The sequence below is a fragment of the Lygodium microphyllum genome, chromosome 19 (assembly GCF_053477565.2).
Source record: "Lygodium microphyllum isolate KBCC chromosome 19, Lygodium_microphyllum_v1.1.10, whole genome shotgun sequence".
NCBI lineage: Eukaryota > Viridiplantae > Streptophyta > Polypodiopsida > Schizaeales > Lygodiaceae > Lygodium > Lygodium microphyllum.
Genome location: NC_141153.1, coordinates 131834312 through 131906400, shown reverse-complemented (window position 1 = coordinate 131906400; position 72089 = coordinate 131834312).

Below are 72089 nucleotides of genomic sequence, written 5' to 3'. Positions count from 1 at the left end.
AATTTACGGTACCTAGCATGGGGATCGTTGTTTTGGATCGGCTCCTTTTGGAGGAGTCGCCACCCCTCTAGCTAGAAGTGTTGGCCCAATTGGACAAGGACCAAATCCAAAGTGCTTACCTTATATCCAAAATCAAGCTAGACAAAAGCATAAGACTAATTGCTTCTCCATGGTACAGGATTGAATGCTTTCTACCTCACAAATCTTCACAACAATTTCCTTCCTCACACCATTAATGGATTTTGATTATGATGCTATCATGCAGATGGGCTACTGTGTCGATTCCCTCTATCAAATGAGTTGAAGTTGTATTCCATGGCTATGGCTATTTTCAACCATATGTATAATGTGATTTAGCTATCATGGCTCTATTATTTTCTTGATTTGCTGTAAGAGTTAGATCTATTTTCTAGTTAGAAGTTTTGGTTAGAGGTTCCCTTCATTACATTGATATCAGATAAAGTATTTGATCCAAGTGGGACCTCATTTTCAAGCTTTTGTGTGGTTCCAAACATGTATGATAAGTTGCCATAGTTAAAGATCTAGTCTCTATCTAGTTGTTTCTTGTAACCAAGACTAGGCAGTCTTTGGTATAGTAAACCATGATTAATTTGAAGCTTTTGGCCAAGATTTGGAGCAAAATGGTGATCTTCTTGTCTCGATTTAGCTAGTTGTGACTACTTTACAAGCTAATTTTGGTATGAGCTGGACAAGATGGTATATACAAGGATTGGAGATAGTTAAAAGTCTAATTACTTTTTGGAGTAGTATATTTTCCCTCTTCTTCTTCAAGCCTCCAAGTTTAAGCTTTCTCGAGGCTTTCATGGATGCCAAGGTCTTCTCTGCTCATATCTACGACCGTGTGGTTGATTCTCCGTGCCGCCTGGCGACTGGTGAGTATGGCTAGATTGCAAACATGGAGAGTGTCACGAAAGCACTGCAGGCCTTGCGTGATAGTAGCATGGCTAGATTGCAAACATGGTGAGTATGGCTAGATTGCAAACATGGAGAGTGTCACGAAAGCACTGCAGGCCTTGCGTGATAGTAGCATGGCTAGATTGCAAACATGGTGAGTATGGCTAGATTGCAAACATGGAGAGTGTCACGAAAGCACTGCAGGCCTTGCGTGATAGTAGCATGGCTAGGCGCTACATGTCAAGCAAGAAAACGATGGCGATCAATCCTGAGAATCATTAAGCCAGCCTTTAAGCTTGACCAGTACAAAGGCCTATATTCAACCAAAGCAATGGCCCTTACAAGCTCAAGCCATTTTACCCCTTCCTTATGATATTACATCTTCAAGCTTTCTCGAAGAAGAGAAGATCTCAGAGCAGTAAAGCAGACAGCAAGGTATTATTCAATCAATCTTTATAAAATTTTGAAGATTTATCAAAGAGAGCATCAAGGCTTGTCTAGAGAATCATTTATATCAACCATAGAGCAAGATTTCAACAAGACTTCAAGCTCACAAGGCTTCTTGGATGCAAGATTAATCACACATAGCCAGCTAGTTGGGATAGAGCTTTCGCAAAGGCTTATTCACATAAGTATGGGGCATCAACAATGAGCTGCATTGAATGAAATTCCATGGAAATTGTGATCAGTTATTCCTATGTCAACTATCCACCACTGCAAAAGTGCATCTATGCTTTCATTTCTTTTAATCTCTATTTAATCCAATTTGGTGAGCTTATTCTCTCATTGAAAAAGAAGAGATTAATTGATCAATTCCATCGGCCCATCCTTGCATTTCATAGATTTGGTTATCTAGGATCAAAGATTTTCATAAATGGCAATCATACCTCTTGCTTTGATCTCAATCTGTTCAAGATTACTTAGAAAGCAATCTTTGATTCGTTGATTTTCCCTAATCCTTGACATTGGATGTTTGTTGTCAATCTTATGTGACATTGGCAAAAAGAATATATACTCATAGAGGGTAAGTGAAAAGTAGCACTTGCAATATTAAGTCACTGCTATACTTTTGGTAAGCCCTATCCCATCCCTTCATTTCAACCATGGAATCTCTCAAAGTTTTTGCATAGCATTGAAAGTTCCAAAGCTTTTTTTCATCCCTGCACTTCATCCCTTTTTTTAAGTAGCACGATTTGCTATGTCATATACCCATGAGGAAACGTGGATGTTAGGCATGAGAGCAAGGTCAAAGTTTGGGTAAAACAGGGCATTGACAAATTGCAAGAATTTCAAGGACAGTCATTGAAAATTTTGTACTAAACCAAATTTTTGTTACAAAATTTCACGTACCAAACCAAATTGTGTACTTGATAGCTCATTATGTAGATTATGTATAGGGAATCCTAACCTCCTTTTTGAATCATAAAGCTTAGCATTTGGACATTGGAAGCTCAAAATATTGTTGAAATAGTGATAGGTGGTCATATAGGAAGCATTCATAAAATGGTTGAGAAGAATATAATAGATGGTTTTATGCAAATAAAATAAGAGTTTGAGTAGCTTTTCCATACCATGGAGACTAATAATTTCCACAACCAACTCACTTACTAATAAGTTTGCGTCTACAATAGCCCCTAATGTTGTCAATTCAACTCCAAATTCAATCCACAATGTCATGGCAGGCAAGTCAGCAAATTGGGTCTAATCTTGTGGTTGAAAAGTCATCAAACAATAGGGATATCTTCAGCGAGCTCCTATGCAAGACTATGTATATGGATATCATTCCTTTGTTCCATCACCCTATTATTTCTGGCATGATTATTATGGATATCATGTTGATTGTTATGCTTGTAAGTGTGTTATCTTTTAACCAACATCATGATCATGATTATGATTGCTTTTATGGACCACCATTTGTAAATAGTGACCATGCTAATCTTTTGGGGGTGTTAGCCATGATATTAAGCATCATACTTATATTTCTTTGTTTTACTCTTAGTCTTTACCTTAGTCTATTTAATGTCTTTGTGAGGATAGTCTTTAAACATTATATGACGTAGTTATTGGAGGTTGTTGCAGGTGTTGCCTAAATATGTTTTTCTTTGTCTCTCATTTGCTGATCACATCATATCGCACAATGGAATTTTGCCAATGTAGATCTGTCCTACCAATTTGCACTATATTTTTGCTTCATTTCTATATTTACTACAAAAATATTCTCTATCTTTTATCTTCATAATGCTATCGTAGGTGCTTTGAGGTACTCTCTCATGGTTCTATGAAGTTGTTTATGTGTTTTATGTTTGTTATCTAAAGCAGCAAAGTTATTTTTCTACAATACTTGTAGCAGTATGCTATATTTCCTCATATAGCAATACAGCCCTATTATGCACTCTACATAGACTATTAGGGCTCGAATTGCATCATCTACCTTAGTACTTTTTCACCTTAGTTCTTGTAAGCATGTAGGTGTATCAAATCAGCATATGTAAAGTGACCTTGGATGTCATGAGACCTCATCTAAAAAGATTGTGCTCCTGGGTATTTCAATTCTATCTTTTCAAATCTTTTGGTTGTGAAGAAAAAAATATCTTCAAGGCAATGATTGTAGAGGATCGCTAATGCTTGATTCTTCTACATTGTTCTTGTTTCTTGAAAATTAGTGTTGTCTATAATAAGTTATCTGTTCATGAACAATCATGATGAAAGTATTCTGATTGATCATATTTAGGAGAGCAGTGTTCTGTGAGTGATTTTAATGTATATTTTATGTCTACATATTATCTTGAAGAGTAAATGATTAATTTGTATGTAAATCAATTCAAGAAGTTGTCTGTAGTAGTAGGAATATTTCAAGTAGAATTGGTGTTTCTGTGTTTTTGATTTCGTCTTTTGAGGCCTCAACACTTTGGCAATTTTGCTAGTTTCGTAAGCATAATTGACTTGATTTAGGCATCAGGCTTGGAAGCAATAATTACATGAATCGGCTACAAGACTGCATGATGATAATGGTAGGGATCATCTATGAAGCGATGTTGATGGGCAGCATTTATGTTAGGGAGTCACACTCCATAGAAGAATTGGATTATCACAAGAGCCCGAGCCATAGAATTGAGAGAGGCCTTAAGAAGGAAATATCAATGGTTGATATTTGAGGCATAATTCGAAGTACAAGTGGTTGAAGAGGTGTTGGATGACTCATAGGGACATCTACATGAACAACATGTTGAAGATCTACATGTGGAGAAACCTGAACCTGAAAATCTAGCACCAGAAGATGTTCCTTTCACAAGTGCCTCTAGAGCAAGAGGCAATTAGGAACCATGTCTGGATTCATACATCCCTCCTGACGATTTTAGAAAAAGAATACATGATGTTCTTTCGATAGGTACTACATTGTTTGGTCAACCTGTAAAAGAGACAATTAGTATACAATCCATTAGGCTTTGATACCAAAAAGATGACATCTATAGCACCACCTCCGAACCCTAAGGTTTGGGTAGCAATCAGGAAAGAGAAAAGAGGATCCTGATTGCCATGTGGTCCAAGCTGGACAATGAGTGGGTTCACTTTTGCTTTATGGAGATCAAGCCAAGAAGCAACATTTGCAGCAACTTTGCAAGGCAAAGCCATAGATTGGTTTACCAACTATGGCATGGCAGCATTTAACACATATGATGCATTGAAAACTATATTCTTAGGTGGGTTTAGGAAGGATAAAACTCCCAAGGACATATTGAGAAATACTAAGAAGATAAGGCAAAAGGATTATGCTTAGAAGTTTAAGAACCTGCTTAACAGTTGTGGATATATCGGTGGTGCAAATTGAATTTATTAACTTAGATTTATCAAAATAGCTTGTAGTCCTACTGCAAAAGCAATGCAAAATTTTCAGAGCATTATGTTGGGGGTAAAGGCACCTCCGCCTAGCCGTCCGTGTATTACTACACTAACAGTCACCACCACTGCACACTGCAGGTGGCGGGCGCCTGTCACCGTCACTTTATTCTTTATTCTTTTAGTGACAGTTTGAATAAAGGAAGGCCGGGTCACACATTGTGACTGTTGGAGTTCCCATTTCTTGTCTCTCTCTTTCTTGCTCTTGCTCTCCCACCATAGCTATGGAGTCCAAGCTTTGATCCTTCTCTCCCTTTCAACTAGTATCAGAGCTCGGCTTCTTGACTCTTGAGCTTGGTTCGTGGCATTCTCGGCTTCCCATCGACTCCCTACTCAAATTGGGTCTCCTTCCCGGCCTATTGAGGCACCCTCAGGGCATTTGAACAAAGTTATTTGATCATTTTCTTCAGGTTTACTTCAGTTCTCAAGTCTCACAGGCTGTAAACAAGATTGGGGCAGGCACCATTGAAGCTCCCTTGCTTCATATCTCACTTGCCTTTGAACAAGACTTGTTGGGGCTCATTGTGGGCCACCATTTGCCACTTCTTTTGCCCCCCAACACCTCAAATTTCAGCCACATGAGCAGCAGGCCTCCCCTACAGATCTGGATAGTTTGCGCCATTTTCGTGTAGCCTGTGTACAACACCAAAGCATCCCCCTACTTCCTAGTGGTCATTAGCATGATGTTTGGGCTTCATAATGCACTCTTGACATGGTCTATGGCTTGGTCTTGAAGGCTTGAGCATTGGACATTGATTTGGGGCTGATTCAAACATTGTTTGGGACTATTTACAATAGTTCACAGTCATGTTATGTTGATGTTACATTGACAATAAATGCTATGCTTGTCTAGGCATACATAGTCAACCGGTTTGATGCCTATTGGATGCCGATCGACTTGGGGATGGATTGCACATGTTATGCCATCATTTTGGCACTGATTTGGGACTGAATTTTCTCAGTTTTTACAGTCATTTCATGCTGTAATAAAAGCGGGCTGAAGCTATTACACATGCCTTGGGTTATGCCTATTGGTTTCGGCCTATGTCTTGGATCTATGCCATGAAGTATTGATCTTTGGGGTATGATTTCGAGCTTGGATTTCATTCCAGATGCTTTTGGAAGATCTTTGACATTACGCACTCATTGATAGTGATATATGCTTTGACAGTGATGCTCCTTGGGTCTATGCATATCCGTTGCCTACGGCTTGATGCTCATGTCACGGTTGATTACCCTATGCATATGTTGAGATTGAGTGCTCATTGAAGCTCTACCTTGGAGGCACTTTGGATTATCTGGAGCTGTCTTTGGATGTTACTTGGATTGTTAGAGTTTGGATTGGGATGTACTTGATGTCTTACATGCTTATGGATGCTACATACGGATGCTCTACCACCTACATGTTCGGGATGTACTATTGATGTATTGTCTTGGACTTATGTCATTGGCACTATGTCTTGCCTTGATTTGAGCTCTTGAGCTCGTACATACAGCTTTTGTGCCAGTGGGAGCATTCTTGAATGCTTATCAGACATTGAGCAGGCGGTGCCTTTATGTGTTGAGCAGTTACATGCTATTGAGCACTTACAGACACTTGAGACTTTGGGATTTCTTTACCATTTGGGATGATAAATTATATGTCTTGGTTCACTGTATGCTTATGCTGAGTCCCAGATTTGGATCCGTATCTTTGTGAGCTGACACCTACTTGTGTCAAGTTTTGGTACTGGCAGAAACACTTTGCCCCGTTGACTGGGGGGGTGTGCCTACTCACTAGCAGTTGTTTGTATAACATACTTGGGTGTTGGATTCATGCTTATCGACCGTCATATGCTTATGTTATGCCCGCATGTTGCCGGCTTTGGTCTTGGCAGTATCTAATTGCCTTGGGATCCAATTTTGGCACTATTAGCTTTCATTTACTAAAATCTGTAATTTATTACAGCAAGCATATATGTATGGATTGACATGGATTTTTCATGCTGAAACATTCTGAAATAATGTATTTTCACTAGTACTTGGTGGGTAGCAGCTTTGATTCCACTTTTCTCGCCATTTTCTCTCGATTTTGGTGATTTTTTTGTCATTTTTTGCAGTAAACAGCAAGCAATTTTGAACTATCTACAGTCTTCCAGCCTACATTATGGCGATTTCATCCACTGATCATGCTATTTTCAACATCACTAAGCTTGATGGTACGAATTACTCTTATTGGAAGAGCCAGATTTGGTAGGTGTTGGTGCAGAAATCGCACATCAAACCTTTGAGGTTGAGCGGGCATCCACCTGCAACTATGCCAAATGAGGAATGGCTTGAGCTTGATGAGTTATGCAAGTCCGCTATCGTATTGTCTCTCACAGAACAGGTTCATTACAATGTTTTTGAGGAAGAACAAAGTGCATGGCAGTTGTGGGATAAAATAAAGAATCTCTATGACAAGAAAAGTCCAACGAGTCAGATGTATTGGCTAAAGCAGCTTATGGATCTGCACATGAAGGAGAATGTGACCATGTCTGCTCACTTGAGCCAGTTCCATGCTATATCACTTTTGCAGAGGATGTCACTCCCCTTTTCTTACTTGGTACTCTTAATGAGTCATGGGATGTATTTCGCACTGCATTATGTGCCTCTACTGCTACCTTGAAATTATCTGATGTTGAGAGTGCTCTTCTGCAGGAAGAGGTTAACCGTAAGAATTTGGATGCCTCTCTGTGCCACATGCTATGACAGTTAGAGGCAGGAATGATGAATATGGAAAGCATAGCAATGGCAGTGGCCGTGGACGAGATTCTCAAAAATCTCGATCCAAGTCTCGTGGGAAGTCACATAGTAAATCCCATGGTAGGAATGCAGATGTTACTTGTCACCATTGTGGAAAAAAGGGTCATATTAGGCCACAATGCCATGAACTATGCAATGAAAGGCGCAAAGATAAGGGGAAAGAAAAAGTGCAGGATAAGTCTTCCAATCACAGCATAATGCCTGTAAAGTCCAGTGTTAAAATTGAAGAGATCAATGTTATGCAGCCTAAGGATGTTGATGATGATGATTATATCCTTGCAGCTTCTTCTAGTGCTTCACAGATGACAGAGATACACTGTATGTATGCACAGTGTTGGCTCTTGGACTCAGGTGTGTCCTTTCATGTGACACCTTGTCGAGAGTGGTTTCATTCATACCGTACTGTTTCGGGTTCTGTGCGCTTGGGTGATGACAGCTCTCTTGATATTGTGGGCATTGGTGATGTTAGGCTGCAGTTTCCTTCTAGCAATAGTTTTGTTATGCAGGATGTACATCATGTACTTGCTTTGACACGCAGTCTCATATCAGCTGGATAGCTTGATGGCACACGTTATTATGTATCTTTTGGAGACTCTGCATGGAAGATCACTCATGGCAGACTTGTGATTGCAAGAGGTGCCAAGGCTAGCAGCCTCTACCCCCTGATTGTATCCGCTTCTTCCCTTGATCATGTTTTGTCTGTGGGTTCTATCCCACATGTATCTCTTTGGCATGCTCGTTTGGGCCATATGTCTTTGAAGGGAATGAAAATGCTTTCTAGTTTCCAGTACTTACCGCCCCTTGATTATGCATGTTTTGATTCATGTAAGCATTGTCCTTATGGCAGCCAGACTAGGTCTATGCATAAGAAGTCTGGTAGGCCACGCATGAGTGAGCCCTTGGCATTGATACATTCGGATGTCTGTGGGCCCATGCGTTGTCAGTCTATGGGTGGTGCAAAGTATTTTGTTACGTTCATAGATGATTTTTCACGGAAAGTTTGGGCTTATCCCATTAAGCTGAAATCTAATGTCTTGGCTATGTTTCAGAGATAGCTTGCATTGGTTGAGAACCAGTCTGGGTATAGGCTAAAATGCCTACGAACAGATAATGGGGGTGAGTATGTCTCACGTGCTTTTGAGCAGTTATGTGATGAGAGGGGTATTAAGCATCAGTTGACCGCCCCCTACACCCCCCCCAAAATGGCTTGGCTGAGCAAATGAATAGAACCATCCAGGAGCGTGTACGCAGTATGCTTAGCCATGCAAGCCTACTACAAAGCTTTTGGGCTAGGCAATTAGTACAGCTGTGCATGTCATAAACAAATCACCTTCTAGTAGTTTGGATTTCTAGGTTGCAAAGGAGGTATGGACTGGAAAACCTCCCTCTTATGCGCATCTCCGTGTCTTTGGATGTGAGGCATTTTGCCATGTGCCCAAGGACAAGAGAAATAAGCTAGATCCTAAGAGTGTCAAATGTATTTTCCTTGGTTATGGGTATGCAAGTGAGATGGGCTACCATCTCTGGGATCCATAGGCGCAAAAAGTCATCCGCAATCATGATGTAGTCTTCCATGAAGACAAGATGCATCGGCAGCCTGAGAGAGTTGTTGAGATCCACAAGGTCATATTTCAACAAGAGCCGAGAGCTCCCACACAGCCAGTTGGACAGCCTACAACTGCAGTAGATGCTCATGGTCAGGGTGTTGGATAGGTAGCTGGGTAGGCAACAGAGCCTACCGTGAGATGGTCTACTAGAGACAGATGTCCACCTGATAGATTTCAGCCCTCGATGCATTATGTCTTGGTTACAGATGTAGGAGAGCCTTTCACTTATGATGAGGCTATGCGCAGGGGTGACAGTCACTCCTAGGAGAGGGCTATACAGTCAGAGATAGACTCCTTGCATAAGAATGAGACTTGGGATTTGGTTTCCTTGCCTACGAGCAAGAAGGCTTTGCCATGCAAGTGGGTGTACAAGCTGAAAAGTACCCCTGGACACCCCAAGCTGGCATACAAGGCTAGATTGGTAGCAAAGGGTTTTAAGTAGGAGCATGGTGTGGACTTTGATGAGGTCTTTTCTCTTGTGGTTAAGTTGACCACCCTGCGCTTAGTCTTGGCTTTGGTTGCTCAGCTTGACTTGGATTTATACCAGATGGATGTCAAGACAGCTTTCTTACATGGGGACTTGCATGATGAGATTTATATGGAGCAGCCTAAGGGCTTTACAGAACTTGGTAGGGAGCACCCAGTGTGCAAATTGAAGAAAAGTCTTTATGGCTTGAAACAGGCACCTAGGGAGTGGTATCATAAGTTTGATGCCTTTATGCAGTCACAGGGCTATAGCAAGAGTGCTAGGATTCGTGTCTTTACATGAAGAAAGCCCATGATGGTTCTTTATTGATTTTGGTACTCTATGTGGATGATATGCTAATAGCAGGGAAAGCTCGTGATGAGCAAGATTCTCTTAAGGCTCAGCTCAAGAAGAGCTTTGAGATGAAAGATCTGCGACAGGTCGCTCACATACTTGGTAAGCTCATTAGACGTGACAGGCATCAGGGACTCCTCTACTTGTTACAGAGGGAGTACATTCATAAAGTCCTTGAGCGCTTCTGCATGCAGGATGTAAAGCCTATTGGCTATCCATTTCCTTCTTATGTGAAGGTATCACAAGTTGATTGTCTGCAGACAAATGAGCAGAGGGCCGAGATGGCCAAGATTCCCTATGTATCCACAGTGGGTAGTCTTATGTATGCCATGATAGCCACTCATCCAGATATTGCCTTTGCAATTGGTGTTATGGCACGCTATATGGCTACACCTAGCGAGAAGCATTGGGATGCCGTGAAGGGTATCATGAGGTACTTGAAGGGCACTGCAGATATGTGCATATGCTATGGCAGCTAGGATACAGAAGTCGTGGGGTACACTAACTCTGATTATGCAGGACATGCAGATAGTAGGAAGTCCACTTCCATATGTTGGAGGTGCTGTTTCTTGGATGTCCAGGGTGGAGAAATACACGGCCCTTTCTACTACAGAGGCCGAGTATGTTGCAGCCACTGAGGCTTGCAAGGAGGCCATTTGGTTGGGTCATTTGGTTGCTGACCGTGGTATTGATGCTATCTCTACATTCGAATTCTATGAGTGCTATTCGGTTAGCCAAGAATCCGATCTTCCATGCGAAGATGAAACGCATTGAGGTGAGGTACCACTTCATATGTGGGGTCATTGAGGACAAGTCTGTTGATCTTGTCAAGATCTCGACTGACCAGAATCCTGCAGATCTGCTCACGAAAAGCCTCTCTACAAAGCGCTTTGCCTTCCTCAGGAGGTTGATGGGCGTGGGATGAGATGACGTCTTTCCTCATCCTATTGTACATGTGTACATGTTGTACTGTCTTTTTTCTTTTTCTTTTCACTTCTCACTAGGGTAGATTCGCCTTTAAGTGGGAGGTTGTTGGGGGTAAAGGCGCCTCCGCCTAGCCATCCATGTATTACTACACTGACAGTCACTGCCACTACACACTATAGGTGGCAAGCGCCCATCACCGTCACTTTATTCTTTATTCTTTTAGTGACAGTTTGAATAAAGGAAGGCCCGGTCACACATTGTGATTGTTGGAGTTCCCATTTCTTGTCTCTCTCTTTCTTGCTCTTTCTCTCCTGCCATAGCTTTCGAGTCCAAGCTTCGATCCTTCTCTCCCTTTCACATTACCGCCAGTTCGTCTATGGAAAGTGCAATATTTTCTCATTTTGAAGAACTGTTCTCAAAACTTGTTGTTTTATGCTATTCTGAATAATAGGTTTGGTCAATTTAAGGATTTTCTTAAAGCATTCATCATGCAAATGATGGATGTACTAGTTGATTATGAGATTGAAGCTCTTAAGAGACAAGTGCATGAATGTGGCTCCATGTTGCAAAAATGTAAGATTTCTTCTGGTGTTTTCAAAGAGTGGACTAATAATATGCAAGATAAGTTTGATCAAGAGATTTAGTTGGTTGCCCAACATAATGCACAATTGAGAGTTGAAAGGGTCTTATTGGATGCATGAATGGAACCTTTGTTTTGCAAGTAGAAAAACAAATCATGGAGGATATTGATGTCGATATTGAAGGTTTGGTCTTTATGCAAAAAGACCTTACCACTATGAAGAGTTATCTGATTAAGTTAATGCAATATTAATGGAATGTTATGGCAAACAGGATATCTCATATTATTGGCAAGCATTATGTTAATGTCTAGCAAAGTTTTATTTTTTAAAATTTGGAGTTCCTCATACATGAAAATGATTCTTTTAAGAAAAGCATGGATAAAAATATGATAAATGGTTATGCTTCTTTATGATTTGCAAAGGGGTAAGACAATTGGACATGTTGTTGATGGGACCCGAAATGGGCCAGCACTGGCTATGGCACTAGCCGGACCTCATGCTCATAATAGACAAACACACCCTCACGGCCTCGCGGACCAAGAGCATCTTTCTACTACTAAAGAACAAACTGCCCTAAAGCCTAATCTATTCGTTTATAGTTTTATAGTTTTGTAGTCCAACGTTTCCCTTTCTATAAACTCCACAGAGGGAGAACCCATACACATTGGCAACGCCACGATAATCACATACATGGGAGCAACCTCTCGGGAGAAACACACGGCCTCGCTGCAGCTCTCCTACATCGCAGGGATTAGCCCCTTGATGCACTGCTCAACATATAAAACAAACGAACAAACTCCACTCTTCAATTTAAAAGTTTCCAAGAGATATACTATGTTTCCTCACTAAATACTCCCCCAAGAAACAAACATCTATCCTATGGCTTAGGATGCCTGTCCACACTCAACGTGGTCATTGTCATTGAAAACAGAAGCTATGCATCCAGGTTTTTTATTCTGACACCATGATCTCATGCACATGCAAAGTGAATGATTCTAAAGTGCTCAAACATTATTTTCAAATCAGAAACGTGCTTATGCACAACCAGGCTTTTAATGCTTATTCACTAACGCATTACGGCGATGAAAGGATAGCACCGAGATAACACTCGTGCTACTATCCTCTTAATTAAAATAACACGAACTCTATGCCATGATATGCATCAGAAAATCAGCAACAATCAGCACGCAAATCACACCATTCAAACATCCCAACCCCCTACGTTTAGGTATTGCTTTCGTTGCACAGGTGTAGAGGTTCATTTTTTCATGTTTTGATGTAGAAAAAGCAATAAATCACAAACTTTGATAAAGAGATAGGGCAAACTGAGGCTAAACCTCATGCTTTATCACTACCATACATTCACAAACAAATTTTATATTTTTCCTTATTTTTCCAAGACGTATCTCTATTTTTCTCCTTATTTTTCCCATTTTCTTGATTTATTTGGTAATAAAATATACTATTTTTTGGTTTTTCTTATTCCACTCACTTCAGCATACTAACATTCAATTTATCTTCCATATTCCCCCCATGGAAACACTTTTCCCCACCCGAAACGGAAAAACTACCACTTTGCCACTTAAAAACCGCATTTCGGGTTTAGGGGAATTAAATAAAGCATGTAAATCATTGCCAACCCAAGACTTTCTAAAACACAACAATTACTCATAATGCAAACAGCCCACAAACAAATTTTCATCCAATAAGAACATAATTATCATCATAAACTATCAAAATTCCTTCATTTTCTTCATGAAAATGATCATGCTGTATTTTTACGTAACCCGAGACACCTTGAATGATTGCATAATCAGCAGACGGAGCCTCCATTGCTCTCAATCCAATGCTGTACTTTAATCTTCAGCATCTCCATCAGTCTTCTTCATCACTTTCTTCATTCTCCTTCCTCGGATCCTTCATCAAGATGGTACACATGAACAGCCCATAGAGAAGAGAGAGAGGGAGGAGAGAGAAAGACTAGAATATGTTCTCTTCATCCGGACAACCATTCCATGTGAGAAGGGCGGTGATATGCTCAGCCCATAGAGAGAAATCAAGGGCCAATGTCTGTCAGATGGGTTGTATTCAACCCCCATGATTCATCCTCATGAGAGAGAGCGCAAATTTCAGTGCATCCTCGTGCCATGGCTTCATGCTTCATCCCACGTTTTTAACTTCATCTTTTTTATCAAATTTGGGTGGGGGGGTTAAAATTCCAAAGGGCACCCCCCCTTTGGTCCATGTTGTGGCCACCCTTTCAAATCTTAATCGTTTGTTGGTCTTTTCCTCGGTCCGGCATCCAATTCGAGCTTTGAAAAATCCTGGGCGTCCGGCTTGACATCCCGCATTGACTGGCAACTCCTGGCATCCCACATGGTAGTCAGAAAAATTATCAAAAATCAACAAGTGTTGCTCGGGCACCTTTTAAAAGTCGTCTTTCACTTGGTGCTTAAAATCGTCCTAGCTGCAACCGCCGCCTTCGATGTTAAACATTTTTTCCCTAAATTCTAGATTTTTTAGCAAATTTTAGGCACATCCCGGGCTCAAAACTTCACTCTCATTAGCGACCACGGGATAAGGCGACTCAGCCCGTCGAATCCCATAACAGATCTGCACAAAACAACCAAAGGAAGCATCAAGCTGATACAAAATAGATACATATTAAAACACAACACAATGCTCACCCTACCCCCTGACAAAACCAAGGCATGAAATCCATAAGGAGTAGACCTAGCATAATCTAATAGAAGGTCCGAAGCTAGTCACTAACCGACTGCTCCAACACGGCTAAACTAAAAAGAACTATCAAAGAGGTTGCCCTATGTGGTGTTCTGACCTACCTACCTAACTAAGGACGACACAACCAGAAGCTCCTACTAGGCAGGACTCCTATAGCCTGATTAAGAAGTATTTTCTTTTAGCACATTCCTTCTTTTAGGTTTTTATTTTCCACATACTCGGGCATGTAAAAAGGAGGGAGCTGAGCGTAGTGACCCAAGGAGAGCAAGGCATCGGCCTCAGGTCCTGTCTCGGTACCCAAGAACCTACCAAGCCCTCGCAAGGCGACACTTAATCCTTTTCTAATGCTCACTTTTATTTTTGCTCCAACCTTCCTTAATTTCTTCTTTTCCAGCTAGATGCCACCCCTAGGAAGACAAGGCATCGGCCCCGGGTCGCACCGGGTCTGACTCGTCCCCAAGAACCTACCAGGCCTTCGCAAGGCAATGATCAACTGCTTATAAATTTTCCTTTCTTTTCTTTCCTGTTTTTATAGGGGTTAGAACCCCTTTTTACACACCTTTGTATAGATTTATTTCTTTTTAAGATATTCAGGGTTATTTCCTCTCAATCATCATCATTTTTCTTCAGCAGGCTTCTCTAACTGCCTCACAACTAACAAGAATTTCCTAGAACGGCTGCCTAGCATGCTAGTAGAACAGGGTCACTAGGACTGCCTTCTAAAACAGGTCTTTCAATGCCTGGCAATGTCTTTACAAGAGGCAACAACTACTCAAACCTCCCTCAGACATACCTAACCTAAACTTGGGACTTCATGCCTTGGACGCCGGTCCCCAATGAGAAAAGAAAATCCCCTAGAAGTACACAGACACATATAGCATAAAAACACGGTACTCATAAAGGAGAGATATCACCTAGATAGGGCCATGAGAAGCTTCTGCGCAACAAAGGCTCCTTCCAAGCTCTTCTTTAAACCTATCTAGCACAAGACTAAAACAAGAAACCATTAACCGCACCTATACTAAACAGACAACTGGCCCTCTTGGCCTAATGAAATAAAGTGCTTCACGACAAAAACGGATCGGCCCTCTTGGCCTAATGAAATAAAACAGTTAAAACCTCGCAAAACTGGCCCTCTTGGCCTAACGAAATGAAACAGAATAACACCTACACATCCCTCCCCGAAAGAGTACAAATATACAATAATATGCTCCTTTCCAAGGAGGAAAAACAAGAGTCACAGCCCTAAACTAAATGCATAAGGTTATGACCCATCCCTCCTGCATATATAGTAAGAGGCATACGTATAACATGTTGTCTAATTAGCCTATGGGTCCAGGATAACAATGGTAGATTGGTCTCGGCTACTCTTTGCATCACCCATATCAACCATCGCCTACCATATATTGCATGCTCTGATAACCTTCCCCACAAGCGATCAGATCATGTCTCATTATTAATAGCAATATCCAAACTAGGACCACAGTTGAAGAAAAGGTCTTCTTCATAAGCAAGATTTGCCAGTGAATCCGCAAACTGATTCCAGTAACGTGGAATCAGCTGAAAAGACACTCTCTCAAACTCCTCAAGTAGGGTCATTGCAGTTCAATGATACATACAAAGAATGGGATTCTGCACAGTGTATATCCCATCTAGCTGATTCAGGATCAACTGGGAATCCCCTTTTACTAACAACCGTCGAATACCACCTTGCTTGGCAATATGCAGTCCCATAATCAAGGCTTTATACTCTGCCATGTTGTTAGTGAATCCTACCCCGAGATAAGTAGCTAACTTCATCGTAACTCTACGTCTGGGATCTCGGATTGCTACTCATACACTTCCCTTTTTATTAGGGCCCCTGGATGCTCCGTCAAAATATAATGTGTACGTCCACAATGGGTTTACACAGCCTACCATCATGAACTCCTCTATTCATAATTATGATAGTCAAAATTTAACATGTTTAGAGGATGAACTGACGGCTCCATCCCACCTTCTTCATTGAACTCAACAGGGATACTTGTCAACAGTCGTAAGCAATGATGGCAGAAGACTTTGATCTCCCACACAAAGGTTCCGTCCTCTTGCTCAATCACTTTATACCCTTTGCACCACCACATAAGTTTCCCCTGATAGTATCTCTGCTCCAAATATGGGTGCTCCAAATAAGGAATTAACCGCTCCATCAACTAGCTTTAAGCTCTTTTGCAGGTCTCAAATCAGCCCCAGCATGGACTGCAATGCATTTCTTCCATGTTAGCATACTTAGAAATAATAAGGTTTAATCTTATTAAGATTAACCTTATTGTTAAATTCTACTCCCTGCAGATCAACTAGTAGAGCCATAGACCTATTTTTCCCTACCCTAACAATCTTGTAGGGGCCATCCCATCTAGGTTCTAGCTTCCCTGGAAACAACTCCCTACACGCATTGTAGTACAGAACTAATTGCCCTTTTTTAAAGGTATACTTCTTTGCTTTAAGGTCGTGCAACCGCTTCATCCGACGTTTAGCTACCTCCTAGTATAATAAGCTCTGCAATTTCAGTTCATCCAGGTGGGCTATGGTCGTGAAATGTTCAAAGACTGCATCCTCATCTCCCAAAGAGTGGTTAATTGCAAACCGTATGATTGGCAACTCAATTTCGAAGGGTAACACACATTCTTTCCCATAAACTAATTTAAATGGAGTATGGCCAATAGCTCGCTTGAACGTTGTAGTGTACGCCCATACTGCCACATACAACTTCTTGTCCCAGTCTCGTTTCTTCTCAAATACTATTTTAGACAAGATACCCACAAGCTACTTATTAGTGCTTTTGACTTGTCTGTTTGCTTGTGGATTATAGGGGTTTGTTTTATTGTGCTTAATTTGCCAAGCTTCAGTCAAGCTTTTGATCACTTTATTCAAAAAATGGGTTCCACGGTTCGACACTAGTTCCTTTGGTGGACAGAAACGGTAGATAATCTACTCTAAAAGGAAATTTGCAGTCTCTTTTGCATTGTCCTGCCTCATCACCCATGCTTCTGACCATTTTGTAAAATAATCAGTTGCTACTATAATGTACCTCTTCTGAGTAGTAGACGACGGGGTGATAGGACCCACAAAGTCAATGCCCCACTTCTCAAATGGAAGGATAGCCATGATAGGCGTAAGTGGGCGTTTCCTATTCTCTCTGTTGTCATGTCTTTGACAGGTATCACATCTCTTAACATACTCAAAGGAATCTTGGAAGATGGACGGCCACCAATATCCAGCTCTTAAAGCTTTGTGTGCCTTCAACCGTCCCGCGAAGTGCCCTCCACATGCGGAGTCATGAACTCTTCCAAAATGAAAGGAATCTCGTCACGCATCACACATCGGCGGTAGCTATCATCAACACCCTGCCGATATAGTGTTCCTACAATCAAGGAAAACTTCAAAGCCTGTTGTCTGATCTTCCTCTTTTCTACTTTTGATAAACCAGCTCCAGTCTCTCCTGTTGATAGATAATGCATAATAGCAGCATATCAAGATGGGATAGAAGCTGTATCAATTTTAAACATTTCTTCAATATCACTTCCTTTAACCAAAGTCTCTTTCGGCTCCCCGAAATCCACAAGGCCTTCCACAATACCCTACAACCTCGGTGGCTTACTTTTAATCTCATAATCAAACTCCTGCAAAGTGATTAACCACTTTGCCAAACGATCAGGCAGTTCTAGCTTGTTCATAAGCAATCTAAGCCCTTCCGCCTTCGTATAGAAAACTACCTTCTCATAGAGGATGTAGTGCCTGAATTTTTTAGTCGCAAAGACCATCGCAAGGCACAACTTCTCCATATAGGTGTAGTTAATTTCTGATAATGCCCAATTTTTTACTAGCAAAAGCTATCGGATGATACCACTTTCCCTCCAAGATTTGGGCTAAACAATACCTGATACTATGCATGGTGGCTACTGAAAATATGTAAAATACCTCGCCTCTTTTAGTTGCTTTTAAAACGGGTGCTTTTACTAGCTCCTATTTCACATCCTTGGAAGCTACCTTACAAGGGTCACTCCATACAAATAGACAGCTAAAGGATAATAAGTTCATTAATGGCAACGTCCTTTCTGCCAAGGCATTTATAAACCTCCGATAGTACCCTATCAATGAGACAGAAAGCTATGTACCTCTTTCGGAGTGCGTGGTGCACTCATAGCGACTATAACCTTGATCTTTTCAGGGTCAGTTGCGATCCCTACTGAACTGACCACATGGCCTAGCAATAGCCTATAACGCACTCCAAAGATACACTTCCGTGGATTAAGAGCGATACAAAATTGTCTGCAGCGCTCAAAGCACTTTCTTAAAATAATCAACATCCTTTCCTTACAGTGGCTGCCCCCAGGTCATCAATAAATACTTTCAACTCATCTGGGGAGATGTCACCAAAGGTCTTATCTGTTGTTCGTTGCCATGATCCAAGTGCATTGCACAATCCAAAGGCCATCACATGGTAAACAAAAGTACCAAAGACAGTAATAAAAGTCATTTTCAACTTGTCCTTTTCTGCAATTTTCATCTGGTTGTATCCTGCAAAGCAATCCATAACTAAATATATTTCCCTACCCACTAATTGACCCAAAATATGGTCAATAAATGGTAGCGGGCAGTAATCCTTAACCGTCTACTTATTCAGCTCTCTAAAATCTACGCATAGTCGGATCTGGTTATTTTTCTTCTTCCTGATGATAACTGGTGAACACCATTCTGTGTGCTATACAGGGAAGATTAAACCAGCTTTTCTTAACTTCTGTAACTCCTCAAACAGCCCGTCTCTCAATTCAAAAGGCATACACCTTACTTTCTGACGCACAAGATGACTGCCTTCTTTTACAGGAATAGTATGAACAGCCAGGCTAGGAGGAATGCCTCTCAGCTCGTCATAACTCCAAGCAAAGATATCGCGGAATTCTTGAATCAAGGACACATAGTCCTCCCTTTCTGCTGAACTGAGCATGGAACCTAATTTAATTGGCCGCAAATCATTCGGCGTTCCAAGATCTAACTCAATCACATCCACATCTCTTATCCTATCTTGAGGCTCTATCAGCTCATTTAGAGTTATCTGATAAATATCCTCTATAGTGGACCCCTCTTTGGATTCATCACTGGATGACATCTCACTACCAGATGGATCATCTGCTATCTCTAATTCAGTAGAGGATAAAGGAGCTCTCTCACTCTGAGGAGACTCAGGGTAAGCATCAACTATTACTCGATTAGCACCTCTACCTAGAACCACTCGACCGGCGGGTATATTGACTTGGCAGTCTGTTCGTAAGATCCAAGGCCTACCTAGAAAAACTCGATAGCTAGGACGTCCTGCAAATCTTATCACCCTAAAGTCCAAGAAGCATTCTACATTTGCAACTGTAACATGGACCTTAGTAACGCAACCTTCTGGTTGTCTTAGACTATCATCAGCCATTCTAAGAAGGGTGGAGCTATCTTTTTGGATGCCTAGACCCAACCTCTCCATCAACTCTGAACTCATGATATTGACGGAGGACCCAGTGTCTAGGATAGCATGCTCTACTAATATTCCATCCATGTATGCTGGAACCCTAAGGCAATTCTTTTCAGCATGATCAAACCAATCTTCCCCTACTCGTGCTATGCCCAAAGGTTCTACAATATACCCAATACACAGGATCTTTTTGAATTCCTTGAGTATTCCTGGAGATAATTTAATCAACTTAAAAGGTTTACATCCGATTTGACTTCGCAAAGAGAACTTGCTAAATCAAAATCATGATAGGTAGCCAAAGCTCTCTTTTCTCACCAGACCATTCTTTCTTTTGGTCTCAGGACCGACTTTGGTGCTTCTTTTTTAGCTCTTGCCTTCTTTCTTGCACTTCCTCATCCTTCTTAGGATCGACTTTTCTATCAACAGGCCTTAGAGGTCCGCCTTCCATGCCAGGATTCAGGACTTGCGTCCCCTTATCCCCTTACTTAGGGTTTCCCTCAACCAGTTTTGCATTATCTTTATCAACCTCTTTAGCCTTTTGGCCTCTTGTTACGGCTCGTAGGTTAGAGGTTTCAGCGCCATTGACTCGTACAGCCTCGATAAGGCTGACTCCATTGCCTTGTGGCAACTCCTCTATAGTGGTCTTTTCCCTTTGCAATATTTGTCTTGGTCCATCATTTTGCTGTAGGTTACTACCTTGCGCTCTATGATTAACTGGACCTGGTTGTTTACTCCCTTGTTGGAGGGAACTAATCTTACTCCAACAAGTAGCGGCTAAGTGGCCCGCTTCCCACAAATATCACATTTGACATTTGGACAGTTTCTAGGGAAATGTTGTATGCCACACCACTTACAGCTGAATCTTGAGGGATCACCCTCTTCAGGGCGTCGACTCCCTGTCAAATTCTACTGCTTCTTCAAGAAATTGACATCAATAGCTATTTGCCGATATTGTTCAGAAATAATGTCAGTGTAATGCTTCATCATATCCTTAACTTCGCCAAGGACATTAGATGCACTCGACTCATAGCCTTGATCGTCTATCCATCGTTCCATTGGCCTAACAATTTGATTGGGCATTGGTTGTTGACTCACATGAACAACATTAGAGTTCGAAACTTGGCTTGTGGAGCCAACTGACTAGCCATAGGCATAGTCACATTGGGAGGAGCTGGCAGCAAAGGTACATTTTGAACCATGCTTCCTCTCCCATTAGGGTTATTCATAAGCATCCCTTGACTTCCATTCATCAATGGTAGATTGCCTCCAGGTACTAAACCCGCATTAAGATTTATTTGAGAGGAGTAGACCGATTGTAATCGTGACTCTACTCCTTCTGCCCGCATGATGGCGGTGTCTATATCAGCCAAAGCTACACTACTCAATTGAACCTGAATATTGAAATCCAATCCATGCAAGAAGTATTGCAATTGGGCAGCCGGCGGAATAAGAATGTAAGTTTGTAACTTACGAAACACTTCCTTAAGCTTCTTGGCATAGGCTTTCACATTCTCATGGGGGTCTTGGCGTGTTACATTCAAAGCACGCAACCAGTATTGGCCACCTCTTTCAGGGGCATATTCTCCTCGGAAAGCTACATAAAATTGGTCGATTGTGGTTATGGTTCCAGTCTCTATACTATGATACCATACTGCAACCCTTCCTTTTAATGTCATGTTAAAGAACATCATAAGATGTCCCTCATCTTGGATACAGTAATTAAACATTAACCTTTTGAATTCACAAATGTGAAACTCCGCATCTTCTTCAGCTAACCCATTAAAAATGGGTAAAGGAACTCCTAAAGCTAGCAAATCCGGGGTCCCTGTAGGAATTGCAATGGGTTGTACCATGAAGACAATCGGAATGACAATAGGAGTTTGGACTGATGGAATCGCACCCCCACTTGAAGTGGGTTGACTTGGTGGAAGGGAGGAAGAACTTACGCTTCCTCCTGCACCTAAAAGACTATGTGCAACAGTTGGGTTACTAAGACCACTGCCTCTTATGCATATCCGGCTACTCCTTTGAGGAGAATAACGACTTACAATCTCCAACCGCCGTCTAGCCCTCTCAGCACATTCTGCTCTTTGTATTTCGGCTTGACGGTCCTTGTTAGAGGGCGTAAACCAACTTTTTGGTCCCTAAAAACCCTAGATTCAAGAACCACCACTTGTTGGCAACTCCCGGCAGACGCACCACTGATGGGACCCGAAATGGGCCGACACTGGCTATGGCACTAGCCAAACCTCATGCTCATAACAGACAAACACACCCTCACGGCCTCGCGAACCAAGAGTATCTTTCTACTACTAAAGGACAAACTGCCCTAAAGCCTCATCTATGCGTTTATAGTTTTATAGTTTTGTAGTCCAACGTTTCCCTTTCTATAAACTCCATAGAGGGAGAACCCATACACATTGGCAATGCCACGATAATCACATACATGGGAGCAACCTCTCGAGAGAAACACCGCGGCCCCATTGCAGCTCTCCTATATCGCAGGGATTAGCCCCTTAATGCGCTACTCAACATATAAAACAAACGAACAAACTCCACTCTTCATTTCAAAAGTTTCCAGGAGATATACCATGTTTCCTCACTAAATACTCCCCCAAGAAACGAATGTCTATCCTACGACTTAGGATACCTGTCTACACTCAATATGGTCATTGTCATTGAAAACAGGTGCTATGCATCCAGGTTTTTTATTCTGACACCATTATCTCATGCGCATGCAAAGGTGAATGATTCTAAAGGGCTCAAACATTATTTTCAAATCAGAAACGTGCTTATGCACAACCATGCTTTTAATGCTTATTCAATAACGCATTGCGGCGATGAAAGGATAGCACCGAGATAACACTCATGCTACTATCCTCTTAATTAAAATAGCACGGACTCTATGCCATGATATACATCAGAAAATCAGCAACAATCAGCACGCAAATCACACCATTCAAACATCCCAACCCCCTACGTTTAGGTATTGCTTTCGTTGCACAAGTGTAGAGGTTCATTTTGTCATGTTTTCATGTAGAAAAAGAAATAAATCACAAACTTTGACAAAGAGATAGGGAAAACTTAGGCTAAACCTCATGCTTTACCACTACCATAAATTCACAAACAATTCTTATTTTTTTTCTTATTTTTCCAAGACTTATCTCTATTTTTCTCCTTTTTTTTCATTTTCTTGATTTTTTTGTCAATAAAATATACTATTTTCTAGTTTTTCTTATTCCACTCACTTCAGCATACTAACATTTAATTTATCTTCCATATTCCCCCCATGAAAGCACTTTTCCACACCTGAAACGGAAAAACTACCACTTTCGCATTTCGAGTTTACGGGAATTAAATAAAGCATGTAAATCATTGCAAAACCAAGATTTTCTAATACACAGCAATTATTCATAATGCAAATATCTCACAAATAAATTTTCATCCAATAAGAACATAATTATCATCATAAACTATCAAAAATCCTTCATTTTCTTCATAAAAATGATCATACCGTGTTTTTACGTAACCCAAGATGCCTTGAATGATTGCATAATCAGCAGGCAGAGCCTCCATTGCTCTCAATCCAATGTTGTACTTCAATCTTCAGGATCTCCATCAATCTTCTTCATCACTTTCTTTATTCTCCTTCCCCGGATCCTTCATCAAGATGGTACACATGAACAGCCCATAGAGAAGAGAGAGAGGGAGGAGAGAGAAAGATTAGAATCTGTTCTCTTCATCCAAACAGCCATTCCACGTGCGAAGGGTGGCGATATGCTCAGTCCATAGAGAGAAATCAAGGGCCAATGTCTGTCAGATGGGTCGTATTTAACCCCCATGCTTCATCCTCATGAGAGAGAGCTCAAATTTCGGCGCATCCTGGAGCCATGGCTTCACACTTCATCCCACCTTTTTTCCTTCATCTTTTGATCAAATTTGGATGGGGGGGTTAAAATTCCAAAGGGCACCCCCCCTTTGGTCCATGCTGTTGCCACCCTTTCAAATCTTGACTGTTTATTGGCCTTTTCCTCGTCCGGCATCCAATTCAAGCTCTGAAAAATCCTGGGTGTCCGCCTTGACATCCCGCATTGACTGGCAACTCCTGGCATCCCGCACGGTAGTTGGAAAAATTATCAAAAATCAACAAGTGTCGCTCGGGTACCTTTTAAAAGTCGTCTTTCACTTGGTGCTTAAAATCGTCCTAGCTGCAACCGCCGCCTTCGATGTAATATTTTTCCCCTAAATTTCAGATTTTTTGGCAAATTTTAGGCATATCCCGAGCTCAAAAATCCACTCTCAATTGTTAGTATATATTCTTTTGATGTAGCAAAGTTTGATATTGATGAAGTACTTTTAAACATAAATCAGCAGGTTAAGATTAGGGAGCTTACTCCTAAAAAGATTCATGAGATGGATATTGTGCTATTTTTAGTCATATACATAATGTGATTTATCATTGGCTCTATCATTTTCTTGATTTCTTGCAAGAGTTATATCTATTTTCTAGTTAGAAATTCTAGTTTTTAGAGATTTCCTCCATTACAAGCATAATCATATGACAACCAAGATGAATGGTTTAGAGAGATGCATGGTTTACAAATTCCAAGTTATATAGAGATAGGTGATGATTTGTGCCATCCAATTACATAAGGTCTGTGAAGCACGTCAATTTGGAAAGCTGACAAGGCAACCTTTTTCACATGACAAAGGTATAAGCAAGAATATACTTGATATTATACATGTAGATGTATGGGGCCTACATAGGATATATCTCTTGGTGGCACAAGTATCTTGCTACATTGATATGATTGCTCTAGAAATATTTGGGTATATTTCTTGAAGGAAAAAAGTAAAATGTTTGATTATTGCTCTAGAAATCTTTGTATATTTCATGAAGGAAAAAAGTGAAGTGTTTAAATACTTTAAAGCTTTCAAGGCTATTGTTAAAACAAATATAGGCTTGAAAGTTAAGTACTTGAGGTTAAATTGAGGGGGAGAATACATCTCTAATGTTTAGTAATTTTTTAAGGTCTCATTGGATAAAGTAGCATACCTCCAATAAAATGGGACTACAAAAAGGAAACATGCATATTGTGGAAGTTGCATAGGTATTGATGGCCAAAAAATATATACCGAAGTATTTTGGTCTGGCGCTATTCGCACGGTTGTCTACATTATGAATAAAACTCCCATAGGTACAATTCATGATATGACTCTTGAATAATATTTTAAAGGTAAGAAACGTAATTTGTCATAGATATAAAAATATTTTTATTTATTGCATATGTTCATGTGCCTAATGGGTTGAGGAAGAAATTGGATCCAAAGGCTAAAAAATATATCTTCATTGGATACTCTATTGTGTAGCAAGGGTATCATTATTATAATCTTATCTCACAGGTGAGCTGAGTGACTGTATATGTTGTTTTTTATGAGATGAGAAGTCGGTATACATCTAGTAAGGATACATTGGATGATGTTGATGATTACAATAGTCATGTGTAGACAAAAAAGTAAGAATTATAGACCCTTAGTGAACTAGAAACATCATTTGATAGTAGATATACAATCATTCCTTGGTCTGGGAGACCAAGGAGCAATCCTGCATTTTTAGGTGCACCTATTAGTATATGACACATGGAAGAAGAAAGTATCATATTGTAATGATGAATCTAGTAGTCATTCAATTCTTGATGGAGACTCTATTGGGTCTGAGACTTCTGATGATGAGCTTGATATTCCTTCACTCAGGAAACCAAGTTTATATAAAATACAAGATTATCTTAAGGATCCCTTGAGTGATCCAATTTTACAACATCTAGTCCCTGGGGGGTCCATTAGGGTTTACCATATGGTACCACATGAGTGTAAGGGAGGGGGGTTATTTAAGGGAAGGAATGTACATTTTATAAGGTAAGGTCCTATAAATAGGGGGTAGATAAGGGGTATTTTCATATATTTTTTGCACACAGGTGACGTCTTCTTATTACTACTAGTGAATCCCCTGTGCATCTAGTAGGCTGAGACACTTTGTTAGAATATTTGATTTTGACAATTATGTAACTCGTCATTATGCTAATATGGTAATGGTAGTTGAGGATATTGAGTTCACTTCTTTTAAGGAAGCTTTTAGTCATACTCATTGGGATGCAAAAATGGATAAGAAGATGGTTGCATTAGAGGCCAACAAGACTTAGGATCTAGCACCACTTCTCAAGGGCAAGAAAGCCATTGATTGTATGTGGGTCTATAAAATAAAGCATAATCTTTCTGGCTTTATTGGCAAAGCTAGTTATGCAAGGCTATGCACAAACATATGGCATAGACTGTGAAGAGACATTCAATCCAATTGTTAGGATGGCGACTATCAAATGTGTAATTAATTTGGTAGAATCCTAAGAATACCTTCTTGCCTATGGTGGCTGCAACAAACCACTTGGATTATGGGTCCTATCCTTATTCTATTAAGAAGGTTGCATACACTTCATAACCAAATTCTTAACATATTTCCATAGTTCTTTCCAATAAATTTTTTTGCTAATCTTATCATAAGTTTTAAAAACTCCAAAATGTCCAGCTAAAGGCAAAGAATGTAACTCCTCTCTCACTCAAGGATGTGGTGAGCTTACCATTGAATCTGATCGTTGTAGTCCTCTTTCTTGAATCCTTCAATGGCTCCATGATTCAAGGCACTCACTCAAGTACGCTCTGTCTCCAACCTCCAACCTCCAACCTCCATGGCCATGTGTGCAAGAAAAGAGAAGAGAAGAAGGAGAAGAAGAGCTTCTCCACAGTCTCTCACTCTCACACGCTCACACTCTCCCTCTCTCATGCACAATAAGGAAGCAAGATCAAGAACAAAAAGAGAGCTAGTTTGCACACACACCAAGAATGGGCTTATCCATTCACTTTTTGACTTTTATACATGCCCTTCTCCCCTTGGCCACCCAACCCATTTCCATGGCTGGCCATTCCAACCTTGGTCCTCTTTTCCACTGTCTTCCCTATTCTTTTCCTATTCTCGTGGCTCTTTTATGTATGCCCTTTCATTTACAACTTGCACAAGAGGGAGCCTGGAACTCTTTTACAAGGGGCTAAAATATGCTTTATTTCTTGCATGCATTGATCTTGGTTTTTAAAATTTTACATGCGCTTCTTCATCTTCTTTTTCCAACGAGTTGTCTTTTTATGATCCTTCATAAGTCTTTTTTTGCACCTTTTTTTGTTTTGCACCTTTGCGCTTTGTGTCATTTTGAGGGTTAATATTATCCCCCTCCTAGCTAAGTACCAATCCCATGGCACTGGATGATATGGGTTGGAGAGTTGAGGATGGTCTGGGAAGTGGTACTTGAGGCTTTTAGGGAATTGGTCATGTAGGATAAGCTTGTAAAAAATGATTAGAGATTGTTGGTGTTGAGGACATGTTGACTAATCAAAGAGGGCCTTCGAAGTTGTTAGCTAGCTGCATAGTTGTAAAATGTACATGTGTAAGGGAAGAGTAGGTGCACTACCTAGGGGTCTATCTGCCTTATTGTGTAGCGCATTATGCAAGTGGTGGTGGAACTAGGAGATGAGGCATTGTCCCACACTTGAGGACCTAGTTCATGGAAGGGGGAGGTGATGTGCATGACTTAGGGAGACAAGTCTATTCATAATGTGCTACCCTTGATGTGCCCTAAGTGCATGAAGTTGTGGGGAGGGGCTAGGGATTTAATGGTCCCTAGATGCAATGTTCGTGGCACTCATACATCACAAATGAGAAATTTTATGTTTTTTTAAATATAAATAAGTTACAAGGGATGATGCTAAGTTGCATCCCATTCTCCTACAAGGGCAAAGCTAGGTGGAGGTTTATGCGACCTACTTAGGAAGGACTGCCTTAGCATATAGATTTTTAAGTTAACCCGATATAGTGGACAAAAGTGCTTGGTTACACCTCATGAACCAACTATTGCTCATGTCCTCTAGGAGGTTCATACAAAAAGCTGGCAAAAAAAGGTAGCTCTCATCATAACACAACTATCTATGCCCACGTTTATATCAAAAAAGAGGGGCAGTAGTCACTCTTCCTCTAGTACTGGCTTTTGCTTAAGAAGTATCCTTGGGAGACATAGATAGTTGCAAGTAATGATAAACGCCAGATCTGGACATGAAGAGAATTCCTTGAGGAAGTGTGCAAAATGGATGGGTAAAGATCTTTTTTAGTGAAGATCATGCACTCGTCAAGGGTGGCAGCGTTAACATTGTAAATTCAAGGAAAATTGTACCTTCCATGCACCTCTAGATTAAAATCTACCCCATATCTCCTTCCGTAGTAGGGCATGTAGGTCAGATTATCCCTTTCATATGGCAACATGTTGCAAAATGCCATCCATGCATCCATACTAGTATTTGATATCTTCTTCTCCATTTTGGTTGGTATTCATAGCCATTGACTACTCTAGGCTCCTCCATCACTTTGTCCTCCCAATATCTAGTAGGTTCCCTCTGCCACAACATTGGGTGTCTTTCTCTTTCTTCTAGCCACCTTTTTCCCAACCACATTGAGAGCTTGATCACCTCCTCCACCACCCTTGGTGATAGTAGTCGATAAAGTGATCAGGGGTAGGAGAAGGTTAACTTGTAAGGATTGCAACGGCTTTCATACTACTCCCATAGGGACAATTCTCATGCCCAATTGATCGGTAAGCATTCTTCATGTTGAGGGATAGGGACTTCAGGCACTAGCACTAAGCTTCCTCTGTGATAGCTCAACCAACTCCCTTCTTCTGTGCCTCATTTCCACAGTCCTCTCTAGGGCAGCGAGGTCTTCATCATACACTTTTGCTTGTGATTCAAGTCGTGGAGGTTGGCTTGGCACATTAAGCTACTCTTCCTCATCATTTTGCTACTCAAAATCAGGCCCTTCTTCTAGATCTGGCTCTATAGGCTCCTAATGAGTGGGGCGTTGTGCTTATTATTCTAGTTCCCCAAAACCCAATAGGTCAAGCTCTTGCTTAGTTAAACCTACCTTGAGACCAAATGTTCCCTTTGCTCTTCTAAGCTTAGGTTGGTATTGGCTCTAAGTGTCTTTTCATGGAGGCCATATCTCAATGCTCTCCTTGTGAGTTCTAATTTCCTTTTAAGCCCTTCAATTGTCTCTTCTCCTTCAACCTCAATAGCATGTAGCACTTTGTTCAAGAAGGCCTCTTGATGTGCCAGCATCCCCGTCTCTCTAGCACCTCCGCTTTTCCTTCAGTCATTATGCGCTCACTTTTTTATAACACCAAGCTCTCTACTAAATCTTTGATTCAAGACTTGTTCCTTCCATATTGCAAGCATCCTTTCTTTTTCTTGGCCCTGGCATTCCACCTACTCCCTTAGGATGTCCTGCTCATGGAGTGCTGCATGGAGTTTATTATGTAGCTCTGCCATCCTTGGAGTTTAAGGCACATAGTTACTCTAAATCCATGGAGATTTCCCTTTCTTCTTATACAATCCTTCAGATTTTATTCACCCTATCTTGCCTTCAAGGCCTCTTTTAGCGCTTTCACTTCCCTCGTGTATATCATCATTTACCTTGTTTTTTCAATTGAATGTCTACAAAAGCCTCCTTTTCTACTTCTAGCTCCATGAGTGCAGATTTTGTTTTCTCATTCATTCTCTCACATTGGCTCTGGAGCTCTTTCACTAGTTGATTAGATTCTACCATGTTGCACACTGCCCAATGGTACCAAAGTGATGGGATTCTGCATTGGCTATGCTGCTGGTCTCTTGACTTCTACCATTGGGGTCCCTTCTGATACCACTGGTGCCATCTCATGCACTTTGCCCAATAGATATTGCATCCATGCCATCACGTTACTTTCATTGACCACCGCTTCTATGGCTCCTTGTTTGGGGTGGTTGTGGTAGCCATGGCTGGTGGTATTGCATGCATGGGGACCTTTCCTTTGCCTTCTACCACTAGTCTTTCTTCAGCCTCCTCTGCAGTCACACTTGTGCTAGGGACACCTTCATGAATCGGGCTCATCATGGCTAGCTCTTGGGATCGAGAGGGTTGTTCCACTAATCTTTTGATTGCAATGGCCACTTGCTCCTCCTCCTCTAGTCTTAACCTTTCTTCCTCCTCCTCTTGTCTCTTTTTACATTCCTCTTTGAGATTTTTTTTACTCTTCTTCAACCCTTTGAAATTCTCTATTTTCTTCATTGGTGGATTTGGTTTTCCTTATGGGAATCTTCAACATAATTCTTTGCTTGTCGTACTAAGCCTTGCTGCCCCCCCTGCTTGCTCACCATTCTCTTGCTTGAGGTTCCTAGTTGTTGAGTTTGATGGTCAACTTCCATATTCTTAGCCACTTGCTCTACTTCTTCTTGTTGAACCTTGTTGGCTTCTTCTTCCCCAAGGTTCCTTATAGAGTAAGAGATGAGAGGGATCACTAGAATGGGTGATTGGTGCTCATGGATTGGCAATTGTTTTGGTGTTTCCTTCCCTTCCTCTTATTTGTCCATCTCCCCCACAGCCTCTTGGATTAGTGCTATTAGCACTCCCCCAAAACCCATGTTTGATGCCTTAGATGAGGGTTTTTTCCTTTTTGACTCAGCCTTCATCTGCTGCTAGGGATTCTCCACCTGTGGCTCTTAGGGCTGATGCTAGTACTTTAATTGACACCTGGATTGTTGTTTGGACATAGGAGTTCAAGTTTACTTTGTCTAGGGCTTTGGCTGCAATGCTCTTGAGTAATGGTACCCCTATTCTCTTCATGAGTGCATTGTGCCTCTGGCTCAAAGAGAGAGCATGCACCGTCTTGGCTTGCAACTTGATAGTAGGCTCGGGGATGTTTTCTATGTTGATTCCATCATTCATGTACACTTGTTGTTTATTCATCCTCCCTAGCATGACATATACATCTCTCTTTGGCCTCTTTTCTGGCTTGTCTACCAACCCTAGAGCTTTCTCAACCAACTCTGAGGTGAGCACAACTTCCACACTCCTAGTTACGTCTCCTTGTTTGATCATCACTATACCGTTATTCTTCCCGGCATCAAAGGATCTGAGAAATTCTGTGCACATGTTTTGATCTATTTTCTGGCCATCGACCTTCTCTAGGTACTTGGCTAGATTGCATTGCTTTCCAATCTGCCTAGCTACATTCTCAATTGCCATGAGCTCTTCCAAGTTGTGTATGCTTCGGGATTGTAACTAGTTGAACACCTACATCTCTATGGTTAGGTGATACTTGTTCCATTCTTCCTCGAAAAATAGTAGCCCTATCATTTGGATTCCTATCATAACACAACACCTCACAATGAGTTCTCTTTAAAGGACAATTTTTTCTTTAAAATAAAAATGTAGTTAGAAGGAAACATTATCAAATAGTGAAATGTATAAGTCAAGGAGCAATCCATACATTCCACGCAAGAACTTTGTGAAGAATTTTTCAATGAATGAAAATTCAATTCATCTTTCTTTTTGGATTTTGATCATATTTCGATTCATATTTGCCTTTCAACTTACTCCCTCCCCTCTTGGAGTGATGAGGATCCTTCTTAGGATTAGAGAATGAAGGGGTACAAGTGTTGGGTATTGGACCTAAAATGGGCCGGCATTGGGTATGGCACTAGCTAGACCTCGTGCACCCAACAGACAACCCCGCCACACGACCTCGCAAACCAAGAGCATCTAAGACTCACTCTACACTAGATGCTAAAGTCGATTCTATGTTTGTATTAGGTCATAGTCCAACGTTTACCATCCCTTCTCCTCAGAGGGAGCTCCCATAACATATAGGCATAATACCTCGTAGCACAAGCATAGGGAAGTGCCTCTCGCCTGACTACCCCTTGTCAAAACCAAGGCATGAAATCCATGAGGAGTAGGTCTAGCACAATCCGATAGAAAGCCTAAAGCTAGTCACAAACCAACTGTTCCAACATAGCCAAGCTAGAAAGAACTATCTGAGAGGTCATCTTAAGTGGTGGTCTGAACTACCTTCCAAACAACTAAGGACAACTCAACTAGGAGCTCCTCCTAGGCGAGGACTCCTATAGCCTGAGTCACGAAATATTATCTTTTAGCACATTGCTCTTTTAGCCTCTGATTTTCCATACTCGGGCATGGAAAAAGGGGGGAGCTGAGCGTAGTGACCCAAGGAGAACAGGGCATCGGCCTCAGGTCCTGTCTCGGTACTTAAGAACCTACCAAGCCCTCACAAGGCGACACTCGCTCCAACCTTCTCTTGTTCTTATTCGTTCAGCTAGATGCCACCCCTAGGAAGACAAGGCATCAGGTCCCCAGTAACCTACTAGGCCTTCACAAGGTGATAAACAACTGTTCAAGGATTTTTCTTTCTTTCCTTTTCTATTTTTTTTAGAGGGGTTAGAATCCCTTTTTACACATCTCCATATATTCATATATTTTCTTTCACATAAATAGGGTTTTTTCCTTTGTATCATCATTTTGTTTGGCAGGCTTTTCTAACTGCCTCACACTAACAGGAACTCCTAGAATAGCCACCTAGTAGGTCAACAAAACAGGGTCTCTAGAACTCTCATCTAAAAAAGGTCTTTCAGTGCCTGACAATGCCCTTGCAGGAAGCAATGACTACTCAGACCTCCCCCAGACATGCCTAACCTAAACTTGGGACTTCATGCCTTGATTGCCGGTCCCCAACAAACAAAAAGAAAGAAACCCTTACATACACATGTATCATTAGTTGCTTAAGGGAAAAGGGAAAAAACTCAAAAAGGGGGATGAAACCACAAAGGCTCCGTCTAGTGACTTTGTCAACCTATATGATGCAATCACTAAAACAGAAAACCATTAAACGTACCTGCACCAAACAGACATATGGCCCTCTTGGCCTAAAGAAATAGCACATTTTACTACAAACTACCTGGTCCTCTTGGCCTAATAAAACATTAAAACCTTAAAGTAACTAGCGCTCTTGGCCTAAAGAAATCAAGCAAACCAGTTCATATATAGTCCTCCTTGGAAGAAGGGAGATATACACAAATACGCTCCATTCCAAGGGGGAAAATAGGGCTCTCTGTCCTAAACTAAATGCATCAAGTTGTGACCTATCCCTCCTGCATATATAGCAAGAAGTGTACGCATAACATGTCGTCTAATCAACTTATGGGTCCAAGATAATAGTGGTAGATGGGTCTCAGCCACTATGTGCATTACCCATATCAACCATCACCTGCCATATAACATGTGGTTTGATAAAATTCCCCTCAAGCGACCAGGTCCTGGCTCATTATCAATAGCAACCTCTGGAGTAGGACCACTATTGAAGAAGAGGTCCTCTTCATAAGCAAAGTTTGCTAATGAATCCGCATACCGATTCCAAGAACATGGAATCAGCTAAAGAGAGACGCTCTCAAATTCATCAAGTAAGGTCATAGCAGTTAAATGATACATATGAAGGATAGGATTCCGGACTATGTATGTCTCATTGAGTTGATTTAAGATCAACTCTGGGAATCCCCTTTTACTAACAACCATCAAATACCACTTTTTTTGGTAATATTCAATCCCAAAATCAAGGCTTTATACTCTGCCATGTTGTTAGTGAATCCTAACCTGAGATAAATAGCTAATTTCATTGTGACTCTATGTCGAGGATCTTGAATAACTACTCCAACGCTCCCTTTTTTTATTAGGGCCCCTCGACACTCCATCAAAGTATAATGTATATGTCCACAATGGATTTACACAACCAGCCACCATCAAGAACTCCCCTATTCGTAATTATGATAGTCAAAATTCAACATACTTAGAGGATGAACTAATGGTTCCATCCCACCTTCTGCATTGAACTCAATTGGACCCTAGATTCAAAACCACCACTTATTGGTGGCTCTCGGCAAATGCACCACTAATGGGACCTGAAATGGGATGGCACTAGCTGGACCTCATGCATCCAACAGACAACCCCACCACACTGCCTCGAGGACTAGGAGTGTCTAGAACTTGCTCTACACTAGATGCTAATGTCGATTCTACATTTGTATTGGGTCACAGTCCAACATTTACCATCCCTTCTCCTCAAAGGGAGATCCCATAATATATAGGCATAATACCTCGTAGCACAAACATAGGGAAGCACCTCTCGACGAATTGTCACGACTCCATTGCGACTCTCCTATACCTCGAGGATCGGCCCCAAGATGTGTTGCTCCAACATAAAGTACACACAATACAAGCTCTACTCTTTGATTTTGAACGTATTCCAGGAGATACCATGTGTCCTTACCAAACAACTCCCCAAGAAACAATCGATTAACCCACAGCTTAGGTTGTCTCACACACTCACGCATAAGTCATCATAATGGAAAACAGGTGCTATGCATCTAGTTCTTTGTATTTTGATACCATGGTTGATATGCACATGCAAAAATGGATAATCCTAAAGTGCTCAAACATAATTTTCAATCAAAAACGTATCGTGCACAATCAGGCTTTCCAATGCTCATTTACTAACTCGTTGCGACGATGTAAGGATAGCATCGAGACAATGCTCATGCTACTATCCTCTTAATTAAAATATAATGAACCCTATATCTTGATATGCATCAATAAAATCAGCAATAAATAGCACCCAAATCACATCGTTCAAACATCCCACCCCCTACTTTTAGGTATTGCTTCCATTGCATAGGTATAGGGGTTCATTTTGTCATGTTTTGATATATGAAAAGCGATACATCACAAACTTTGATAAAGAGATAGGGAAAATTGAGACTAAACCTCATGTTTTGCCACTACCATACATTCACAAACACTCATTATATTTGTCCTTATTTTTATGAAGCGTATTTCTATTTTTTCCCTTATTTTTCATTATTTTTTTGCATATATTTGTCAATAATCACTATTATTTTTTTATTTCTTCCATACCAAACATTTCAGCATATTGAAATTCAATTTTATTTTCTATTTTTCCCCATAAGAACTTATTTCATCCACCCAAAGTGACAAAACTATCATTTTACCCTTAAAAACTGCATTTTGGGTTTTGCGGGATTTAAATAGCGCATGTAAATCATTACGAAATTAGAGTTTTCTAATGAACAGCAATTAAACATGATGCAACCAGCACTCAAACAATTTTTCATCGAATAAGAACATCATTTCTATCATATAATGTTGAAAAAACCTTCATTTCCTTCATAAAAATAGGCATACCGTGTTTCTACGAAACCGGAGACGCATTGAATGACTATGTGACCAATGGACAAAGCCTCCATCACTCTCGATTCCATGTTGCACATCAATATTCAGCATCTCCATTAATCTCCATCATCATTTTCTTCAATCTCCTTCCCGATTCCTCCTTCAAGGTAGTGCACATGAAGCCCATAGAGAGGAGAGAGAAATACTAAAATAGCAACTCAGCAACTGGGTAGCCATTGGAGGAGCACAGAGTGGTGATGGAGAGAGAAGGAAGCAAGCATCAAGCTAGTAATATCAGATCATATGGTTGCATGGAGGTGGGAGATGGCCTATAGCCCCCTTCTCCCTCAAAAATCGTCGTCGTGCAAGTCGCCATGGTTTTTTTCCTTCATGCGAAAAAAAAAATCCCCCCCCCCTTCGTCAAATTCTGGGGGGTTGGGAGACCCCAAGGGTCACTCCCCTTCCTAGTGAAGACCATTTACACTTCCCCTCTTTTGGTCCTCCACTTCGGGTACCCCCATTCTCGCATCCGGCATCGAATTTTGGATCTACAAATTTCTGCTCAACCATCTTGAGGTCCCGCACTACCTAGCACTTCTCAAAATCCAATCTGGCAGTCAAAAAAATTATGAAAATTTTGTAACTATCAATTGTTGTATCTTTAAAGCACTTTAGGAACCCGACGGATACTTGCTGCTTAAAATCGACTCGATTGCCTATGCCGCCTTCGTCGAAGTTTATTTTTCCCTTGAAATGTAGATTTTTTGGCAAATATTAAGCACTTCTTCGGCACAAAAATTAGCTCTAAGGTATGCTATTGATGTGCTCTAGTGTTTCAAGAGCCAATTGTAGAAGTTTGGGTTATACTCCAATGTAACCTTGCGGTGGTGAATGCCCACATGTGTGATATAGGTCAAGGCATCGATCAAGAGATCACCTAAATTCATTCTGCTAGCAACATGAAGTTATTCTTCTATTAGGATTCTATCTAAATATGGATTCAACATGAAATTCAGGAGGTCGTGGTAACTTTAGAGGTAGGGGGAGCTTTAGAGGAAGAGGTGGATGGCAGAACAGAGGTTCTAACAACTCTGGTATTGTGTGTCACTACTGTGGCAAAACAGGTCATATTGCAGCCCAATGTTATGCTAAGAAAGATGATATTCGCAGTGGTAAGTTGCAGCAAGGAAACTATGCATCGTCTTCAGGATAGAGTGAAGACAAAAATGAACGTCTGTTTGTTATGCAACATATGCTGAATGCTGTTACAGGAAAGGGAACACATGATGATGTTTGGTATGTTGATTCAGGTGCATCCAATCATATGTCCAACCATGCAGAATGGTTTGGAGAGATGCAAGATTTGCAAAATATAGGTTATATGCAGACGGGTGATGATTCATGCCACCCAATCTCACACATTGGAAAAGTTTCATTGTCCTTGCATGATGGTAAGACAAAGAGTCTTTCAAATGTATTACATGTGCCATCTATTACAAAGAACTTAGTGTCAGTCGGTCAGATGGAAGAGCAAGGGCTGCAAGTCAGATTTAATGCAAAGGGCTGCTTTGTAGAAGACTTCAATGACAAGTGCAGGTTGGTTGCAAAGGGAAGTAGAGTTGGACGTATGTTTACTCTGGATGTTGGAATTCCTACTATGAATGCTGCTATGTATGCTAAAGAAAAAGGTGTTGTTGCAGATATTGAAATTTGGCACAAACGCATTGGACATGCAAATGTACAAAGGCTAAAATTAATGCAGTCCAAAGGGTTGGTTACAGGTTTGCCTACATTTAGAATTGCACAATTTCATAAGGTATGCGAAGCATGTCAGTTTGGTAAGCAGGCAAGACAATCCTTTTCACATGACAGAGATGTAAGCAGAAATATCCTTGATGTTGTGCATATAGATATTTGGGGGCCTACACAAAATGTATCTCTTGGAGGTAGTTCATACTTTGTCACATTCATTGATGATTGTTTTAGAAAGCTATGGGTATATTTTATGAAGGAAAAGAGTAAAGCGTTTGAGCACTTTAGAACTTTCAAGGCTACAGTTGAAAGAGTAACATGCTTGAAAGTAAAGTGCTTGAGGTCAGATGGAGGGGGAGAGTACCTCTCGAATGAGTTCAGTGATTTTCTGAGGTCTCATGGGATAAAGAGACAGCTTACATGCAGGTATACCCCACAGCAAAATGGTGTTGCAGAAAGAAAAAACAGGCATATTGTAGAAGTTGCACGGGCATTAATGGCTAAAAAGTATATACCCAAAACATTTTTGGTCTGAGACTATCCATACTGATGTCTACATTATGAATAGAACTCCCACAACTGCAGTTCATGGGATGACTCCTGAAGAATGCTTTACTGGCAAGAAGCCTGATGTATCACACTTGAAGGTATTTGGCTGTGTTGCATATGTTTATGTGTCAGATGAGCTACGGACGAAGCTTGATCCAAAGGTAGAAAAATGTGTCTTTATTGGATACTCTTTAGAGCAGAAAGGGTATCGCTATTATAACCCTGTCACATGTACGTTCAGAGTGAGCAGGGATGTCATCTTTGATGAAATGAGGAGTTGGTATGCATCTAGTGGTGATTCATTGGATGATGATGATGATCATGACACTCATGTGCAGGTTGAAAAGCAAGAATCACGGACTCTTAGCGGTGATGCATCTAGTGGTGATGCGTTGGATGATGATGATGATCATGACACTCATGTGCAGGCTGAAAAGAAAGAATAACGGACTCTTAGCGATGATGCATTGGATGATGATGATAATCATGACACTCATGTGCAGGCTGAAAAGCAAGAATCACGGACTCTCAGTGGACCAGAGACATCATTTGGTAGTCCTTGGTCTGGGAAACTAAGGAGTAGCTCTACATCTTCAGGTGCATCTAGTAGCACTACAGGTAAAACAAAGGAAAGAATAAAGTGTCAAATGGCATTGATGCAGTTCTTGATGGAGACTCCAATGGCTCAGAGAGCTTGGATGATGAGCTTGGTATTCCTTCTGTCAGGACACCAGGTGTATAGAGAGCTCATAGTAATGTAAAGGCTCCATTGAGTGATCCGCTGGTACGCAAATCTAGCAGGGTCAGATACCCTATTAAAAGATTTGGTTTTGAAGGTTATGCAGCTCACCATTATGCTTATATGGTGAAACTAGTTGAGGATGTTGAGCTCACTTGTTTTGAGGATGCTGTCCATCATACTCATTGGGATGCAGCAATGGATGAGGAGATGGTTGCATTAGAGGCCAATAAGACTTGGGATCTAGTATTATTGCCGAAGGGCAAGAAAGCTATTGGATGTAAGTGGGTTTATAAGATTAAGCACAATGTAGATGGATCTATTAGTAGGTACAAAGCTAGGCTGGTTGCAAAAGGCTATGCCCATACATATGGCATAGATTATGAAGAAACCTTCAGTTCAGTTGCTAGGATGGCAACTGTCAGATGTGTGATTGCTTTGGCAGTAGCCAAAGGTTGGAGGTTGCAACAAATGGATGTGAAAAATGCCTTCTTGCATGGTGATTTGCAGGAAGAAGTGTATATGGATCAGCCAACAGGTTATGAAGATTTAGAGCATCCCATGTATGTGTGCATGTTGAAGAAGGCGCTCTATGGGCTCAAGCAAGCACCTAGAGCATGTTTTGACAAGATCAGAGATTATATTGTCAATATTGGCTTTTATGTTTCTGATGCTGATCACTCACTTTATGTGAGAAAGGGAGATGCAAGTTTGGTCATCATAGTCATCTATGTGGATGACTTGATTATTACATGTGATAGTGATAGTGAGATTGCTGAAGTCAATGACTTTTTGAAGAAGAAGTTTGAGATGAAGGATTTAGGTGAGCTAAGGTACTTCCTTGGCATTGAGATGATCAGATGTGATGATGGTATATGGTTGTCCCAAAGACAGTATGGCTTGGATATGTTGTCCAAGTATGGTATGACAGCATGCAAACCACTTTCAGTCCCGTTGGAGCAAAATGTAAAGTTGAGTGCTGATGTTGGGGATGAGATAGAAGACCCTACTATGTTTAGGAGGATAGTGGGGAGTTTGATCTACATGACAATTACAAGGCTAGACTTGAGCTACATTGTTGGTCTTGTGAGTCAGTTTATGCAAGTACCTAGAAAGCCACATTTGGATGCAATCAGACGCATATTGAGATATGTGAAGTCCACATTACATTATGGACTTTTCTATGAGGCAGGTACAGATGTATAGGTGTTTGGATACACAAATGCAGATTGGGCTGGTAGTATGTTTGATAGAAGATCTACCAGCGGATACATGTTCTCTCTTGGTAGTGCAGCAGTTACTTGGAGTAGCAAAAAGCAATCTACAGTTGCTTTGTCAAGTACAGAGGATGAGTATAGAGGTGCTGTTGTTGTAGCATGTGAGGTAGTATGGCTGCAAAACTTATTGGCTTATTTAGATATGCAAGTGGAAGGTCCAGTTGTCATTTATTGTGACAACATGAGCAGTATACATTTGGCTAGGAACCCTGTGTTCCATGCCAAGACAAAACATATTGAGGTACACTACCACTTTGTGAGAGAGAAGGTACTAGCAGGTGAGATTGACTTGGTGTATGTCAGCACATAGGATCAGATAGCTGACATCTTCACGAAGGCATTGGGTACAGAGAAGCTTCAAAAGTTTCGAAGCTTACTTGGAGTTGCAGAGATGCAGTTGAGCTTGAGGGGGAGTGTTGAGATGACAAGCTCAACACATGCGGACATTAATGATGGACCGCCTGGTTAGATGGGTCCACACGTCTACACTTAGCACGTCAGTGGTCATTATAACTCTCACATGGCTAGACTCATTACTTATTATATTCAGGTTGTTACACCTATTTACAATTGGCATAGTTATAGCGCCAGTCAACTAGTGTAGTCAATTATGCATTGTTTGACTTAGTAGGCCACTTTCCTTTATGTTATATCTTATCTATACTTTGTGTACATTATAAAGTGAGTGGAAGAAGAAGAAGAAACCAGCAAGAAAACGTTTTGGCCTCCATCTCTCTTATTGTCTCTTGAGTGAGCTTCTCCTTGTGCATTCTATGTGTGTTCGGCTCAGCATCTTGAGCAAGTCCCCCCCACCAAGTGATTCTTGACACTAAGAAGTGTATTTATATCATAGGGAGTACCCAAATTGAAGGTGGATTAGAAAATGTACATAGAGAGACCGTTCTACATTAATTCTTATTGAAATTACTTCAAGTATGCATTTAGTTTCTTTACGAGAGCTTTCTTGAATATACATGATAAGGCTACTTTCTTAGTAATGATGATTGACTAGTCCAAAACATTGTTGGACTACTTGTTTACACTCTCTATGTATGCAAGTAGGACAATTTAAAAAAATTCATTCTTTCTCTAAATGTTTGCTATTTTGGGGGGTTGTAGGATAGGTGTCAGGAGGGTGGGTTTGTTGCAATTGAACGTGAGGTGAGAATGTAGGTAATCAAAGTTACTTGCACTATTCACCTACACTTTAGACTTCGTGTGATCACACCACACACTCCCTTGCACTAGCTAGCTACAATGCTTTTGACCATGCCATGCCATGAAATTGTGGGTTAGTGCCTTGAAGGGTTGGTTAGCATGTGAGTTGGCATCAAGAAAATGTGACCGCTATGTATTTTGAGTTGCCAATGTAAGTGGGTAACAAACAACGTAAGTGCGTGTGTGTTTGTAGTAGCGGCGATGTGTTTGTAGTAGCACTAAGTGGCCCATGTGTTCATTCTAAAGCAATGTATAATGGAGCTCTTTTTACCTTGTAGGGTTGGTCGCTTGATAAATAATGATTGTCACTAGCATTACAAAGTGAGTAGCAAGGTTACGTGCAATTGTGGGTTATTGCCTTATAGGATTGGTTAGCGCCTTGTGAGATAATAACAAGAAATGTGGTGGTTATATGTGTTAACCCCAAGTCAAGATGGCGGAAAAATGAAGGAAAAAGCAAAAGGAACATGGAAAAAGAGCAAAGACATGCAGACGGCCTCTAAAGATGAACTGGGGCAAAAAGTGCAACTTTAAATAAAAAGGTGCCTCAAAAAACTCAGAAAACTCTTGTAAAAGAGCGTCAGGCTCCCTCCTGTGCCGATTGTAAAATATTAGATGGGTGTAGGCTAGAGGCATAAGGCTAGAAGAGGGAAATGGAAAAAGTACCTTGCCACAATGGCCGGTCATGTAAAAAAAGGATGGGTGTCCATGGGATTTTAGGGTTTGTATATATAAAGTTCAAAAAGTGAATAAGAGATCATTATTTGGTGTGTGGCAACAAGAGTCTTCTTCTTCTTCTCTCCTTCTCATCTTCTTGCTTGTGTGTGCTCTTGAGAGAGGGAATGTGAGAGTGTGAGGGAGTGAGTGTGTGAGAGTGAGGGATCAAGAGGGTGAAGCTCTTCACCATCTCCTCTTCTCTTCTTCTCCTCTCTTCTCTCTTCTTGCGCGCGCGGCTATGGAGGATGGAGCTTGGAGGTGGAGGAGGCTTGAGGATGCTTGAGCTTGCATCTAGGATCGTGGAGCTACCGGCGTGTGTGAGAGAGGAGGCAACTCATATCGGCACTACGGTAAGCTCACTACACTCATAGGATCGATGGCACATCGACTAGGTGAGAGATAGCTATTAGAGCTTGCTTGAAACAATAAGCGGTCCGTGGGTCTTGGCAGTTGAGCGAAAGCTCCCACATTTTGGTTCCATTGCCGGGACCAACGGACCAAGGGATTCATCCCCGAAACGGAGCTTGAGATAGGTAGGAAGTTTGGGTGTTTTTTATCTTCAAAACAAGTAAGTATTTTGGGTTATTTTGTTTTTTTGATGATTGGGAAACATGGAGAAATCATTTCAGTGTTTTGCTTTTGATTCTTGTTGCATTTAGAGTAGGTTAGGATTAGGAAATCGCACCGGAGAAGGGTAGGGTTTACTATTGCAAAACAAGGCAAAACAGGGCAAAAATCATACAAAAAATGGCAAAAAAATCGCTTGTGATGCTAAGATCGGCAAGTGAGTGATTGGGGGCACCAACACCATACCCGGGAAGGGGTATAAGAGCCAAGAGGCCAAGGGAGAGCTCATTTGTGACCATTTCAGTGAGAGAGAGAGAGAGAGAGAGAGAGAGAGAGCTATTGCCTGATTCAATCCGATCGCACCAACGACGAGCCCACCAATCTGTCCAGGTATATGAATCCCTTCCCTTACCCCCTTAGGTAGAATTTGGAGGTTTGTGCTTGATACGATTGAGTAAATCACAAGGAACGATCGAAATCAAACTCGAGCTGTTGACGTGCGCCGCGCTCGGCCCGTCCAAACGGCCATTCTGGGCCGAGTCCCAGAATCGGCCCTCGGCCCCTTGGCATTCGGCCCACTCGGCCCAAACCCTAATCGGCCCACTCGGCCCAAACCTACTCAGCCCGTCTGAGTCTACCATTTGGACCGTGGACCAATTCAACCCTCTACCACGTGTCAAACTCAACCCTCGGCCCACTTCCCTCGGCCCAATTGCCTCGGCCCGTCCAAGCGACCTCATCTAAATTGACCACTCGGCCCGTCCGAGTAAATCTGTCCAAGCAACTTCATCCGAGTTCGCTCCTCAGCCCATCCAAGCCCACCCTGTCCAAGTCCCAAATTCGACCATCGGCCCATGTGCCTCGGCCTGTCCGAGTAACCCACTTGGACCCTCCAATTCGGACTAGTTGGGTCGAGCGTAGGTTTTTACCAAATTTTCAAAAATTTGACTTGACCCGGCTAGAACTCAGCAGCACAAACTATCGAAAGCCCTTAGGACGCTCAGAACTTGATTCTGGCACACAGAATAGGCAAAATCATATATGACGCAGCTGCTTAGCAGCTAGAAGTAGGCAGTTGCTAGAACCAGAGACCTAGACGAAAATCGCTGAGTTGTAAAGCCTAATTGGACGAAAAATGAACGAGGCAACATATTAGGGAAACCCTAAACCCTGCCAAGACGGCCAAAAAATTGACCAACAAGCCTATTAGGTCCGAAATAACACGAGGGTGCATAAGATGCCTAGAAATTGGTTGCTGCACTCTGTCAAGAATCACATGGTGGGGGGACTGGCTCAAGATGCTACGCCGAACACACACAGAATGCACAAGGAGAAGCTCACTCAAGAGACAAGAAGAGAGAGAGAGGCCAAAACATTTTCTTGCTGGTTTCTTCTTCTTCTTCCACACTCTTTACAATGTACACAAAGTATAGATAAGATACAATATAAAGGAAAGTGGCCTACTAAGTCAAACAATGCATAACCGACTACACTAGTCGATTGGCGCTATAACTATGCCAGCTGTAAATAGGTGTAACAACCTGAATATAACAAGTAATAAGTCAGTGGCCATGTGAGAGTCATAATGACCACCGACATGCTAAGTTTAGACATGTGGACCCATCTAACCAGGTGGTCCATCATCAATGTCCACATGTGTTGAGCTTGTCATCTCAACACACTCACCCTGAATTTCCGCACTTGAAGTACTCTTAGGGAAACTGAAAGCCTGATTGAGCACAAGTGCACAGGAAAAGACACACACATTGAGTGGCCATAAATTGAGGATTGTATTCAATAACTGAAGGAACTCGCCTAGATAAACCACTCAAGGAACCCACCAGTAGGAGAGGACCCAAGATATAGATAAACCATCAACGTGCAAAAGTAGGACCAAGCAAGGGGCGCCAATGAAGTGGATTTGAAAAGTCTACTGAACCTGATCGATAACTTGGTGGAGCACGCTAACTCGACAATGGTAGAAGAAAGTTCAGACCGCAGATCTAACGAGGAATTTGACTTAGGAGTCTTTCGAGATGCTATTCAGCAGAGCTGGTCAGCAGTTACAATGCTCATGCCCGGTATGAGCACCGCGGCATGACAGTAGACGCTATCATCGCAGATCTAGAAGAGGAGAGAAAGCTGGCCCACAAAGCATTGCAAAGCATGGTTGAATACAATAGGGATCAGTAGGCTAGGAACCAAAGGCAAAGCATGGAGTTGCAAGAGGTGCAATGGGGTGCTGAACCTGGCTGGCAGAAATCGAACGGACCATGAGAGAGCACTAGAAGGAGACTTAATGCTAAGTGAGCTTCTCATGAAGTGGCTGCTCGATAACACGGCTACAGAGCAAAGTGCCACGGCTCTAGCAACATCGTTGCTTGCAATATTAGGAGCAAACCAGGGCTCAAAGAGCCAGTCCAAAATCCCTATTATTGCCAAGCAACTCAATAAGTACCAACCCCATGACGATCCATATAGCTTTGTTGAGCAGTTCGAGCAAGTCTGCGAAGCCAACGGCCTCAATGACCTAACTCAATACTCTCAAGCGTTCGGGCTTTGCTTGGGCGACAAGGGTAGGACGTGGTATACGAGCTTAGATACCGCAGAGCGAGCCAACTTCGATGGCCTCAAGGATCTCTTTATTAAGAGATTTGCTGAGCCTGGATACTCCGATAATCTACTAGTATACTTGATGAACATCAAGCAAAAAGAGAAGGAAGACATTCGCAATTACATGACCCATGTGCGAAATCTCTTCAAGAGAATTCCTACTGGAGAGCGGCCGACTGAAAGAGCAGTATCAACTGTATTCATCAGTGGGATTCAAAATGAGGAACTATATAAGGCTTTGGCAGGCAACTCAAGCTTGCAGCGAGATGCGCTAGCTAGGGTCTTTGAGGAAGCCATCTGATTTGATGATCAGACGAAGGACTGGAGCTCCAGAAGCGCGAACCTAGAAGAGACTAACTCGCGAAGCTCAAAGAGAGCGTCAACCTCGAGTGAGCAATCATCCCCATCATCCCAGGATAAGGGGAAAACCACCGAGACGCGAACCAAGACTTGGCTGACGTTAAGATGGAACTAGCCAAGTTGCAAGACATGTTGAGACAACCAACGCGCCCACACATCCAATGTGTATACTGTGGCAGAAACCACTTGCCAGCCGAGTGTCAAGACCCTAGGTTAAGACCTTGCACTAACTACGCTAGGTTCGATCATGATGTCGCGCATTGTAGATTGCCAAGAAGACTTCCATACTCACAACCATACGGCCAGTCTTACCTAGCGAATAGGCCTCAGCCATTTTTCGGAAGGGGAGCCCCATTGGCCCTCCATGCGCCTAACAACATTAAGCCGGCTATTCCTAGGATGGAAATAAATCCTACAGGCATTCCTAGATCGCATGGTCCTTACATAACCCATCCATCGAGTGACGCTCCTATCCACTATGTGGAAGAACCAAACGAGGAAGAAGCTTACATATGCCCTTACGTCTCGCATGACGATGAGGGCAACGCTGTCCTCATGGATTATCGCCCCGTACCGAAGATGGAGTTAGGAAGAGGATGAGGTAAAGGCCTAGGAGGGCAGACGCAGGATCCAATCACCTGTTGGACTTGTGGTTACCCAGGTCATGTCTCATCACACTGCCCTAAAAGGGAGCAGCAAAACAGAGACAAGGCTGACCAAAGGTTGCTGAGTGCGGAATCACCCATCTCTTCGTCGATTGCCCAAAGCGAAAGCCGTCGTCTAGCTCAGCCAATGTGCTATCTGTCCCATTGGGGCTGTTTGGTGTCGAGAACCTCGATGGGGAGACCACGCATATCCCATTGTGGGTTATGACTCGTGCCCAAACAAAGTAGGCTGGCATCTCTCTGCCAGGACCTAGCAATCTCGATGCAACCTCGATAGGAAAGAAGAGCCGTAGACAGAGGAGGAAGAGGTCGAAAGCTAAAATCGCACTAAAAACGAAGAGTGCTACAACTCTGCCTGCTAGAAAGAAGGTCTCTGACGCAGAGGCAGAGACGCCAGCCCCTAAGACGACCGAAAAGGGAAGCGCTAAGGTAGGAGAGTACCTACATCCGAAGAGACAGTTAGAGGCCATAGAAAAGGTGAAGGAATGGGTGAAGGAGGCTCAAGAGCATCTAAAAGATATTGAGCCCATCCTAGAGGATGAAATCGATGACCTCTCTAGCATAAGTACGCCAATCTCACCTCCACAACCAAAGTCGGGAGAAGCAACTGCACCACAAGCAGTGCCGCTAAGGCCAAGCCTCGGTGCTACAGGGCCGCGGTTCACTCACAACAAGACGATCCACGTTAGGAGAGAGATGAATACCCAACGATCTCCTTGGAGTGGGTTGAAGGGTCACAAGAGCAGGTCAGGGCATACCCTCATGACCATGATGTAGAGACGCAAATACCGAGTTTGACACTGCACTCTATGCCTAAATCCATGCACGTCAATGCCTTCTGGAAAGGTTCCGAGATGCATGTGGTCTTACGGGTTTTAGCCCTAGGCGATACAACGAGAAAGGGAATCATGGACACAAGGGCTGGGGTTAGTGTGCTTAGCCATGCAATGCTTTAGACTTGGGGAAACCCACATGTTGAGACTACTAGGTTTAATGTCACACTAGCAAACGATATGAGAGTCAAGCCATTCGGGGTGCTTAAGAACTGGCCAGTGAAGATCGCAGGTGTCCAGTTCTCCGTTGACTTTATAGTCATGAAGGGAGTGGACTACGACATCCTATTAGGCCGACCTGGATGCGCAATGCTAGAGTCATCGAAGATTGGGGTAGCGGCTTGATCTTCCTTGGAAATAGGACGAACGTCGTGAGAGTAGAGATGGACACCTGGAAGACCTCACCAGTCAACTTAGATGCCATCTCTGTTATGTTCAAGGGTAATGCTCAGGTCAAGAAGTCCTATGGGCCCTTGACCAAGTATATCCCATGCCCAGAGGATGAGGGGATTGGATGCATGTCCTTGCTACAATCAACCTGCCGTTCTCTTATCACGAGGCGTATGAGTAAGCCATCAAAACAATCGGCAAGGCTAACGACACACCCTCCGTACCAGTCTGCATGATGGCAAGAAGCCTTCGTGGGAAACCAAAGCCCGTCAACTTCCAAGTCCCAACCAACAAAAAGAAACTCCAAGAGATACTAGAGTACCTAACGGACAAGCTAGCTGGCAATCCAACTTGCAAATTTCAAACCACTCCAGGATCTCTTAGATGAATCCAAGTGGCAATGGACCAGAGTGCATGACTTAAACCTCATGTATAACTAGGCCCTGGTTCCTGACCAACGACCAGAGATATACCAAGCCCTAGGAGATGATGAGCAGTCTAATGAAGAGAATTCTAATGACGAATACAAAGACTGCCAATCCTTCAGTGATGAAAGTGAGGGTGAGGTAGATACCATGGAATACGATACTAAAGGACAAGAAATAGAGCAAATACGAGCAGACTCCAAGCCGCAAAAAAAGAGTATCTTCAAGATGGAGCGAGGAGTCATGCGTATGGAATGTGATCGCGCCTGGTTGGAACACGTAGGAGCCATAGACCTTGAGCAAGCAGGCCTAGCCCAGCCAGGAACGACATCAATGCTTAGGACTGAATTACCATCTGAACTGCGCCCACCAGGGGAGACCACCTCTTCTAGCGAAGACGGAGGGTTCAACTCTGAATCGAAGGTTAGTTTGGATAGTGATCTAGAAATCCCTAGGCCGCCAGGCACCAAGGGGGACCTACCCGTCCACCTGAGGCGCAGACGATTGAGGTAGGAAAAGGCAAAACAACCCAGGGATACACGAACGGAAGAACAGCGAAAACTGCAGGACCTCCCTAAACGATTTACGAAATTCAAAAAAGGGGATAGGGTAGTAGTCCTGTTAGGTGCCAAACGTCAAGCACAGACGAGCAAACCAATCGAGGGACCAGGCAGAGTCAAGGAGGTGGACCTAGCCCAGGAAGGGGAAACACCCCGACCAGTCTTCATTGCCGATGACTTGACTGATAAAGAAGAAACGAGTCTTGTCACTCTCTTGTGAGAGTACATAGACATGTTCACCTGGTCCTTAGAAGAGCTTAAGGGGGTAGATCCGAGTGTCATGACTCACAACATCCCCATGACACCAGACGCAACACCAGTCAAGCAGCGACCGTACCCTATGAATCCAAAACACGCTCATGCTGTCAAAGAAGAGATTGATAAGCTGATGAGAGTGAGATTATCTATGAAATTGAGCACACAGACTGGGTATCGCCCATAGTCATCGTGATGAAGAGGAATGGAAAAATCCGAGTATGCGTCAATTACAAGAAGGTGAACGCTGCTACTAAGAGGGACAACTATCTGTTGCCATACACCGAGCACATGCTTGAGAGAGTGGCAGGCAAGGAAGCCTACAGTTTTTTGGATGGCTTCTCAAGGTACAACCAGGTGCAAGTGCATCCTGCGAACACTGCCTTCGCCACTGAGTGGGGCATCTTTGCCTACATAGGCATGCCCTTCGGGTTGACTAATGCCCCTGCCACTTTCCAACGCCTCATGTGCCCCATCTTTAAGGATATGCTTCACAAGGAGTTAGAAGTCTTTGTCGACGACCTTTGTGTCCACTCGACCTGGATCGAACACTTAGACAAACTCTGAGCAGTCTTCGAGCAGTGTCACTTATATCGTCTCTCCTTGAACCCCTTAAAGTGCCAATTTTGGGTGAAGCATGGATGCATCCTAGGGCATGTGGTGTCAAAGAACGGCATTGCCACTGGCTTCTCAAAGGTCAGGGTTATTGTTGGCCTTCCACCCCCAAACAACTACAAGGGAGTCCAATGCTTCCTAGGCCATACTGGATACAATCGGCGGTTTGTACTGAATTATGTGTTGATTGCCAGACCCTTGTACAAGCTGCTTATTGTCTTCGAATGGACCAAAGTATGCCAACAAGCATACGAAGAGTTGAAGAAGGCTCTAACCACATCACCAATCCTACAAGCCCCAGATTGGACCATTACTTTCCATGTGCATATCGATGCTTCTAAGTTTGCCGTGGGGGCAGTGTTGTGCCAACCTGGCGAACACAATTTAGACTATCCAGTGAGCTTTGCTAGCAGACAACTCACTGAGACAGAAATGAACTACTCGACGATGGAAAGAGAAGGATTAGCTATGGTATTCGCGGTGAAAAAATTTTGGCATTATCTTTTGGCCACACCCTTTACCTTCTTCGTGGACTATCAAGCCTTGCTCTATCTAGTAAACAAACCTTGTGCTACAGGACGCATAGCTCGATGGCTCCTTCTACTTTTAGAGTTCTACTTCTCCGTGGTGGTACGCAAGGGAAAACAGCATTACATGGCTGATCACATGTCACACATTCCCACCGGAGAAGCCGCTGGACAAGGTGTTGTTGATGAATTACCCGAGGCCCATCTGTTTAACCTTTCCAGTGAGAGAGATCTATTTAAGGCTGATCTAATGCCATATTGGGTAGATGACATAGTCCAAGTGCTTGAGCATGGACTGCCTGAACGACCAATAGAAAAAGCCCGACTTAGGCAATTAATCCTTAAGATCCAGCCCTATCAACTGATTGCAGGCCAACTCTATAGACTGGGGCAAGACGGATTGTTGCGCAGATGCGTATGTGAATATGAGATGCACGATGTGCTCTCAGAAGCGCACGGCGGCATTGCCGGAGGGCACTTTAGCAGAGACATGACAGCACGAAAAGTGTTGCAGTCTCAACTATGGTGGCCCGCACTTTTTCGCAACGCAGCACGATTTGTCAAGCACTGTGACGAGTGCCAATGGATGAAAATTCCAATTCACAAGGATCAAATGAAATTAATCCCAGTTATTGCTTGTCGACAACCCTTCGAAAAATAGGGAATTGATTTCATTGGACCCATCAGTCCTACGGCACAGTATTCGCACGCCAAGTACATCGTTGTGGCCACAGATTACCTCACTAAATGGGCAGAAGTGAGAGCAACCCCAAAAAACAACGCTAGAACGATTGCTAAGTTCTTGTCGGAGCAAGTGATCTCACGATTCGGCTGCCCCATCGAACCGGTCAGTGACCAAGGCACGCACTTCATCAATGAAGTGATCGCACATCTCCTGTCCACCTTCCTCATCATCCATCTCAAATCCTCGCCATACTACCCTCAGGCAAACGGCCAGGCCGAATTGACGATTAAGATTCTTGTCAATGTCTTAACAAAGTTGTCTCTGCTTCATGCAGCGACGACTGGGACAATAAGCTGATGGCAGCTTTGTGGGCTTACCGCATAGCTTATAAAACGGCTGTCGGTCAAACCCCCTTTAGGCTGACATATGGAACAAAAGCGATTCTACCATTAGAATTCTTCATTCCTAGCCTGAGAATAGCACTTCAAGAATGATGGGAAGGGAAGGAGGCATGGACACAATGCCTAGTTGAACTCGAACGCCTCTCGGAGACTCGTCTTCTAGCCACCCATGCGCTGATCTGTGAGAAGGCCCGACGCAAGAGCTGGTTTGACCAGCACATCAAGCAACGCGAGTTCGAATGGGGTGACTTGCTGCTCCTCTACTCAATTAAGGGGCATAAGCAAAGAATGAAATTTAGAGGTCTTGGACCCTTCAAAGTTCGTGCAATTAGCCAAACAGGCAATGTCGAACTTGAGACCCTAGATGGTGAAGGGATAGGCTTCTTCAATGCCAGTCGTGTCAAGAAGTACTACCCTCCTACGCATCCTTTGCATGAGCCGCCGATGTTAGAAACACCTGTCAAAGTATGAGTAGCCACAATCACTGAAATCGACGATGAGGATGAGGAAGCCATAGAACCCGCATACCTCCATATTACAGTCACGGCAAAACAAACATGCGCCTTCAACGCCTTGATCGACGAGGGAGCAGACTTCAATGTCTTAACCCACGATCATTGGACTCAACTTGGCAGACCACAACTTCAGCCCACTAATGCGAAATTAAGCCCATATGGGGCCCATTCCTACACATTACTCGGCAAGTGCAAAGCAGTGGTTTTTATCGAGTCTGAGACTGTTCCAATGATTTTTTATGTGTTGCCAAATGCTAAAAACATAGGCATAGAGTCATTGCTGGGGCGAACTTTCAAAAAGCAGACCCACTGCAATGTTAATTACGAGTCGCAGCGCATCCACCTCGCAATAGGCAACATTCGCATTGTTACAACTTTCAACAAGGGCTACGCGACCTCATCCCAGGCCACAAAGCCACCGATAGAAACATATGTAGTCAAGTCTAAGGAGGGGGGTAGTGCACGGCTGCCACTCCCCGAATTTCATAGACCGCAATCCATACTAGCCAAAGCTAAGGCCCCACAGCCTTGCCTTCGATGGATGCCTAAACAGCCACAACAGCCGCCTAGGAGTCGATGCTCCTACCCTCATAAGACCAGAAACTCTACACCTAGGAGGCCTAGACGCAGTTACAGGAATAGATGCGTAATCAATCAAAGATGGGTCCCCAAAGCCCTCTTGCACGCTCAAGGCTACTATGAGGGCAATGCTTGGATATGGATACCTAAGGCCCACACGGCCAAAGGCACCACTCATACGCCAGCCTCAAGCTTGGTCATCCCAAAAACCATACAATCTCAAAACCACAAGCCATAGAGCTTCCCTGACCCACAACCATCAAGTTCATCCACGTGTGAACCCAAGAAAGTCGCCCAAACCTATCAACCCAAGCGATAGCCACTGTCACAAGAGTCATCACCCGCCACAGTCGATCCGACTTCCCAAATCCATCCTGGAAGCAACATGCCGTCACTCGAGGCTGCTGCTAACCCAACCTTAGTCCCAACAACCCAATCGCAAGCTCAAGAACACTCACCACCGCAACTTTTCGTCACCAAAGGCTCAAGTCCTACCAAACCCCAACCACCCGCAAGCCTTAGGCTCTCTTATGAGAGAAAATCCTTTCTCTCACTAGCAGCTGATTTAGCTAAAGAAATAGGGGATGACGTGGTGGATTGCATTAAGCGACTGGACGCCACTTTTGTGTCGCTAGCTCTGAGCTACGATTGCCCGGACTTAGGCCTATTGGACGAATCCTTCGCAACCAAAGTTCAAACGATGCCTTGTTCTTGGGAAACGTTTGAATTTCCGTTCACAAAAGCCGCTACCTCCACTGCTGAATTTCTCAGCACTGAGATCTCCAAAGAGCAAGCAATCAAACAACGCCTCATCGCGTCGTATAATCAGCGAACCACTTCTGCCATCACTGACCAAGAAGTTGCAGAGCTGTCAAGACTTGTTGAGATGGAATCCCAGTTCTTAAGGCATCGGTACACTCTTAGGTTGCAATGGGAAGTTGAAGGATGCCAAATAATGACCAATGCTGAGCAGCGCCGCGCTATCAAAACAGCAGAGTACGACCCCACATATGTCGTTCCAACCTTATATCGAGTGTTAACCACTCTTCGAGGCCATCCTATAGAAGAACATATCAAAGGACACCCCTACCTCGACCGCTTGTTGACCGAGGAGAAGTTACACATTGCTAGCTGAGTCAACTCGAGTGACTTCCTAACAGATGTTCTCATATACATCACCCAAGTGGGGATTAAACCCTCTGACCTAGACCGCGAAGCTCATTTGGAATACAATCCCAATTTCTATACTTGGCTCCTTCACAAGTAACCCCTACACCCCCATGCCGGAAGCCCTTAACCTTCTGACCCTAAATCCTAGGAAGGATTCTTCTCAAGCTGGAAGGGGAGGGGGTAAGGTGAATCAAATCAGAATCAGTAAATCAAATCAAAGTCAGTGAAACACATAGACATATATTATGAAAAACAAATGGGGTAGGAAAAGGGCATGGAAATTTTGAAGTAAAGGGCAAAAAGTCAAAGTCTAAAAAGGAGAATCTACATTGGATCTTAATGAATTCATTCAAAAGCATAGAGTTTTTCTTTTTCAGCAAATTATTATGCCGCAAGCACTAATGAAAATTATTATTTATGACAGGAACAAAAGTTGTCGCAGCAAGACCACGCCCACCGACTCCTGTTCACAGACAAGGAAATAGAGCAATATCGCATCTACCTAGAAAACCGCGCCTTCGGTCAACTTAAGTTTCAAACTGTCCACAACATAGAAGTTGTGGTGGCTAGGAAGGAAGTAGCTAAGGAGGGTGGTCGAGCAATGTAACCTCAACAAGTATCTTGAAAAATTCTCACAAGAGCCGAACCACCTGAAGTGTGTAGAGTTTCTCAGATCATATGACCCAGACCAAGAATGCGGCACAGTGACGATGGATAGAGGAGAAAGTGCCGAGCAGGTGCAGGTCCATCTAGACCCAGTCTTGGTGGAGAAGGCATTGGGATTGGAGCCAAAGACAGAGAGAAAACAGAAGAGGGATGTCTATGCGATGCTGAAAATGAAAAGGGAGGAGGTGCTCGCCAATGACAGCATCAGCATCCTAGACATCCCCGATGCAGAAGCTAGGTTGCAAGCAAATCTAGTACATGTCCTCTTCTCCAACCAGTGCTACAACTCCCTAATGCATCAAATCAGCATGCTTGTGCTGGAGAACATAGCGGCCCACACTCTGGACGAAGTTGATTGGAACGGGTATGTACGAAAAACTATCGACCAGGCAGCCAAAGCATTGGCTTTAGGAAGTGTGCCAATAAGTGAAGGGTCTCCAGTCTCCAAGGCTACAGAGAGGAAGAAAGCTTCATCCAAGGCCTCTTACATCAGGTATGGAGGTGTCTTAACAGCGCTTATGTAGGAGGCCGTGAAGGAGGTGCAGGAGGCAGAAGAGGGGGAGGGGGAAACACCCAACAGATCACCTCCTCATCAACACTAGGAGAGGTCCAATGTGATAAGACTGAGACCGAGGAAGAAGGGGAGGAACAGAAAAGCAAAAAGCAGGTCAAGGAGACCGAGAAGAAGGTAGCGCAAAAGAAAAAGAAAAAGGATGATGAGGGCCACATGAAAGAGAAAGAGGACTTAGAGAACGCCAAGAGAGAGTCCCTTAGGGAGGCCAAGGAGAGGGAGAAGAAGAAAAAACAGGAAAAAGAAAAGGAAAATGAGCAATTACAGAAGGCTAAGAAGGCATCAAAGTAGGAGGCAGAGGAGAGAAAAAGAAAGGAAAAGGAAGAAAAAGAGAAAAAAAAGGAGTAGAGAAAAGCAGAAGAGGAAAGGCGAAGAAAGGCTGATGAAAAAGAGGAAGAACTAAGAAGGAAGGAGGAAGAGGACATGGCTGAAGCTACACACCAGTCCATGGAACAACAATGCAGAGCTGATGAACTGGGGAGTTTGAGCCCACACAGAGAAGAAAGGCCCGGATCAAGCACACAGGTGCCGAAGATTGTGCCGCCCACCGTCTCACTGAGGGCAAGGACAAGGCCCCAATCCACCCAATTCCTACTCTATTGGTGAATGTCAAGATTGTGGGAGATAAGGAAGGAGTCTCACTTGTAGCTTTCTTGCTTGTACAATAGGGGAATACACACAAAGTTGGAGGCTGAAAACAGTTTTCCTCTTCTTAGTTGTGTAAGCCAAAAAAAACTCACATACAAAGAAATAGAAGAACCCTATATATGGGTCTCAAACCAAACTCAACTAACTAAGGTGGCATACTAACTGAGCCACCAACTAGAGTAGATAAGGATAGCTGTCATCTAGCTATTATTCATGGGCGGTGTACCAACCGCATCTACAACTGACAAGTCGGTGACATAAATGCACAACGGTCACCCTGGCATATCACGAGTGGAGCTCGATATCTCAACACTCCCGCTCGAGCTCAATTCCAATTCTTGCACACCAAGCAGGTCTCTGAACTTGCGCAGCTTCTCTACACCCAATGCCTTCGTGAATATGTCAGCTACCTGATCCTCTGTGCTGACATAAACTAGATCAATAAGACCTAGTAAAACTCTCTCTCGCACATAGTGATAATGCAACTCAATGTGCTTTGTTCTAGCATGATAGACTGGGTTATTTGCCAAGTGTATACTACTCATGTTGTCACAATAAATGACAACTGGCCCATCTGTAGGCTGATGCATATCATAAAGTAGCTTATGCAACCAAGCTACCTCACATGCAGCCATTGCTGCACCCCTGTACTCAGCCTCTGTGCTCGACAAGGCAACTGTAGGCTGTTTCTTGCTGCTCCAAGTGACTACAGCACTCCCAAAAGAGAACACATACCCACTGGTAGATCGTCTATCAGAAATACTACCAGCCCAATCAACATCAGTGTATCCAGGCAACTGCATCTGAACCCCAGTATCAAAAAGTAGTCCATACTGCAATGTGGACTTCACATACCTGAGTATGCGTCTAGCCGCATCCAAATGTGATTTCCTTGGAGCCTGCATAAACTGACTTACCAATCCAACAGCATAGCTCAAATCTGGCCTGGTAATAGTCATATAAATCAAACTTCCTACTATGCGTCTGTACATAGTAGGGTCTTCCAGAAGCTCACCTGCATCTGCGCTCAGCTTCACATTCTGCTCCAAAGGAACTGAAATAGGCTTACAGCCTGTCATCCCATATTTGGATAGCATATCCAATCCATATTGCCTCTGCAAGAGCCGTATCCCACTTGGTGATCTAATCACCTCAATGCCCAAAAAATAACGTAGCTCTCCCAAATCCTTCATCTCAAACTTCCGCTTCAATAGCATTTTCACATGAAGGATATCTTCATCACTGTTACCTGTCATAATCAAATCATCAACATAAATGACAAGTAGCATAATAGCTTTCTTTGTTTTTCTCACATAAAGTGAGAAATCTGCCTTGGAAATCTGAAAGCCAATAGTGACAAGATACTGTCCTATCTTGTCAGACCATGCTCTAGGTGCTTGCTTCAAGCCATACAATGCTTTCTTCAACCTGCAAACAAACTCAGGATGAATAGCATGCACATAACCTGGTGGCTGCTCCATATATACCTCTTCTTGCAAATCACCATGCAAGAAGGCATTCTTTACATCCATCTGATGTAAAGACCATTCCTTTGATGCAGCCATAGCAATGACTGCTCTTACGGTTGCCATCCTTGCAACTGGACTGAATGTTTCTTCATAATCAATGCCATATGTTTGTGCATACCCCTTGACTACTAATCTTGCCTTGTATCTATTCACAGAACCATCTGCATTGTGCTTCACCTTATAAACCCACTTACAGCCAATTGCATTCTTACCTTTAGGCAAAGGTACCAATTCCCATGTAGCATTTGCTTCCAAGGCATCCATTTCTTCATCCATGGCTTTCTCCCATTTTTCTTTTCCCATGGCTTGCTCAAAAGAAGTGGGTTCTGGTTCCTGTATCACTTTGACCATATAGGCATAGTGAATGGTTGTAAATCCATCATATTTCAGCCTATCCACAGGATACCTAGCTCTGGTAGACCTGCGCAAAGTAGGTTCACTCCCAGGTGCTCTCAAAACATCCCTGGTCTTCCTTACTCCAGGTGTAACAATAGAAGGAATACCCAACTCATCATCAATGCTCTGTTCTGAGCCACTGGATTCACCATCAACATAAGAAAGACCTGCATTCACATCAAACATGGGCTAATCTACCTTCTCTTTTCCTTTTCGTGATACCTGCATACCACTATCTGCATTGCTTTGAGAAGATTCTCTTGATCTCAATCTGTCTGTCCATGGCGAAGAATGTGAACCACTGCTAGAGGACGCTCCAGGTCCACTAATATCTTGTGACTGCTGCTATGAATTCTATGCAGCATTACCATTTTGTGCATCTACATTATCAATCACATTTACTGGTTTATACCAGCTACTCATCTCATCAAAAACAACATCTCTGCTCACTATAAACTTACGAGTAGAAGGGTTATACCATCTATACCCTTTTTGCTGCTGAGAGAATAACCAATAAAGATGCACTTTTCAGCTTTTGGATCCAACTTGGATCTCAACTCATCTGGCACATGTACATAGGCAATGCAACCAAAAATTTTCAAATGAGAAATATCTGGTTTCCTACCAATATACCTCTCCTCTGGAGTCATCCCATGTATTGCTACAGTGGGAGTCCTGTTCATTATGTAGACTGCTGTAGCAACTGCCTCAGCCCAATAAAAATCTGGTAGGTCTTTTTCATTGAGCATGGCACGAGATACCTCTCCAATATGCCTATTTTTCCTTTCTGCAATTCCATTTTGTTGTGGGGTATGACTACATGAATATTGCTGCTTTATGCCATGCTCCTGCAGGAACCTTGCAAACTCATTTGAGAGGTACTCTCCCCCTCCATCTGACCTTAGGCATTTTATTTGCAGGCCTGTTTCTTCTTCAACCATAGCTTTAAGAGTTTTAAAATGCCCAAAAACTTCACTTTTCTTTTTCATAAAATACACCCAAACTTTTCTGCTATAGTCATCAATAAAAGTGACAAAATAATGACAGCCTCGAAGAGATACAGCTTTAGTAGTCCACACATCAGAGTGGATTAATTCCAATGGCTTCTTACTCTCTTGAACATATATAGGAAATGGTTTCCTTGCCTGTTTTCCAAACTGACAGGCTTCACATACCTTTTGCATTTCTGCAACCTTGAATTTAGGCAATCCTGCAACAATATTTTGGGCCTGCATTGATTTAAGTCGTTGTACATTAACATGACCAATGCGTTTATGCCAGATATCAATATCTGCAACTACACCGGTCCCATGTGCAAACATTGCTGCACTCAATTCAGGCATGTCTGCATCCAATGTAAACATTCTGCCCTTCTTCTTTCCTTTTGCTATCAAGCGACCTTTATTTTTCATATCCTCAACAAAGCATCCATGAGGATTAAATTTAACCTGCAAGCCCTGCTCAACCATTTGACCAACAGAAACCAAATTCTTGGTGATATTCGGGACATGAAATACATCTGACAAGTATTTCTTTTTCCCATCCTGCATAGACAAAGGAATTTTTCCAATCTGCACAATAGGATGTGCAGTATCATCACCAGTCTCCACAAATCCTGGTTTTTCCATTTTTCTTGCATCCTCCATCCATTCTGCATGACCTGTCATGTGGTTTGATGCACCTGAGTCAACATACCATACATCGTTGCTTTCTTCTGCACTTGTCACAGAATTGTTCATGTGCTGCACCATAAACAAATGCTCATTTCTGTCATCACCCTGTCTACTAGAAGATGCATAATTCCCTTGTTGCAATTTTCCATTCATGATGTCATTATGCTTTTTATAGCAGTCTTTAGCCATATGACCCATTTTACCACAGTAGTAGCATTCAACATTGTTGTTTGCATTTTGGCCTCTTTGCCATCCACCACGACCTCTTTGGCTCCCTCTACCTCTAGAGTTACCACGTCCTCCTCCATAGGACTGGTTTTCTTGAGTTTGCTGCATATTCTGATTTCTACCACGGCCTCCAAATCGGCCTCCTCTACCTCTGCCTCTACCTCTTCCAGCATTTGAGTAGAAGATAGCTTCTTTTGAAGTTCCTCGTGAAGAAGATACACCACCATTTCTCTGCTCCTCAGAAATTAGAAGAGCAATCAACTCCTCAAAATCAAGAAATCTTTCACGGACGGAAATGGATGTTCGAAACTGTGCATAATCCTTTCCTAGACCATTCAAGGTCACAGAAACTAAATCATCATCTTCCACTGGCGACCTAATGGAAGCAAGTGCATTTGCAATCTTCTTCACCTTCATGTGGTAGTCATTGATGCTCATCTTTTCTCTTTGCACATTATGCAACTCTTGCTTGAGCTGCATTTTCCTGGCTTGCGTATTTGTGCTATACATTTTTTACAAAGTATCCCATGCCTCCTTTGGCGTACTTGCATCTTGAATATGCACAATCATAGAGTCTAAAATGCTGATAGACAGCCAGTACATAACTTTCCTGGCTCTCTCATGCCATGCTTTAAATGCCTGCATTTGCTGTTGATTGGGAATATCAGGAAGAATTGGTTCTTCTTCATTTCCTGCAACAAATTCCCAATATCCTTTTCCCAAAAGGAAATTCGTCATTCTAAACTTCCATGCTTGGAAGTTGTTCTTGTCAAGCTTTTCAGTGACAATCTGTGAAAGAGAATCAGACGCCATTACTGAACATTGCAAAAAATTATGTCACTGCAAAGAACACAGCTTCAGCCTCACAAGGGCAAATCTGCAAAACTGACGAAAGTGGTATTTGACCACACAATCACTTCCTAGTGACGATTTTGCATCAACAGGCAACAAGGATGATTCTGTAAGTCCCAATGTCTCTGCGCACAGGCATACGATGCAATTTCTACAGTAACTTTTCACTAACCTGTAGAACAGTGGTCGCAAAGCATAAAACTGGGCCTTTTCCTAAGTGCGTGCAGAAAACTTCCGCCTCCAAAACAGGCCCCGAAATGGCCTCAAATCATAAAAATAGGGTCACCATCGGCTAAAGCCCTCTCCCGCAGCATATACTGCCCTCTTGCTTCACCGCGAAGGGTGTCTCAACCTGAGACAATGCACTCTTGCACTTTTCGGTTGTTCTACCTGTAGAGACTTGCTCCCAAAACAGAAAAATGAAAGCAACACTAGTCCTCTTACCAGAACACCGCGAACTTGGTTTGCTTTCTTGAGCTCCTTTACCACGAACAAGGCTCTGATACCATGTCAAGATTGTGGGAGAGAAGGAATGAGTCTCACTTGTAGCTTTCTTGCTTGCACAATGGGGGAATACACACAAAGGTGGAGGCTGAAAATAGTTTTCCTCTTCTTAGTTGTGTAAGCCAAAAAGAACTCACATACAAAGAAATAGAAGAACCCTATATATGGGTCTCAAACCAAACTCAACTAACTAAGGTGGCATACTAACTGAGCCACCAACTAGAGTAGATAAGGATAGCTGTCATCTAGCTATTATTCATGGGCGGTGTACCAACCGCATCTGCAACTGACAAGTCGGTGACATAAATGCACAACGGTCACCCTGGCATATCACGAGTGGAGCTCGATATCTCAACAGTGCCTCCCACCGAGCCAACCACCGTCACTCCCAGCATCCCCACCAATACATACGTATCAAATCTTGTGGCATGGATGCAGTACTTCATTAACAAGGAGATAGCCCAGGGGATGAGCATTGAAACTACGGCTACAGGGCAAAAGCAGCCAGCCACCACAGATGTAGAGTCTAGGCAAGATCCTAAACGACAAAAGGTAGAGGCCTCAACAACACCCATCCAAACAATGATGATGTCGCCAGCTAATTACGGCAAATACATCACCGAGCTACTCTCGTAGTTGAAGAGAGCTAAGGAGGAACGAAAGGTAGCGGTGGCTGAGTTGGCAGCTGAGAAGGAATCAATAGCCACCTTCCAGCTTGACAAAACAAGGATGATAGCCATGCAACAAAGGGAGATCACAGATCTCAAGCAGGAAATAAAGGCTAAGGATAACAGAGAAAAGCACTGGAGGCAGCAGCTCAAGAATGAAACACAGGAGTTGGTGAAGATGCAAAGAGAACATAAGCTCTTGATAATGCAATACCAGGAGCTCATTACAAAAACTGCTAAAGTTGAAGAGCTCATGGCTGAACTCAACACTAGGGATGAGAAAAGAAAGCAAGACATGGAGGAGCAGCAAGAAGAGATTGAGCGCCTAATTGATCAGTTGAACTCTGAAAGAGAAGGACAAGAGAGGTTGATCAGGGAATTGGAGAACCAAGAGTAAAGGCTCATGATACTGACCCTAAAGCAAGGGGGAGCATGGAGAAAATGAACAAGAAAGCAGAGGAGTGGGCGGTGCATAATGAAAAGAGGGTGAAGACACTACCATGGCACCTTGCTCTGGTAAAAAAGGAAAAGATCATTGTAGAGAGCAAGGCAGAAGCCGCCCAAGTGGCCTTCGATGCCCAACAAAAAGCCTTCCTCGACACCATCATAGACACTACCCGCCCAGAGGAGGGAGAGCCATTGGAGGTGGCACAAAGGAAGCTCAGCATTGCATGCAGAGCCCTACACGCAGGACTGCAAATGCCACCCCAACCGGTGGAGGTTAGGCTGAGCCTAGATGAGCAACGGAAAAACCTACTGCTGGCCGGCCTAACCCCCCAGGAAGTGGATGCCCTAGGATTTGAAGAGAGAGCACCACAGGGAATCCGACAGGGGGAGGAAGCCTTCAGAGAAGATGTGATTCCACAATCCCCCTCGCCACATATTCAGGAACAGCAACCACTTGACTCGCCCCTGGACAGACAAGCCGCACTCAAGGAACGACGAAAAAAGTTGGTGGAAGAAGCCAGAAGGCGGCTACAGGCCAAGCCAGTCGTGTGGCCATCCACATCCCTCCCACCATGCCCCGATGACCTCCCAACGCAATTCCACGCGGAGCTAGTGGTCTGGGAATGGCAGGAAATCGAAAAGGACCCTTTCTCTTTCAGCTTTCTTATGCCTGGCTGCCTGAGAAGGGTCCTGCCGATCAGAGTAATGGAGGAGGTGATCGCGGCTGGAAGCTGACTAGGCCAAAAATGGCTAGAAGACAAGGCAAAGACCCCCACTCTGTGGGGCACGGAGGAAGCAGAATTTCGGCAAGACAAAGTGTACGAAGTGCCACACACCGTAAGGGGCTACAGCTGCCAACCCCTCTGGAGGAGGTGAATATGTAATATTAACATGCTCGCCTGGATGGCATTTTGCAACACCCTACCCTACGAAAGGAACGACCCCACATTCATGGCGTATCCTCATAGGATAGGCGTGGATTTTATTGCTACCCTCCATGGGAAGCATAACTTCCCCATCATCTACAATTCCAATGCCACCTCCTTCGAGGATGCTCTACTTTTTGATTTAGGAAGCCTAATCGACTCCATGATGCGCTTCATCATGGAATTCTCCTCCTGTCTCGATCCCGCTTTCATAACTACGTGTAATTACCTTAGGCTTCTTAAGCTCCTACTCAAGCAAGATCCGGCACCGCAGGAAAATGGCTTGCCTCCCCTCTTTTTTGATCCCAATCCTATTGATAGCTGCGCTATGGCCCGCTTAATGATGAGAGCTAGCCTACTACCTTCCTTTTGCCTAGCTCTCCTAGAGGTGACAGCCAATTCACTAGGCGTAATCACCCCTTCCTTTCCACCACCTCTCTCCATGTCCGCATGAACCTGAAAGGGTACATGCAAAGCCACCAATTTTTGTGCAAATCCATCCGCCCTCCTTCCCCCCCCATTCAGACGAAGAGGATTAGGCCTAGTTGTCATTCATTCCACCAAAAAAAAAAATGACTAGTCAATATCACCCACTTGAGAAAGCACTTATCACCACAAAAAGCATGATCACTGCACCTAGGGGTCCTTAAGTTAGGCGTGTCTGGTGACTTCAGTCGGCCGGCTCCACTCCCAACCCCCTAGCCCTTTTTGCTCCCCCACTTCACGCTTAGGGCACATCAAGGGTAGGACACACCTAGGGAGGTAACACTCACCTCTGGTTAGACCTGTCACCCTAAGCCACTGGCACCGCACCCCCTTGGCACAAATGGGGTCCTCAAGTGTGGGACATCACCCAGGCTCACCTGCGGTTAGACCCACCTCCCCATTCCACTAGCACGAGCACAATGCACCAACGTGCTGAGGACGCACCCCCCTTAGGTAGAGCACTACACCTTCTCCTTCAGGCGTCCCAAAAGCGCCAAAGTACCAACTTCGGAGGCCCTTGTCAACCCATGGCATCCAGTTAGCTGCTCCGACAAACATCATTCTTAAGCTTCCACAAGCACCTGAGTTTACATGTGGCCCTCACCCTTACACCAACCCAACGTCGAAGTGCCATGGGACTAGCACTCATCTAGGAGGGGGGTAATGTTAACCCCAAGTCGAGATGGCGAAAAAATGAAGGAAAAAGCAAAAGTAACATGGAAAAAGAGCAAAGACACGCAAGCGGCCTCTAAAGATGAACCGGGGCAAAAAGCACAACTTTAAATAAAAAGGCGCCTCCAAAAACTAGGAAAACTCTTGTAAAAGACCGGCAGGCTCCCTCCTGTGCCGATTGTAAAATATTAGATGAGCGTAGGCTAGAGGCATAAGGCTAGAAGAGGGAAATGGAAAAAGGACCTTGCCACAATGGCTGGTCGTGTAAAAAAGGGATGGGTGCCCATGGGATTTTAGGGTTTGTATATATAAAGTTCAAAAAGTGAATAAGAGATCATTCTTTGGTATGTGGCAACAAGAGTCTTCTTCTTCTTCTCTCCTTCTCATTTTTTGCTTGTGTGTGCTCTTGAGAGAGAGTGTGAGGGAGTGTGAGGGAGTGAGTGTGTGAGAGTGAGGGATCAAGTGGGTGAAGCTCTTCGCCGTCTCCTCTTCTCCTCTCTTCTCTCTTCTTGCATGCGCAGCTATGGAGGATAGAGCTTGGAAGTGGAGGAGGCTTGAGGATGCTTGAGCTTGCATCTAGGATCGTGGAGCTACCGGTGTGTGTGAGAGAGGAGGCAACTCATATCGGCACTAAGGTAAGCTCACTACACTGGTTGGATCAACGTCGTGTCGGCTAGGTGAGAGATAGCCATTAGAGCTCGCTTGAAATGCTTGAAACAATAAGCGGTCCGTGGGTCTTGGCGGTTGAGCGAAAGCTCCCACAATATGTTTAGGATTGGCAATGTAAGTGGATAAAAAGCAATGTAAATGATCTTGTGTTTGTAATGGGTTATGTGCTTGTAGTAGCATCGTATGCCATGTATTCATTTCAAAGCAATGTACATTGTATTTCCTTTTAGCTTGTAAAGTTGGTGGCTTGGTAGAAAATGATTGTTAGTGGCAGCATTGGCAGAAAATGATTGGTAGAAAACGATTGTGAGTTGGTAACACACGACATTGCATGTTAAGCACTCTTGGGTTGGGAAAAATCATTGAAGACCATGTGAGACAAAACAAGAGCATTAAAATATTACATAATACATTGAACCCCATGTGAAACAAAGCAAGAACATTTTAAAAGCATTACATTAGCAAGCATTTTAGCAACAAGCATTACATTGGCGAACTCAATCTAGCAATTGAATAAAAATGCAAATGTGTGGTCTCCTCTTATGTGTGACCTAAACAATTTGAGGCTTGCACTTTTCACTTTGTGTCACTATCCGAGCTTGGCACAGAAAGACACACAGCTTTCCCTACGCCTACATTGTGCATGGTGTTTGGGTCACATGCCCTCATGGCTTGGCACCAAAGGGGCACCATGATTAGTGTAGTCATTCACCTAACCTAAACAATTTGAGGCTTGCACTTTTTGTTTTGTGTCAAGGTCCTAGGCCTCACTTGGAACACAAAGATACAAGCTTTTTCTTATTCTTAGGCAGTGTGCATGGTGTCTAGGTCCCATGTCCTCGTGGCCTGGCACCAAAGGGGCACCATGATTAGTGTAGTCGTGCACCTAACCTAAACAATTTGAGGCTTGTATCTTTGTGTCCCAGGCCTCGCTTGGCACACAAAGATACAAGGCTTTCCTTATGCATACACTACGCATGGTGTTCGGGTCCCACGTCCCCGTGGCTTTGGCACAAACGAGGCACCATGATCAGTGCAATCATTAACCTGACCTAAAAATTTTGAGGCTTGCACTTTTTGCTTTGTATCGGTGTCCCAGGCCTCACTTGGCACACAAAGACACAAGGCTTTCCTTATGCCTGCACTATGCATGGTGTTTGGGTCCCACGTCCTTGTGGCTTGGCACCAATAGGGCACCATGATTAGTGCAGTCATTAACCTAGCCTAAAAATTTGAGGCTTGCACTTTTCGCTTTGTATCGATTTCCTCATGGCTTAGCATTAACAAGGCACCATGATTAGTGCAGTCATTAACCTAACCTAAAAATTTTGAGGCTTGCACTTTTCACTTTGTATCGGTGTCCTAGGACTCACTTGGCACACAAAGACACAAGGCTTTCCTTAGGCCTGCACTATGCATGGTGTTTAGGTCAAGTTTTCTTGTGGCTTGGCACTAAAGGGCACCATGATTAGTGTAGTCGTGCACCTAGCCTAAGCATATTGTAGCTTTCTCATTTGAGGAGAGAGAGAGAGAGAGAGAGGCTCGAGTTATCTTATATGTACCTACTAAACTTAGCAAGTGTATGTACCATTGCAAAAGCAATGCAACAAGAAAATCTGTGTAAATCAAATAGGAAGCTACTTGTTGAAATATATAAATACGAGCTATTTAGTGCCATTTTAGCTATGGACGATGATGAGATGAGGGAGGTTTGCTAGAACCTTGGAAAAAGGGATGTGTTAAGGTGCAGGGTGATTTTTGGAACTAAAAACACACAAAAAATGAAGGCCTTGGACACTTGACTAGATGGATTTCTAGCATGATTGGAAACCTTATGGAAACTTGGAACAAGAGTAAATCTAGTGTTAGGGAAGATTTTAATGGTGAGAAAGTACACAGATTGATTTTATGCTAAAGCACAAGTTACTAAAAGCAAATCTGTAGAAGTGTTAATCGGGAAATTTCTTGGCACAAAAAGATGCGCTCTGTATACGTGCAAAGTCTCTCATCCACTCCAAAGACAGGATCTGAAGTACAAGATCTCCATAGTCTTTGTGCTCGTATGCCCAATGTATATACAACGACATATCTGAGTGAAAATGAGATAGTCCAAGGAGAAGAATTGGGAAGAGGTACATATGGTACAGTATTCAAAGTGAAAAATATAGGTGTAGTTGGGTTTGATCCCAATAGAATATATGCTAGAGCAACAAAGGGAGATCATAATGCAGATTAGACACCAAGTACTTGTGGGTGTCATTGTAGCCACTATTGAAGAGCCCTTGTGGACAATTACACTGTATTTTAATGGAGGTAGTCTTGGGGATTTCATGACCCAACTCCCTTCATCGCGTGGACGATTCACAAGATTTTTTCACCCATGCAGGGGCAAGAGAAGGCTGATGAAGATAGTCAATTAGCAAGTGATCAATGCAAAAAATCACTATATTTTGCAAATGTGTCTTGTCTGTTATGCATGCTTTAATTTTGGGAATGTGTCGGCTACACAAAGTGAGGTGGATGCACACAAATTTACATCCAAGAAATATTGTTTTGGATTTTTTTGGTGAAGTGTGCCATGTGGGAATAATAGACTGGGGCAGGGCTCTGGATTTCTCAGAGCAACAAAGGGCATTTGCAAAGCGACCTAGAGAGGGTCACGATGATGATGAAACATATGCAAGAAAATTGAATCACTGCAAAGTAGATCATGCATGAAGGAAATGGCTACCCCCTGAGTTAGAAGATATAACATTGAAGGGCTATTATACACCCATGTCAGATGTTTATGCATTGGGATGGGTGCTAAGGGAGATATGTCAATTCTATGAGGATGCCTCACTACTACTTTGACTTAACAAAAGCTATCACTCCCTCCTTTCAAATGATAAGACACTTGTTCAAATTTTTGAAGAAAAATTATGAATACATATCTAACAAGCAGGGTTTCCTTTGAAGAGATGAACGAGCTTGTTTGCAAGCATCCTAGCATGAACGACTTGGCCATGGGCCCCTTTGAGGAAATGGAGCCAACTTCCACATGAATAATTTGTGGCACCATGTAAATCATGATACAATATTAGTTACTGACTTCGCTTCACACTATCTTAGGGCATCTCTTTTCTATTGTTCTTTTTCTATTGAACAATGGAATGTCTTTCATAGAGGCATGTATCATTTTGACATGGCTTTAATATGGTGAATTACATCTTGTTTCTAGATAACCTGTGAATTTATCATTGGATGTCTATTGTAAATGTAAAATAAAAAAGCAAAGTACATTTGTAGCAGTGAGCAAGAAGTAGTGATTGTACCAAGTAGTGGAACCACAAATCATATATGTGTTACATGGTACAATTACTTGTTATGCACATACTCTTGTATAATACACTTGTTTGTGAATTTTTTCCTTGATGTGAGTGCATGTTTCCTACCCCTAAGAAGCTATTGATTAATATGATCTCTTTTTCTATCATGTACCTAGATACGAGGCAACCAACAACTCATGGCTTCAAAGACTTGCATGAAGGTTTTTGAGCATAAATCTAGTGAGAAAGTGATTTTGGGGTATGTCTGAGTTGTAGCTGATTCCTCATACAGTGCAATATGACAAGAGATAATACAAGATGGGGTTATTTGTGGTTTGTTTAAATTTATCATTGAAGATGAAGATGAAAATAATGGATGTTGCACACTAAACCCAATACAAGAAGAACATTCGCATGTAGAAAATGTCAAATTTATCACTATAAGGAGGGATTCAATCATAGTAGACGAGATTGGGGGTGAGGTTTGGCCCAAAAGCGGATATGCAAGGAACTGAGTGATATTGTAGAAGTTACAAGCTTCAAAGCAAGCAATAAAGCTATGCACAATCTAGTTGATAACCCAAGAAAACTATAAATAAGTTCAAGAGCACGTTGCTTTCAAAGTCTACACTTGAAAGTTGGCTAGCCCAATGTGAGAGTACTCGCAAGAAGTTGAGGGAGCTCAATTCACCAAGAGATGATAAGTTTGAGCTTACCATGGAAGATCTAGATGGTGGACCCTTGGTTCGAGTATGGTGCCATGAATGTGGATCTCCTTATGGATTAGGAGTAAGAGGTAGGCAATCCTCCTACTCATGCCTTTCCAATTTCATGAGAACCCATGTATTGGAGGATCAAGCACATCAAAGAAGGTATCTAATGAACCAAGGGTTGAAGGTCGGAACGATATCTAACTCAAAGGACATAGAAGAAAGCAATGAAGATGACATGACAATGATTTTAGCTACTTTAGAGGATATGAATATTTTCAATAGCACTCATGAAAGCAAGTCACTTTTTTCTAAAAATTGAGACCTTGAATAAACCATTTTTTTAATATGTAGCAGTTGCTAGTTTAGGAAAGAACTGTAATTCAGTTTTGTTTAACGACCGCATGTGCAATAATTTTATAGATGATCCCTAATCCCTTTGGATATTAGCTTTGTGACTTTCAACTTGAAATCATGCAAGATCTAATTTTGAGCTCGTTGAGGCAACCTTGCATGATTATGAATACAAAGGAAGAGTAAGAGTTGTATGTAAGTATGATTAAAAGTGGTTGCACTTGTGTCCTCGAAGACCAAACTTGCAAACATTCCTTACAGAGCATGTAAAGTCAAAGTCTCACATCATGGCTATATCCAAAAAATCATCCACCAACCAATTAGTTTCAGCAAATGCTCGAGGAAGACCAAGAAATGTTTTTGAGGTGGATCCACGACAAAAGTCATTGGGTGCCTTTCTCCAATCAACCCAAAAAAGTGCAACACCAATAGATTTGGAAACACCTTCTACTTGTACAGGTGACACAAGCATTTCTCCTTCATGTGAGTTGAGTTTGCTTTGTTGGGGACTATGAAAAAGAACTGTAACTTACAAAGGTTGTGATTCAAATATAAAATCTATGCTACATGACCTTAAATAGGGGAATGTGTGGTATCCAGAGCCATACACAAAAGTTACCTTATATGACCAGTCTATTGAAATCAAGGTTGATGGATGATGTAGGCATGTGAATTGTCTTCGTATTTCGTATGGTGGAAAGCCCTTTGAATATTTCACTTGTGAATATTGTTGATAAATATGACCTATCCTAAGTCATATCCTATGGTTGTATGTATCTAAAGTAGGAGCATATATAAAGTGTCCTTAAGTTGAGGGTATCTATCACTTTGAGGATACCACGTGTAGTAGACTATGAGAATGCAAGAATGATGAAGAAGAAGATGATGAACATGGAAAATGGTTAAGTCTCCATATCCCATGCCATCCACTCTCCGTTGCGCATCTCTCCCTCTCTCTTTTCATTTGGTATCAGAGCTTGAGTACAGGAGCTCAAGATTGGAGTGAGGAGCGCATCGAATCGAGGTCTACATTGAGGTTCTAGCTTGCTTTCCACCATTGAAATCAAGTAGTACTAGTCTCAATCTAAGCCACCCAAAGCAGGTACCGGGCTTGAGAGAACCATTGAGGCTCAAATTTTGAGCCATTGAGCTCATTTTGGATGCATACTAGAAGAGTCATAGACAAAATTGTCGGAGAAGAATGTCAAGATTGTGGGAGAGAAGGAAGGAGTCTCACTTGTAGCTTTCTTGCTTGCAGAATGGGGGAATACACACAGAGGTGGAGGCTGAAAACAGTTTTCCTCTTCTTAGTTGTGTAAGCCAAAAAGAACCCCAGTACAAGGAAATAGAATAACCCTATATATGGGTCTCAAACCAAACTCAATTAACTAGGGTGGCATACTAACTAAGCCACGAACTAGAGTAGATAAGGATAGCTATCATGTAGCTATTATTCAGGGGCGGTGTACCAACCGCATCTGCAACTGACACGTCGATGACATAAATGCACAACGGTCACCCCGGCATATCACGAGTGGAGCTCGATATCTCAACACTCCCCCTCGAGCTCAATCCCAATTCCTGCACACCAAGCAGGTCTCTGAACTTGCGCAGCTTCTCTGCGCCCAATGCCTTCGTAAATATGTCAGCTACCTGATCCTCTGTGCTGACATAAACTAGATCAATAAGACCTAGTAAGACCCTCTCCGGCACATAGTGATAATGCACCTTAATGTGCTTTGTTCTAGCATGATAGACTGGGTTATTTGCCAAGTGTATACTACTCATGTTGTCACAATAAATGACAACTGGCCCATCTGTAGGCTAATGCATATCATAAAGTAGCTTATGCAACCAAGCTACCTCACATGCAGCCATTGCTACACCCCTGTACTCGGCCTCTGTGCTCGACAAGGCAACTGTAGGCTGTTTCTTGCTGCTCCAAGTGACTGCAGCACTCCCAAAAGAGAACACATATCCACTCGTAGATCATCTATCAGAAATACTACGAGCCCAATCAGCATCAGTGTATCCATGTAGCTGTATCTGAATCTTAGTATCATAAAATAGTCCATACTGCAATGTGGACTTCACATACTTGAGTATGCATCTAGCCGCATCCAAATGCGGTTTCCTTGGAGCCTGCATAAACTGACTTACCAATCCAACAGCATAGCTCAAATCTGGCCTGGTAATAGTCATATAAATCAAACTTCCTACTATGCATCTGTACATAGTAGGGTCTTCCAGAAGCTCACCTGCATCTGCGCTCAACTTTACATTCTGCTCCAAAGGAACTGAAATAGGCTTACAGCCTATCATCCCATATTTGGACAGCATGTCCAATCCATACTGCCTCTGCAAGAGCTGTATCCCACTTGGTGATCTAATCACCTCAATGCCCAAGAAATAACGCAGCTCTCCCAAATCCTTCATCTCAAACTTTTGCTTCAATAGCATTTTCACATGAAGGATATCTTCATCACTGTCACCTGTCATAATCAAATCATCAACATAAATGACAAGTAGCATAATACCTTTCTCTGTTTTTCTCACATAAAGTGAGAAATCTGCCTTGGAAATCTGAAAGCCAATAGTGACAAGATACTGTCCTATCTTGTCAGACCATGCTCTAGGTGCTTGCTTCAAGCCATACAAAGCTTTCTTCAACCTACAAACAAACTCAGGATGAACAGCATGCATATAACCTGGTGGCTGCTCCATATAAACCTCTTCTTGCAAATCACCATGCAAGAAGGCATTCTTTACATCCATCTGATGTAAAGACCATTCCTTTGATGCAGCCATAGCAATGACTGCTCTTACGGTTGCCATCCTTGCAACGGGACTGAATGTTTCTTCATAGTCAATGCCATATGTTTGTGCATACCCCTTGACTAGTAATCTTGCCTTGTATCTGTTCACAGAACCATCTGCGTTGTGCTTCACCTTATAAACCCACTTATAGCCAATTACATTTTTACCTTTAGGCAGAGGTACCAATTCCCATGTAGCATTTGCTTCCAAGGCATCCATTTCTTCATCCATGGCTTTCTCTCATTTTTCTTTTCCCATGGCTTGCTCAAAAGAAGTGGGTTCTGGTTCCTGTATCACTTTGACCATATATACATAGTGAATGGCTGTAAATCCATCATATTTCAGCCTATCCACAGGATACCTAGCTCTGGTAGACCTGCACAAAGTAGGTTCACTCCCAGATGCTCTCAAAACATCCCTAGTCTTCCTTACTCTAGGTGTAACAATAGAAGGAATACCCAACTCATCATCAATGCTATGTTCTGAGCCATTGGATTCACCATCCACATAAGAGTGACCTGCATTCACATCAAACATGAGCTGATCAACCTTCTCTTTTCCTTTTCGTGATACATGCATACCACTATCTGCATTGCTTTGAGAAGATTCTCCTGATCTCAATCTGCCTGTCCATGGTGAAGAATGTGAACCACTGCTAGAGGATGCTCCAGGTCCACTAATATTTTGTGACTGCTGCTGTGAATTCTGTGCAGCATTACCATTTTGTGCATCTATATCATCAATCACATTTACTAGTTTATACCAGCTACTCATCTCATCAAAAACAACATCTCTGCTCACTATAAACTTACGAGTAGAAGGGTTATAGCATCTATACCCTTTTTGCTGCAGAGAGTAACCAATAAAGATGCACTTTTCAGCTTTTGGATCCAACTTGGATCTCAACTCATCTGGCACATGTACATAGGCAATGCAACCAAAAATTTTCAAATGAGAAATATCTGGTTTCCTACCAATATACCTCTCCTCTGGAGTCATCCCATGTATTGCTACAGTGGGAGTCCTGTTCATTATGTAGACTGCTGTAGCAACTGCCTCAGCCCAATAAAAATCTGGTAGGTCTTTTTCATTGAGCATGGCACGAGATACCTCTCCAATATGCCTATTTTTCCTTTTTGCAATTCCATTTTGTTGTGGGGTATGACTACATGAATATTGCTGCTTTATGCCATGCTCCTGCAGGAACCTTGCAAACTCATTTGAGAGGTACTCTCCCCCTCCATCTGACCTTAGGCATTTTATTTGCAGGCCTGTTTCTTCTTCAACCATAGCTTTAAGAGTTTTAAAATGCCCAAAAACTTCACTTTTCTTTTTCATAAAATACACCCAAACTTTTCTGTTATAGTCATCAATAAAAGTGACAAAATAATGACAGCCTCCAAGAGATGCAGCTTTAGTAGTCCACACATCAGAGTGGATTAATTCCAATGGCTTCTTACTCTCTTGAACATGTCTAGGAAATGGTTTCCTTGCCTGTTTTCCAAACTGATAGGCTTCACATACTTTATGCATTTCTGCAACCTTGAATTTAGGCAATCCTGCAACAATATTTTGGGCCTGCATTGATTTAAGTCGCTATACATTAGCATGACCAATGTG